The sequence below is a fragment of the Microcaecilia unicolor genome, chromosome 8 (assembly GCF_901765095.1).
Source record: "Microcaecilia unicolor chromosome 8, aMicUni1.1, whole genome shotgun sequence".
Lineage (NCBI taxonomy): Eukaryota > Metazoa > Chordata > Amphibia > Gymnophiona > Siphonopidae > Microcaecilia > Microcaecilia unicolor.
The window spans coordinates 6213698-6285786 of NC_044038.1; the positions used below are offsets into that span (position 1 = coordinate 6213698).

Consider the following 72089-nt stretch of genomic DNA (forward strand, 5'->3'; position numbering starts at 1 on the left):
GACCAGGGCCAGGCCCAGGCCCAGCTTCGAGAATGGCAGGCTGAGCAAGCAAAGCACCAGCCTTATTCTTTTACGAAATAATATAGTCCACACCAGAGCATAAAGTGAACAAAACAACTTTATTGTAGCTCCAGTTGATGAAATACAGGAATAATGAAGAAGCACAGTGGCCAACTTATGTACAACTCCTCACTCTCCAGCACTCAATGTATGTTAAAGGGGATGGGGCGACTTCCCTATGAGGAAAGGCTAAAGCGGCTGGGGCTCTTCAGCTTGGAGAAAAGGCGGCTGAGGGGAGTTATGATAGAGGTCTATAAAATAATGAGTGGAGTTGAACGGGTAGACGTGAATCTCTTGTTTACTCTTTCTAAAAATACTAGGACTAGGGGGCATGCGATGAAGCTACAATGTAGTAAATTTAAAACAAATTGGAGAAAGATTTTCTTCACTCAACTCTGGGCAAGTCACTTAACCCTCCATTGCCCCATGTAAGCCGCATTGAGCCTGCCATGAGTGGGAAAGCGCGGGGTACGAATATAAAAAAAAAAAAATTAAACTCTGGAATTCATTGCCAGAGAATGTGGTAAAGGTGGTTAGCTTAGCGGAGTTTTTAAAAGGTTTGGATGGCTTCCTAAAGGACAAGTCCATAGACTGTTATTAAATGGACTTGGGGAAAATCCACTATTTCTGGGATAAGCAGTATAAAATGTTTTGTACATTTTTGGGATCTTGCCGGGTATTTGTGACCTGGATTGGCCACTGTTGGAAACAGGATGCTGGGCTCGATGGATCTTTGGTCTTTCCCAGTATGGCAATACTTATGTACTTATATGTTGTTACAACCTTATTACGGTTCCTTGATGTTTCCAATATAAAGAACTGTTTGCAGCTTAAATTACCGTTACCAATGGTACTGATGTGGATTAGGAATTGGTTATTGGACAAAAAACAAAGTAGGGTTAAATGGTCATTTCTATCAATGGAGGAGGGTGAACAGTGGAGTGCCGCAGGGATTGGTACTGGGACCGGTGCTATTTAATATATTTATAAATGATCTGGAAATCGGAACGAGTGAGGTGATTAAATTTGCAGATGACACAAAACTATTCAAAATAGTTAAAATACATGCGGACTGTGAAAAATTGCAGGAAGACCTTAGGAAATTGGAAGATTGGCCATTCAAATGGCAGATGAAATTTATGTGGACAAATGCAAAGTGATGCACATTGGAAAGAATAATCTGAATTATAGTTACCCGATGCTAGGGTCCACCTGGGGGTTCAGCACCCAAGAAAAAGATCTAGGTGTCATTGTAGATAATACATTGAAATCTTATGCTCAGTGTGCGACAGCGGCCAAAAAAGCAAACAGGATTCTAGGAATTATTAGGAAATGGATGGTGAATAAGACCAAAAATACTATAATGCCTCTGTATCGCTCCGTGGTGCGACTGCATCTTGAGTACTGCATACAGTTCTGGTCAACATACTCAAAAAAGATATAGCGGTATTAGAAAAGGTTCAAAGAAGAGCAACCAAAATGATAAAGGGGATGGAACTCCTCTCATATGAGGAAAGGCTAAAGAGGTTAGGGCTCTTCAGCTTGGAAAAGAGACAGATGAGGGGAGATGTGATTGAGGTCTACAAAATCCTGAGTGGTGTAGAATGAGTAAAAGTGAATTGATTTTTTACTTGCTCCAAAAGTACAAAGACCAGGGGATACTCAAGGAAGTTACATGAAAATAGTTTAAAAACAAATAAGAGGAAATATTTTTTCACTTAATGAATAGTTAAACTCTGGAACTCTTTGCCGGAGTAACAGCTGTTAGTGTATCTGGGTTTAAAAAACTTTTGGACAAGTCCCTGGAGGAAAAGTCCATAGTCTGCTGAAGAACAAGGCCAGTGCTGGGCAGAACGGTCTGTGTACTGACCAGTGGCATAGCAGGGGGGGCTGCCACCCGGGTCAGGGCGGTTCGCCGTTGCACCCCCCCCCCCCCCAGGTGCAGCACAATGACACCCCCTCCTCCCGACCAGCTCCCGCACCCTACCTTTAAAAAGAATATTGGGAGGTGAGGCGCCCTGCCCTGCACGTGAAAGAAATGTGGACCATTGGGCCTTCTCTCGCTGTCTGTCCCGCCCTTGCGGAAATAGGAAGTTGCGTCAGCGGAGGGTGGGACAGATAGAGCGAGGGAAGACCCAACGGTCCACATTTCTTTTACATGCAGGGCAGGGCGCCTCGCCTCCCGATATTCTTTTTAAAGGTAGGGTGCGGGAGCTGGTCAGGGGGGGTGTCAATTCGCCAAGGGGGGGGAGCTGGCAGGGAGCACCCCCCCTGAGCTGACACCCGGGGCGGACCACCCCTCCCGCCCCCTTGCTACGCCACTGGTACTGACCATGGCTGGACAGAAAGGCCAGTGCTGGGCAGACTTGTATGGTCTGTGCCCTGATAGTGCCTTGACAGATTCGGATGGACTGGAGTGGGGCTTTGATGGCAAATTCGGAAGCTGGGGAACAAGGCCAGTGTCGAGCAGACTTCTACAGTCTGTGCCCTGAAAATGACAAGGACAAATCAAGATGAAGAATACATATGTAGTATCATATCATACCTTATGCTATGAGTTTATCTTATTAGGAAGACTGGATGGACCATACAGGTCTTTATCTGCCATCATCTATTATATTACATGTTAAGCATGATGGCTGTTGTAGTGGTGTACCTTTATGTACTGTAGGGCTCACAATAACATATAAAGGAATTAAAGTGAGATTTGTATCTTGGTCCCATTGTTTACAGTCCACTATACTGCCCATTAGGCTGTCCCTCTGCCCTGCAGGGACTTCTGTGTGGCCATATTTGTACAAATTATGCCAGACTTTTTTGTGCCTGCTCTTTTTGGCGTTCATATTTTGGATGTTTCATTTTGGAAAATGGCTGTTCATTTTGGACATTTTCAGAACAAGAATGTCCTTCTCATGTATTTTCGAACAGGAAATTCTGACGTTTCCCTGTTTGAAAATGACTGTGAGATGGACTTTTTGGACATTATGAACAGGACATCCCAATTTTGACTTGGATGGTCTTTTGAAAATGCCCGCCCATGTGGGTTAGGTGGAGCATTTAAATGCCCTGCTGGCATTTTTTAAGAAGTGTCTTAAAATATATCATCCTTAAGCCACAATCCTCTTGAAAATGACAGGATTTACTGAAACACTGGCGCTGGGGATTGAGCTGTTTGGAGCGGCTTCACTTGCTGTTTTGTAACAATAATTTGGATAAAGATTCAGATACTTTTGAGATATTTTTGATTCACATTTGAAATTGAATGAATGATTTTTTGAATAATAGACTTGGTCATGTTTTGTATTTTTTTTTTTTTGGGGGGGGGGGGGGGTTAGTTATCAATGTGGACTACTGTTAAGATGTGTCATTTTACCAGTAACGTGCTATTTTAGCACAGGTCCCATTTTATGCAGTGAGACCTAGGTACTAATCACTAGGGTTTAACTTCTAAATGGTAGCCCATGTTGATAACTTTCCCCATTAATGAGGAAAATAATTAAAACTGCTGAATTTTGCTTTGTCAAAACCTGTTGAACATTGTGATTTGATGCACTTTTACTGCTTTGTACCATTAAAGTTCAGCACTTAGGGAGTCTTTTGCTAAGCCGGGGTAGCGTTTTTAGCTTGTGCTAGAAATCAGCTGGTGGTAAACACCGAGATGCCCATTTTCTTTCAACGGGCATCTCGGCGTTACTGCCGGCTGATTTCTACTGTGAGCTAAAAATGCTACCGTGGCTTATTTCCCTATTTGAGATTCTACATGGAACACTGCTAGTGGAGGAGTAGCCTAGTGGTTACTGCAGTGGACTTTGATTGTGGGGAATTGGGTTCAATTCCCACTACAGCTCCTTGTGACTCTGGGCAAGTCACTTAACCCTCCATTGTCCCAAATACAAATAAGTACCTGTACTGTGCTGTGATATTCGTGAGCCCTTGTGCCCAGCCAGAGCACGGTCCATGAGTCTGTGTCCCACTGGGCCGCCGAGCAACCCTGAATCTTCACCTGGGAAGACCACCGTTCCCCGAGGGTTGAGCCCCCAGATGCGGGTAGCCTACAGGGCTTCAGCAACTGATAGGGATTGCAGGGCCAGAAGCAGAGAGTGGCAGGACTCAGGCAACGGTAGGGCAGGCGACAGACCAGAGAAGTCAGGAACCAGCAGAGGTCAGGTCCGGCAGCTAACAAAGAGTAGTCAAGTACCAGCAGAGATCAGGGCAGGCAGCGAGCAGAGATTAATCAGATTCCAGCAGAGGTCAGATGAGGCACGACGTTGTCAGGAGAAACACCGCAGAATCCACCAAAGTAGAAGCCAAAGCAACTACTGAGGGGAAAAACAGCCTTTAAATAGTTCTCCCATCAGAGAAACCTAAGCACAGGTGAACGGCGAGGAACCTCATTGGCTGTCTCCAAGAACTAGCATGAAACAGCCTATCAAGATGGCCGCCCTCCATGCACCATCCAAGATGGCCGATGTCATGAGCCATCCAAGATGGCCGCTGCTCAGGCACTGCTCCGACTGAGCCTCCCAAGATGGCCGCCACCAAAAGCAGAGAGGAAGGAGTGTGAAACCACTCTGGTTGACACTCGTCCATCCCTACGAGGAACTGGGAAGCGGACTGTCCGGGAGGTGCGCCAAACAGGTTAGGGACACGACAGTACCTGTATATACTATGAAAACTGCTTTGAATGTAGAACTTAAGTGCATGGCTAATGAAGAGGCCCCACTGGGAATAATTGGGCTTGTGATATTTAATGTGCATTAAATCACATTAATGCGCATTAACATGTTAACACACCTTAGAAAATGGGGCCCTTAAGATTGTAAATCTCTAGTGCAGGGCCTACCAACTGTACTTAACTTGTTTAGAGCTTGGATTATATTATGAATTAGGGTTAAGATTTAAAAACAGCCTTAAAAGATGGGCTGTTTGACTGAATTTGATTAAGACCAGTGAGGGTGCATACATTACAAACAGGAAATCTTTTCCAAATGTATAAAGGTTGTATATCAAATGCAAATAAAATAAAAGTGCAGAGTTATGAGGGGGAGTGGACTAATGGTTAGTGCAGCAGGCTTTGACCCTGGCAACCTGGGTTCAATTTTCACTGCAGCTCCTTGTGACCTTGGGCAAGTCACTTAACTCTCCATTGTCCCAGGTGCAAAAAACTGATTGTGAGCCCTCTGAGGACAGAGATAGTATCTGCATATAATGTGTACAGCGCTGCATACATCTAGTAGCGATATAGAAATGATTAGCAGTAGAAGTTCCTGCAGTCACCTTGAACCACACCAAGCGACAAGGAAGATTTCAGCAAGCAGTTCCATCTGACTTGGCTTCTATAGCTATATCCATCAACTATACAACTTAGCAACTCAAAGCTGGGGAATACAAAATGTATCTTGATATTTGGGTATGACAGTGCCAGCAATTGGTCTCATCTAATTAAGAAGCTATACATGGATGGCACATTCCAAATTGCTCCTAGTTTGTTTGCACAACTTTATGTTCTAATGGCAAAATGAAGCAGTTTTGTTTTGCCAGTTCCACATTGCTCAAGAGCAGCCATATGAGAGAATGTTTAGTACCACTAAAGATGTCTGGTCAAACATATCTCTGTCTTCAACAGATTACAAAAATGCAGTGCATAATGATGTGAAGGGGCATTTTTGATATGCCGTCTAAGTCCGAACTGAGACGTTTTGCTGAAAACATCTAACTTGCAGACATAGAACGAACCAGAAAAATATCTAAATTTCTGATTCAGTTTCTGCCTCACCCCTAAATTGTCATCCCCTAAGAAACACATGTTCGTGTCCCCCCCATTGATGGCTTGCTGCTTGACATGGGGAAGACAGAAATTTGTAAAATGAGGGGCTATTTATTCCTTCCTACACCCCAGGCTTGTTTTTAGCGTGTAAAATATAGCACCCCGGTGATTTTCATCACTCATTGGCATGCAGGGACATGTTCGAAAGAAAAGTCTACATCAGAATTCAGACGTTTTACAAAGACGTCCAAATTTCGAACAGAAAAGGTCATTTTTGAAAAAGATGGATGTCTATCTTTTGCGCTCGAAAATACTATGGATGCCCTGTGATTTGGACGTCTTTGTTTTTTGGCCATTTAAAAAAAAAAAAAACCGTCCAAAAGCAAGCCATTGGGACGTAGGAGGAGCCAGCATTTTTAGTAGACTGGTCCCCCTGACATCCCAGGACAGCAATAGGGCACCCTAGGGGGGCACTGCAGTGGACTTCATAAAATGCTCCCAGGTACACATCTGACCATTGCTCCCATTTTCTGCTGAGCCCCCCAAAACCCACTACTCCCAACTGTACAAGAGTGAAGGGGGCACCTATGAGTACAGTGGATTTCTGGTGAGTTTTGGAGGGCTCGCAGTTTCCTCCACAATTGTAACAGGTAGGGAGAGGTAGGATGCTGGGTCCACCTGTCTACAGTGCACTGCACCCACTACTAGACTACTCCAGGGACCTGCATGCTATTCTGATGGACCTGAGTATAACATCTAAGGGTGGCATAGAGGCTGGCAAGTAATGTTTTCCATCACATTTTTGGGGGGTGGGAGGGGGTTTGTGACCACTGGGGGAGTAAGGGGAGGTTATCCCTGATTCCCTCCAGTGGTCATCTGGTCATTTGGGGCACCTTTTTGTACCTTATTCGTAATAAAAACAGGTCTAGCTCAAAACGTCTAAGTTTTAGTCCTGGACATTTTTGCTTTGTTCCATTATGGCTGAAAGACATCCAAGTCTTAGGAACGCCCAAGTCCTGCCTTGAACACACGTCCCTGGCACGCCCCCTTGAGATTTGGACGTCCTTCTGACAGACTTGAGTGAAAGACGTCCAAAAAGAGGTTTCGATAATACTGATTTGATTGTTTCTGTGAGATAAACATCCAAATGCTGACATGTCAATTTTTGGACGTCTATCTCTTTCAAAAATGAGCTTGATAGTATAACTTAAAAAAAAAAATTGCTGCAAAGGAATTTGTTTAATTGAAGTGGCCACAGTCAAATGATTTGCATTGTCTTCCTTAATGTCATACTTCCTTATTTATGACACATTGCAAACTCATAACTAGACCCAACTGTTTAAGTGAACCACAATCTTGCGGTTCACATAAACAGTTGGGTCTATGTGGGCACAGGAAGAGGAAGTGACATGTTGTGCGGTTACTTCCTCTTTGCCATAGCCAGCAGGAGAGGGGAAGAGAGAGAGAGTGAGTGAGCAGAGCTCTACTGCCATGTTTGAAATTGAGAAGGGGCCAGAAAAAAAGGTGAATGTGCAATGGGGGATTGGAGGCAGAGTAAAGGAATGAATGAATCACATCAGGGGGTGGGGATTGGGGGCAGAGTAAAAGGGTGAATGTGCCAAGGGAGTGGGATCCTAGGGCTTCCTTTCTAATGAGCAAGCCAAGGAAGGGCAGTGACAATCTGGGTGTTCCAGGGGTTTTTTTTTTTGTTTTTGAAAGAGCCTGTTGTTAACTATACAAAATAATTCTACAGGTAACAGTCTGAGTAATGAGTCGAAGGGATGTTACAAGTCCTGAGTACAGTAATGTCTACAGAGTACACTGGGGAAGCTTGTTTAATATTACCTTTTGTTGGTTCGAGGTGTTTAGTATCAAAGCTGTAGAGCTTTTTCAAGATTAAAGAATGAGACTTGAAAAATGGGAGACAGACATTAAACCCCAGGGTCTCACCATTTCTAGGATATTCTGAGGAACTGGAAGCTGGAGTTTACAGGACCTTCTACGGATAGATTTCGTTTATAAGTGTCATTTATTTAGTGCTTTCCACAAAAGTATTACCCAGGCTAACCAAGAAATGTCATTGTGATGTCTGTCTCCTAGACTGGTACTGAGTGCAGGACCCTGAATGTTACAGTGGTCAGAACTGTTACTGTATTGCTGTGTTTCCTTATGATATCAAACAACAGTGCTCATTATTTTTAACATTTATGGCCAAAGTTTGAATAATGTTTAAACTATTTAACACTGTGTAACAGGGGCGTAGCCAGACTTCGGTGGGAGGGGGGTCCACAGCCTGATGTGAGGGGGCACATTTTAACCGCCGCCGCCCCCGCCCGCCCGTCATTGTCGACCCCCCCCCCCTCCCCGACGACCCCCCCCCTGCCGACACCCCACTCGACCCCCCCTTCCGCCGCCAACCCGCCTACCTTTGCTGGCGGGGGACCCCAACCCCCCGCCAGCCAAGGTCCTCCTCGCAAAAGGCTTCCTATTCCTTCTGTTTCTCACGTCACGTCACACTCACAGAACGAGGCTTCTACAACGTGCAGGACGCGAGAAACAGAAGGAATAAGAAGCCTTTTGCGAGGAGGACCTCAGCTGGCGGGGGGTTGGGGTCCCCCGCCAGCAAAGGTAGGCGGGTTGGCGGTGGGAGGGGGGTCGAGCGGGTCATCAGCAGGGGGGTCCAGGGCCCAATCTACGGGGTCCAGGCCCCACGTAGCTAAGCCACTGCTGTGTAATGCCCAAAATTAAACAGGGAGTTTACAACAAGTATTCCTTTGGCCATTGAAACTTCAGATGAAGGTCTCTTTAGGTGAAAGCTGATCTTTAGATGTCACAAGCAATACTGTGAGAACCAATTAGCTTTACAGCTCTGCATCTGTTACATTTACCCTTAGAAAACTATCAGTACACAATCTCTGTACATGTATAAGCTATTACTAGTTATAATCTCATTTCAAGAGTTCTCTATCCCACAGGTCCCTCTCACACAGTAAATTAAAGCACTGCACTATAGATAATCTTATACTGTTGTCTACTGAGAGTAAAATTGCACTAAACAGTTTAAAGTTTCCGTTAATCCTTCTAAGTTAGTCACTAATCATAGCCTAGCAGTTTCATTATAGTGGGATAGCGAGTGCGATGGGCCATGCACTTTTCTCTGTCAATAAATAGACTGTTGGCTTTAACAGCGATCTCCTTTTCTAGAGACATCCGTGTATCTTCCAGGTTCCTCAGAGACTGCTCAGCCTCTTCCAGCTTGTGCTTCAGAGCCTCTATGGATGCGATGATTTCTTCAACTTCACTAACCAACCTGCAGGTTAAAGAAGAAAACAAAAGATGTAGAGAATCACGGTCAAAATCAGAGTGCAAGGGACCAACCTGAAGGCACAGTGGAAATGTTGTGTACTGCTAGATGGAGGAGAAAGGAAAAAAGCAGCCAGAAGAATCAGTTGGTCACTGATAAAAGGATTTATTAGAGAAGCGATATTCCGCAATACAACCAGCTAGCTGCAAACATTCAGTGAATCGCCGACTAAAATCAGAGGCCAAATCGGGCCACCTGAACAGCAGGGCTTATCTTTGGCCGCTATAAACTTAACTGGCCAGCGCTGAATATTGGTTTGGCTGATTATGTTTAAACCAGCCAAAAATAAACCGGATATTCAATGCCAGTCACCGGAAACAGGCCGACATTGAATATCCAGGCTCACTATTGACTGCGGGAGTTAGCCAGGCTGCTTCCTGAGGTCTGAATATCGGCCCCAAGGTCAGCTATATATTGTCCGACTAGAGAGGTGTTTAATCATAATCTGATATGTTTTGGCAGCTGAACTGCCTGCATCAGAGGCACATTTAATCTTTGTAATAGGAATTTCAGTTCACAAAGATTGCCTATAATTGACTTTTCAAGGCCAGTGTGCAGTGCTTCATAACTGCCCAGCTGCCGAAATATCCTTTTATGAGCCACTAGGTCCATTCTTCTGGCTGCTTTTTTCTGGACCTTTGCTGCAGCTTGGCTTTGTCTTTCTGAGTTCTTCAGATCTACTATATGGAGGACCAGCTTCTGCTCCCTGGGCTACCCCAAGTTGGGTATGATGCAGAAAAGCATTCACAGCTCTGCAGCAACATGGGAGTCCCTGTTATCTCTCAAAAGTGACATCTATTGATTCAGTTCAGGATGCCTGAATAGCAGGTTCCAGAGATAACAGTGGTCTGCGGCTCCTGGCTAAAAATCGCAGCTGTGATGGCTGAACTTGACAAGAGAGGGTTAAAAACTGGGAAAACTACTAGTTGCAAATGAAGACTCATGACACTGTAGTCCCAGGATGGAGCTGGTTCTGACTGAGATGCAAACCCAAAAGGACACTGCCAGACCAAAAAAAAAAAAAAAAGGGAAATCCATAGAGGATTATAAGAAAGCAATCTCTGCCTTCACACTTACACTGCATGGAACAGATGTTTTGTAATTGTGATTTATCACCATGCTGAAAGGGCCCTGTAAATAATAATTACTGTACATTTTACAAGGGGACCTAGATCATTTATATGTTTTTCAGTGTAAACAGAAGTTTGGAAAATGATGTTATCTGGTTCCACTTCACTGTCAGGTATAGAAAATGGAATCCTGCCTTATCCCCGCCTGCACCAGGAGGCAATTATCTTACTGATAGCACTGTCAAGGGACAGACTTTAACTCTATGTACGGCTACGCTGCAGCAGTTCATAAGCGGTAATCCTCTCCCTACAGTAATAACACTTTATCCTGCGCAGTTATTAGCTTTCTATGCCATTCCTCTGAACATTTGGAAGCTATCAGGATTACGTGAAACACTTTGAATCTATTTGATCCACTGTGAACGTAGGCAATAACTGAATTCCATGAACTGGAATTAAACAGGTTGCGATCGTTCACTGGACTAATGAGGTTTACACAGATGTTGTTCTGAGTAAACATTTGAGTCAGATTAGATTAAAGGAAGAAGAAATCTGTGAAGTCTCAAAAATTCATTCCCAGCATTTTCATAAAGTTCAATCACAGGGAGAACTAGTCATATGAACATAAGGGTTGCCATACTGGGACAGACCGAAGGTCCATCAAGCCCAGTATCCTGTTTCCAACAGTGGCCAATCCAGGTCACAACTACCTGGCAAGATCCCAAAACAGTACAATATATTTTATGCAGCTTATCTTAGAAATAAGCAGTGGATTTTCCCCATCCACCTTAATAATTGCTTATGAACTTTTCTTTTAGGAAGATAGCCAAATCGTTTTAAACCCCGCTAAGCTAACTGCTTTTATCACATTCTCTAGCAACGAATTCCTGAGTTTAATTACAAGTTGAGTGAAGAAATATTTTCTCCAATTTGATTAAATTTACTACTTTGTAGCTTCATTGTATGCCCCCTAGTCCTAGTACTTTTGGAAAGAGTAAACAAGCAATTCACTTCTACCTGTTCCACTCCACTTATTATTTTATAGACCTCTATCATATCTCCCCTCAGCTGTCTTTTCTCCAAGATGAAGAGCCCTAGTTGCTTTAGCCTTTCCTCAGAGGGAAGTTGTCCCATTCCTTTTATCATTTTCATTGCTCTTCTCTGCACCTTTTCTAATTCCACTATATCTTTTTTGAGATGCGGTGACCAGAATCAAACACAATATTTGAGGTACGGTCACACAATGGAGCGATACAAAGACATTATAACATCCTCATTTTTGTTTTTCATTCCTTTCCTAATAATACCTAACATTGTATTTGCTTTCTTAGCCGCCGCCGCACACTGAGCAGAGGGTTTCAACGTATCATCAACGACGACACCTAGATCCCTTTCCTCGTCGGTGACTCCTAATGTGGAGCCTTACATCACGTAACTATAGTTCAGGTTCCTCTTTCTCACATGCATCACTTTGCACTTGCTCATATTAAACGTCATCTGGCATTTGGATGCCCAGTCTTGTAAGGTCCCCTTGTAATTTTTCATAATCATCTTGCGGTTTAACAACTTTGAATAGTCTGAAAAAAAAAGCACCAGTTTTCTCCAGTTTCAATACAGTCAATAGAACTGAAAACTCTCTGAAGCAATCACGATCCTATTTCGTGGAAAGTAATGCACGATACCCTTCTGAACATAGCTGAACTCAAGAAAAGCAGAGGAGCTGTTTCAAGACTTTTAAAGGGAACTGCTTGAGAACAAAACTTAGCATTGGGTGCCGAGTGTGTAAGAGCATTTGAAAAAAAAAATTCCCAACATTTATACAGGTAAAGTTTGGATGTATAAGTCAGTCTGGAGGCAGTTATATAACTGCATGCCTTCATATAGGACTCAAGGCTGCACCTCCTGTGCTCCCAGGCTCTTTTACCTGTTTAAGCGATGTACAAATATAAGTAAGAAAGAAACTATATAAAAACATAGGAAAGAATCAATCAAATAGGTGGGAAAATGCGGGATACAAATGCAACAAATAAATAAGAACCAACCAAACTGGAGACGGTCAAGGGTATGGAAGAAGTGGGGTGAGGAGGGGTCAGTTAAAGTAAAACAAATGTTACTGACTGCAGACAGTTTCCCTGAGAAGGTGGAAGGAAATAGTTAAAGCATTAATTTAAAGTCACAGAGAAAAGATGAGTTTTCAGACCTATTTAAAAATTGAAAAGACGCTTTGGATCTAAGGGTAAGAGGCAAATTATTCCATAGAAATGGGGCTAAAAAAATAAAGAGCGCTCTTCCTTGTAGACTCATGGTAAGCCTGGGATAGTTTGGAAGAACAAGCCTGTGGTTGTTTATTTAACGAAGGAGCTGAGCTGTAGAGTAAGGAATTGTTTGTCTAGCAAGGTAGTCAGGAAAACTAGCGAAAAGAGCTTTATGAATCAGGGTCACGATCTTATATTGAATCCTTTGTTCTACAGGAAGGCAATGTAATTTCCAAAATAAAGCAGAAATGTGATCTCTTCGCTTTGTGCCACAAATCATGTGCGTGGCTGTATTCTGAAGTGTTTGGAGTTTTTGAGTTTAGATTTACGGATATTTGCATACACTGCGTTGCAGTAATCGAGTCAGGAGCCAATAAACGCATGATAAAGGGAGTGCAAGGACGAAGAATCAAGATAGCTGCGGACTGACCTGATCTTACGAGGTGAATAAAAACTAGATTTCAAAACTGATGATAACTTGTGAAGAAAAACTTAACATAGATTCCAAAATAACACTCAGATACTTGAATTGTTCAACTGGTTGCACAGGTAGGAGAATAAAATTGAGATCATGGAAGGGTGTTAAGATGACCGGTTTTCCAACAAGCTGTTGTTTTTTTGAGGATTGAAAAACAAATGATGCTCTTTCAGCCAGCTCACAACTTTATCTAAGCAAGATTGAAGAGGTGAAATATCAGGGTTATTAATGGAAGTATAATGGATCTAAAAATGTAATCTGCATAGAAATAAGCACTTCATGGAGTGGAGGAGTGGCCTAGTGGTTAGGGTGGTGGACTTTGGTCCTGAGGAACTGAGTTCGATTCTCACTTCAGGCACAGGCAGCTCCTTGTGACTCTGGGCAAGTCACTTAACCCTCCGTTGCCCCATGTAAGCCACATTGAGCCTGCCATGAGTGGGAAAGCACAGGGTACAAATGTAACAAAAAATAAAATTTATTTATATACCACTTAGACCTAAGCAGTTTACAGTTTCATTTTACAGGTACTTATACCAGAAGATTGGATTGTATCCCTTATTTGTCCTGTTTGTCTGTCCTAATTAGATTGTAAGCTCTGTCGAGCAGGGACTGTCTCTTCATGTTCAAGTGTACAGTGCTGCGTACGTCTAGTAGCGCTATAGAAATGATAAGTAGTAGTAGTCTTTGGGATTCCAGAATCTTGCTACTCTTTGGGATTCCACATAGAATCTTGCTACTGTGGGATTCCGGAATCTTCGTACTCTGGGATTCCACACAGAATCTTGCTACTCTTTGTCCTTATCCCTTACTTGTCCTGTTTGTCCTAATTAGATTGTAAGCTCTGTCGAGCAGGGACTGTCTCTTCATGTTCAAGTGTACAGTGCTGCGTACGTCTAGTAGCGCTATAGAAATGATAAGTAGTAGTAGTCTTTGGGATTCCAGAATCTTGCTACTCTTTGGGATTCCACATAGAATCTTGCTACTGTGGGATTCCGGAATCTTCGTACTCTGGGATTCCACACAGAATCTTGCTACTCTTTGTCCTTATCCCTTACTTGTCCTGTTTGTCCTAATTAGATTGTAAGCTCTGTCAAGCAGGGACTGTCTCTTCATGTTCAAGTGTACAGCGCTGAATACATCTAGTAGCACTATAGAAATGATAAGTTGTAGTAATAGTAAGAGGGCTCAAGAAGAGAATAGGGGAAAGTATAAACCCCTGTGGGACTCTGCTTGATCAGGTTTAAGTCTCTATGTATCTGATAATGCAACCCAGAAGGTATGGTTATAGAGAAATGAAGTAAACCATTTTAGGACTATACCAGTCACTCCTATAGAAGTCAACCATTGGAGAAGAAGTGTGTGGTTAATAACAATGAAAGCTGCTGACAGGTCTAAAGATAGTGCTAGGGCGATTAAAGCCTTGATCAAGATTACTGTAAATTTTGCTTAAATGGGCAGTCAGCACAGTCTCAGTGCTAAGCCCTTGTCTGAAACCCAACTGCCAAGGGTGCAAGGCGAAGACTGATTCAGCATGAAACTGCAGTTGTGAAAACACAATTTCAATGAATTTTGACAAAAATGGCAGATTTGAAATAGGTTGATAATTAGAGAGTACTGATGGATCTGACTGAGATTTGTTGAGGACTGGATGAACTAAAGCTGTCTTAAGAGAAGTGGGAAACACTCCTTTGGCTATACTCTTCGAAGGCATCTGATAAATGAGCGGCACCAAACCAAGAGAAGGGATTTTCAGCCAGGATGATGAAATTGGATCCAAAGGACACAGCAGACAGTAGTTTGGAAGGAGGTTCGAGAGATGGTGGATTGAAGGAGTACCAGAAGGATCTGAGAAGGGCTGGAACAGAAACAGGTTCAAAAGACTGCACCATAGGGGCAAAGGAGGCTTGCAGAGTGCCGACTTTCATCAGAAAGTATTGAGCTAGAAAATCAGCAGAGGGAACCTTCAGAGATACAAGCTTTTGTTGCGACTGCGTAAGATTATTAAAAACTGAAAAAAAGTTTTCTACTTGAGTTAGACAAGTTCTTTATCAGTTTGGAGTAATACGTTTTCTTGGCCTTCTTTAATTAGTCCGTGTTGAACCTTTGCTGAAATCTGCAAATTTGAGGATGATCGGGGCTCTTGAATTTCCGCCAGAGATGTTCCGTGCACCTGACTTGGCGTTTCAGGAGGCCTTGGTGATACCAAGGTTTGTTTGACGCTTTGGATTTAGAAACAGGAGCAAACAGACACATACCACGAGAGGTCACAGCAGCTATATGTGGTTGTTTCAGCAAAGGATCAGCAAGAAATTGAACATTAACGCCTTCACATTGCGTTTAGCTTGACATCAACATACATCCAAAAGACTCCTGAAGAAGGCCCTTGTAGGCCGAAACATGACTCGTGTCGAGTCCTGGATGCTTAATAAAGGTGTTTATTCGGACATCGTCTGCTGCCCTTTCTTTTGTCACCCTTGCTGTGACTGTTTCGTCCGTGTCCCTACTTATCTGGACCATCTTGCCCTGGACCTAGCCTCTCCATCACACTCCGGCCCAGGTCCTGACACAATGTAATTTTGAAATCACCATATATCCTTAGGCTGTTTCTTTGCCAATGCTGAGGTATTGCAAGTACTTTGCAAGCTGCCTCCTATATGAACTTGCCAAAAAAAAAAATCCCTTCAGTATCGTGGGAATCACTCTTTTGTTAAATAGATGCAAACCCTACAGACTGTCATGCTGTGGGATTTATTTGGGCTTTAGGAGTATATAAGCGAAAATAAATAAATTACATTAAATTAAAGCTACTCTGGGCAAATTAGCACTAAGCTAGCTTTTCTAAGAGTTTAGTGTTTCTAAAAGAATCATGTGCTGGGACCTTCATCCCTGAATGTTTTCATGAGCTCTAATCCCTTTTCTGAAAAGCAAAAGACATCCAGCCATTCTTCGAAGAAGGTATCATGCTTGACTTAAGAATACACAGTTTGTTTGACATTCTCTTGCTCACTGAGTTTAAGCATGACTCGTTCATCACATGCAGGCACCACATGGAGTGCCATTTCGTACTGGAACTAACAGAATTTGACAGGTTTATCTGGATCTACTGATTCACTACAGAAACTCAGGGAGCATCGATGCAGTACAGGGACACTTTTATTTAATAGGATTCCAATGTGAACCTATTTTGTAAAGACACAAGTGTCTAAGGGCCCCTTTTACAAAGGTATGCTAGTGTTTTTAGCGCGTGCGTTAAATAAGCGTGCACTAAACGCTAGAGACGCCCATATATTCCTAGGGGCACCTCTAGCGTTTAGCGCATGCTAAAAACGCTAGCGTGTCTTTGTAAAAGACCCCCTTTGTCCCTTCATATAATAGGCCTAGACCCAAAGTGCAGGTATAATTGTGTTCGTGTTCTTTCTAAAACATGTTATTAAAGCTCTTTTCCATCGACAAAATCGACTTGACATAGAAAATCCTTGAAAAGATGACCTCCTATAAGTTTGCAGCATTACGCATTGTGGACATGACAGTTGCTCTTTGCAGGTAAATTGATTAACCACTGAATTACTGCATGTAAGAGGTGCTATGATGTTGAGCTGAACATCTCATTTACTGAGCCCTAGTAATTGCATCAACTATAATCATAAGTCATTAAAAACAGCACAGTCGGCTGGATTCCTGACAGGGTGCATGCTGGACTGCAGTGTTATTTGCTCCATGTAGATGTCGAGCAATTAGTGAGATTCATTATCCCAAGAGACTGCACACTTTTGGCTTGTGTTTATGATACTAGCTGTTCCACTTTAGGCTAGAAAACAACCACACAAAGTGGAAAGAACACGGAGGTCCCACGGAGTAGACAAAGTCTAAAAACGAGGAGTGGGGACTGGATCAGGCTATCCAAAAACAGACTCAAGAACTCCAAATTGAAATTATAGGTGTTTATTAAGGTAAGTCACCTTAATAGAGTCTGTTTGTGAAGACCCTGATCCAGTTCCCGCTCCTCGTTTTTAGGCTTTTTCCACTTTAGGGTAGAAAATACTAAAAGTAAAAAAATACACTCGGGTACCAATAATTTACAAAATACCTGGTACTATAAAATTAACTGGCAATATCAATAATATACAATAACTCACAACTTTATTAAGACAAAATTAAAACAACGAGGACCCTAACACCCATATCCCCATAATAATAATATCACAGCAGACCCAAATCTGAAGAGCACAGAGAAAAAACTTTCAAAAGATTACTGTATTTATTATGAAAGTTTTTTCTCTGTGCTCTTCAGATTTGGGTCTGCAGTGATATTATTGTATAGGCAGAAACCAGATCAACATAATTCTAGAGAACCATACCAAACCAGTCTGATTTTCCAGATAACCACATAAATATGCATGAGAAAGATTTGCATATACAGGGTCTCTAATGCATGCATATCTCATGAAAATTCATTATAGATGTCCTGAAACCCAGATGGATTAGGTCTGCTTCCAGGACAAGGTTGGGACCCACTGGAAATGACAACTGAAATTTCCCCTTAGGGGCCCCACTCTGACCACCATTAAAAGATTCAATCAGAGCTGTCCTATTCTGTACCACATCACCAGTATTTTATCAGAGCATTGTACCTCCAGCACGGACATGATTCATTGTTCAATCCCACTGGCTCTGGGTTTGCATGCATAAACACCCCTCATTTAAGTGTCTAAACAGGGCAGAGACATGGACAGCACTGTTTTCTGCTGGTGCAAGTTTTTTGTGTCTATCTGTATCAAGGCAAGGGGCTGATAAATCAGACCTAATGTGGCATACATTAAGGAGCAGGTTGTGAAAACGTCCATGTCAGGATACTTGGCAAACTTGAAAAATTAAAGAAAAGTTTTTGTTTACATACGGAGCTTTCAAAGCACTTAGTTACATGGAGGCACATTTTCGATATGACGTTGAAGTCGGACTTTGGACATTTTGTGCTAAATGTTTCAAATCCAATAGAAAATAAGGCCATTTGTGAAAAAGGAAAAACTTAAGAACAATACCTCACCTCATTACACCCTGTTTATCACCAACCTGCGAGGCATGTGCCTAGTGATAAAAGCCACACTGTTAAGGACTGTTGCGTCTTGCGAGGGAGGGGCACTACTCTTAAGATTCCTGGTAACCCTTCACTTTACTTCCTATTCCCTCCTTGCACTCTTGACAGCTCTGATAACAACAGATCCTAAGTAGAAAGACAAGAGCAAGGTGCCTATGCACGCACGCACACACACACACACGCACACACACACACACACACACACGCACGCACACACACACACACACACACACACACACACACACACACACACACACACACACACACACACACACACACACACACACACACACACACACACACACACACACACACACACCACCCTTTAAAAACAGGTTCCCGACATTCCTAGGAAATACAGAAAGACAGAGAATGACAGCAGATAATGACCCTATGGCCTATCAAGTCTGCCCATATATACAATCCACTATCGCTCTCTCTCCATTCCAGATCCTATGTACTTGTCCCGTGCTTTCACAAATTTTGCAGCATCTCCACCACTTCCACCAGGAGGTCATTCCATGTATTCACCCCCCCCCCCTCCCCTTTTCTGTGAAGAACTTTTCTCCGGTTACTCCTGAGTTTATTCCCCTATCATCTTCATCAATTGACACCTCATTCCAGAGCTTCCTTTCCAATGAATGAGGCCTTACAAATGCATTCACTCTGCAGCTCTTCAGTACCTCTCCACTCTTATCTCTCCCTACATTCCTCCCAGGAACCCCATTTATTAGGTAAATCTCTCTTATTTGTACCCTTCTCTTCCACTGTCAACTCCAGACTCCGTTCCTTTTATCTTGCTGCACCATATGCCTGGAATAGACTTCCTGAGTCGGTACGTTAAGCTCGATCTCTGGCCGTCTTCAAATCTAGGCTAAAAGCCCACCTTTTTGATGCTGCTTTTAACTCTTAACCTTTACTCACTTGTTCAGTACACATATTTTTATTGTCCTCACATTAGTAATTCCCTTATCTGCTATTTGTCCTGTTTGTCTGTCCTAATTAGATTGTAAACTCTGTCGAGCAGGGACTGTCTCTTCATGGTCAAGTGTACAGTGCTGTGTACGCCTAGTAGCGCTATAGAAATGATAAGTAGTAGTAGAGTTCAGTTCACAGGTCCAGGTGACACATATGGACCAATGAAAAAACTGTGTACTTCCGTCCAGCAGAATTCACATTCATGACAATGAGAGGCCTTGTGATTCCAGCAAGAATCTTTTATCAGTCACAAGCCTGATAGTAGCAAACTCCCCTCCATGGTCCACAGATGCTCCCGGAGACTCTGCTTCTGTAAGGCACGCTCCTACGCACCTTCCCAGGAGATAAGGTGGAGGTTACACTGACGTAAACAACATGTTCTTGGATGAAGTCATCAGAACAGCTATGCCATGCAGTAGTTTTGCTTGAAGAAAGCTGGTTTCTGATGTATTCAGGCCTGAGACTGCAGAATCCATATTAGATCAGGAAAAGATGGTTCGGGCCTCAGGCCTAGCAAAGATGAGGCAGTAGGCACCAGGAATGAGTACACATAATGGATATGGTCTTGTTGCAGTTTGAAGCCGCTGGGGGGGTGGGGGTCTTCTTTTGGGACATCTCATCCAGAAAGAACAGCCACAGAAAAATCAAATGATTTGATGTTGACAAAATTTCCTGGTCTACAGGCTGCATGCACTGAGTGAACACAAATAATGAAATATACCTTGAAACCTGGAGAAAAGCCTGTCTAATACCTGTGAAAAGACCACAGGACAGCAACAGGACTTAACACAGTGAAAAACAGTGGAATATGAAAAATTCTGGCGCTGAGGTGACCGTGACTGAAAATGGGTCTGATCAGCCTTTTAGAATGAGGAAGTTCCCCTTGACAGTGGCAGATGGAAACAGGCGTGTGTGCACGGTGAGCCTACCCGGAGAATTCCAGAAAAGTTGCTGGGGTAGTGATTCTTGTGGCAGGTTCCATTGATGACATCATCCATATGTCCTGCTTGTCCTTGGGAACAACCCCCCGCCCCCTTGAAATAAAGCAGCAGTGAGTTGCTCATCAAAAAATCCAGCACCAGCCCATCAGATTGGTCAGTTCTGATGGACCCACAGTGCACAACTGCATAGCAGTAAAAATCAGAAAGCCCAATGCGGGCTTACTGCTCGCTATACAGGAGATACCGCTGGGCTACCGCAGCAGCCTGGTGGTACTTCCCACCCCTAGCATGCCGTCATTTCCAGCGCTACAAAAATTCATTTTTGAAGCACTGGAGTGTACCCAGTGGTAATCGGCAGGTTACTGCCAGGTTAATGCAGGAGTCCTTACCACCACCTCAATGGGTGACGGTAAAGGCTCCCCCCCCTGAAATGGCTGCGCTTGCCACCCGACCATTTCCAGTAGGAAATCGAGACTTCCCTTTTACCAGCTGTAGTAAAAGGGAGCTTCAGCGCACGTGTAAAACATGCGCCGCCAGCCCCCTTTTGCTGCAACTTGATAAAAGGGTCCCTAATTTGCCTAGCGACACTCAGAGGGGCATTTTCGAACGGGAACGCCCATCTCTGAAGACGTCACCGCGAAGGGACGGGGCATCCCGTATTATCGAAACAAGATGGGCGTCCATCTTTTGTTTTGATAATACGGTTTGGGACGCCCAAATCTCAACATTTAGGTCGACCTAAATGTTGAGATGGTCGACCTTAGAGATCGGTTTTCGCCGATAATGGAAACCGAGGACGCCCATCTCAAAAACGACCAAATGCAAGCCCTTTGGTCGTGGGAGGAGCCAGCATTCGTAGTGCACTGGTTCCCCTCACATGCCAGGACATCAACCGGGCTCCCTAGGGGGCACTGCAGCGGACTTCACAAATTGCTCCCAGGTGCATAGCTCCCTTACCTTGGGTGCTGAGCCCCACAACTCCCCCCCCCAACCCACTCCCCATAACTGTACACCACTACCATAGACCTAAGGGGTGAAGGGGGGCACCTACATGTGGGTACAGTGGGTTTTGGAGGACTTCCATTTACTACCACAAGTGTAACAGGTGGGGGGGGGGGGGGGGGGGATGGGCCTGGGTCCGCCTGCCTGAAGTGCACTGCACCCACTAAAAACTGCTCCAGGGACCTGCATACTGCTGTGATGGAGCTGGGTATGACATTTGAAGCTGACATAGAGGCTGGACAAAAATGTTTTTTAATTTTTATTTTGGTGGGAGGGGGTTGGTGACCACTGGGGGAGTAAGGGGAGGTCATTCCCCATTCCCTCCAGTGGTCATCTGGTCAGTTCGGGCACCTTTTCGAGGCTTGGTTGTGAAAATAATTGGGCCAAGTAAAGTCGGCCCAAATGCTCGTCAGGGACGCCCTTTTGTTTTCCATTATTGATCGAGGACGCCCATCTCTTAACCATGCCCCCGTCTTCAGTACAGTGCCAACATGCCCCCGTGAACTTTGGTCGTCCCCACGACGGAAAGCAGTTGAGGACGCCCAAAATCAGCTTTTGATTATGCCAATTTGGGTGACCCTGAGAGAAGGACGCCCATCTCCCGATTTGTGTCAGAAGATGGGTGTCCTTTTTCGATTATGCCACTGTCAGTGTTTAAAAAAAAACACTGATCCCCACCTGATGAATATCATCCGGGTGGACTTTAGTCAAGCTAAACCCAAACCACACCTGTTTGAAATCCCTGCTACTGAGGATCTCCACATGCAAACAGCAGCTTTTTGAATCGGTATTTACACAGGTATGCAATATTCACATATTAATTTACATGTGGATATGTTTCTAAAGTAACGGCCAAAGTGTGACTGGAGCCTTGAGGTGGCTGTTTTACTGCCTAAATATCCACACTTTCTGACAATGAAGCTTAATGTGATATATCTGTCACACTTGCGTTGAGTTATTTTTAAGAAGTGACACTGATAATGTGCCTCCAATCTATATCTCTTTCAGCTAAAACAGCCTAAAGGACGGCAGGAGCAGGGGATAAGGTTTTAGCTTTCTATACCTGAACTGAGCTGGGTCTTTGCAGAGCTCTATATGTGGCCTGTATGTTCTCTGATACAGCCTGGTCTGAGCCACTTTCAGTGCTGTTTCTTTATCTTTAATAGCCTGTCTCAGAGATTCAATGTTATTCTCCTGGTCGCCAATCTCTTCTAGGAGCTGTTCACAAGAGATAGGGAAGTAAAATATTATTCACAGTAATTATTTAGGACTTTCTTAACCAGCTTTCCAAAGTTGCCCAACACAGTTTACAACATTTATTTATACAATTTATACCTCACTTAAAACTAAGCGACTTACAAGAAAAACAGTCTAACTTATATAAAGCTCAATTTTACATATCAATATATATAAAAGGCGAGTGTCGTACTCACTCGCAAATGCACAGTAGAGACCTTCTCTGCCCCGCCCCCGCGTCAATACGTGATGACGGGGGGGCGGAACAGAGAGGGTCTGTACTGCGCATTTCTGAGGGAGGGACACCGCCGTCTAACGCTCCCCCCACCCGAGTCGCCGCCGCCGCCACCCACCTTCTACCCGGTCGGGCCCTCGCTCCACTACTGAAACAGCGAGGGTCCAGGAACGCAGCACTGAGCTCTGCTGAGCTGCCGACATCGCCCTTCCTTCTTCTTCTCTGCCTCTGTCCCGCCCTCGACGACGTTACGTCACAAGAGGGTGGGACAGGCAGAGAAGAAGAATGAAGGCCGACGTCGGCAGCTCAGCAGAGCTCAGTGCTGCGTTCCCGGACCCTCGCTGTTTCAATAGCGGAGCGAGGGCCCGGCTGGGTGGAAGGGGGGCAGCGGCGAACTCCCCGGCGGGGGCGGGCCTTTCAACCCCCCCCCCTTCCTATAATAGCCCGTTTTTACGGGCTCAAAGGATAGTAACGATGATATGGGAACTGAGGTGTCCAGGTCAAGAATGTTCAGTTCTGGTGGTATTTTACAAAAGGCAAGACTGCATGTGTATTTGCAACACATCACACATTTTACATGTACACAAAAAGATGGTATAACAACAATATTTCCTATGTACCAGTAAGTTCCAGCACTTACACATCGAAGCAGAACTTTTGTCACTTCCATGTGTAGCTGCACAACTTACAAATGCAGCTGGTTCTATTTTACAAACCTACACATTCAAGCGCTGTCAATTAGTTCGTGGGGGTCACAATTTTTTTTTCTTTTTTGGAGACGGAAACAAACAACAGTGGAGGGTGGCCAATGCAACACAAGTTTTTAAATAGAGTTCCAAAGGTGATTCGGGAAATTATAGACCAGTGAGCCTCACGTCGGTGCCGGGCAAAATCAGAGACTATTATAAAGAGCAAAATTACAGAGCATATTCATAAGTATGAATTAATGAGACAAAGGCAACATGGATTTAGTCCAGGGAAATCTTGCCTCACCATCCTACATTTCTTTGAAGGGGTGAACAAACATGTGGATAAAGGTGAGACAATTGATATTGTGTATCTGGATTTCCAAAAGGTATTTGACACATTACCTCATGAAAGACTCCTGGGGAAATTAGAAAGTCTTGGGATAGGAGGTAATGTCCTATTGTGGATTAAAAACTGGTTAAAATAGTGGTTCTCAAACTTGGTCCTGGAGGCACCCCAGCCAGTCAGGTTTTCAGGATATCCACAATGAATATTTATGAAAGCGATCTGCATGCACTGGCAAAACTGCATGCAAATCTCTCTCATGAATATTCATTGTGGAAATCCTGAAAACCTGACTGGCTGGGGAGCCTCCAGGACCAGATTTGGGAACCACTGGGTTAAAAGATAGAAAACAGAGAGTAGGGTTAACGGTCAGTATTCTCAGTGGAGGAGGGTAGTTAGTGGGGTTCCCCAGGGGTCCATGCTGGGACTGCTGCTTTTTAACATATTTATAAATGATATAGAGATGGGAACAACTAGTGTGGTAATTAAATTTGCTGATGACACAAAGTTATTCAAAATTGTTAAATACCTTCCTTCTTCTCCTCCCTAGTAGTTTAGTATCTCCCCTTCCCTACCCCCTTCATCAGCTGTCTAGCATATTCCCTCCTCCTCTCCCCAAGGTATCCAGCATCTCTCTGCTTCCCTTCCTCTGCCAAGGTGTCCAGTATCTTCCCCTCCCCTCAAGGTGTCCAGCATCTTTATCCTCCCCTTCCTCCCAAAGTGTCCAGCATATTCCCATCCCCTCAAGGTGTCCAGCATCTTTCTTCTTTTCTTCCTCTCAAAGTGTGCAGCATCTTTCTCCTTACCTTTTCCCTAAGCTGTTCAGAATCTCCTGTTCTTCCCTTCTCCCTGCCAACACTGTTGCCACTAACACCCTACCTCCATAGGTGCCAAGCCTGCACAGAAGAGGAAGGAAATACACCACAACAAAGGGTCTTTGAGCATCCCTGTGGGCACAAGGATGCTTAAATGTCCCCCCACTGACAGTGGCTCTAAAGGACTACTCTGCTCTGTCTTTGCCAGGGGTGCTGGTGCTATGCTGCTATGCCCTGAAGCCTGCTCCCCTAGGTGGATGCCTAATTCATCTTGATGCAGAGCTATTCCCAGTTGACCATTCTGTTGAAAATTTCCCTCCCAATTCACAAAGACTGGGTTCCTATCCACTTTGAAAATCAACCTATAAACTTCTTCCCATACACACCAAATGGAAGAAAACCTTTAGTCAACAAAACCCTTACCGCACATCAAAGCAACTACAAAGAACTCTTTCCCTGCCATGAAATATGCAGAAAGTTGCTATAGACACAAGGAAAGACATCAGAAAAGAAGAGGAGGAATAAATTAGGTTAAACATAGCTTAGTCCTGACAAACAGTGATATTTATACTCTCCAATTTAAAAGGTGTGAAAATAAAATCCTTTTAGAAATACCACTGCAGTTATCTAGCTCCTAAGAATAGCAGCCTCATTACCATCACATTTGTCTTGTTGGGCAGACCTCAGGGCCATGCGGGTCTTTATCTGCCGTCATATATTATGTTACCAGTTGCTAATAGTTGTCATGGGGCAGTGGTTGTCAACCCAGTACTCGAGGCACAGTCATCCAGCCCGGTTCTCAGGAAATCCATAACGAATACACATGTCATAGATTAGCATACCAAGGAGGCATCTGCATATTCACAGGGGATATCCTGAAAACCAGACTCCCTGGGCGTGTCCTAAGGACTGGGTTGAGAATCTCAGTCATTGAGAAATAAAGTCAATTTTTCACCCAAGGATCTGTATTTCTCAGCCTGTGGATTCACACAAAGATCTGCTTCCTTTCTCAATTACCTACTTTAATTTGGTTGTTGAACTTTTACTCTTTTTACCATATCCCTCTCGCTACAGAGAGAAAAAGGCTTTCCTGTAATTATTCAGCATCCCTGAATTCATGGTTTGGATGACCCATCATATGTAAACATTCAAGGTATCACCATGCTCTACAGACACATTATCCTAGTATGCAGCACAGCACAAACTATAAATCAAAACAGGCATACAATATTCAGTAAAGCCAAATAAGGGCATTGCTCTTCTCACGGAATTTATAAGTGGTTGCACTATGGGGTAAATAGAAGGAGAAATGGAAAATGCAACTCTGACAGTGTCAAGTGGGAGTTCCTTGGTAATTAATAGGTGGAATATTTGCCTGTGAAAGTGACAAGCCCCAGGAGGAGGAACCGTAGGTGAGAAAAAACAGGTTAGGGAAAAAGGAAGAGTTTATGCAGCAGTGAAGACGGGTGAGGAACTAGCAGAGATGGGTTTGCTACTTTTTAAAAGTACTTAAGTAAGAAGTTAAAGTACTGGCTTCAAAAGTAGTGAAATAAAAGTAGAAAGTCTTTTCCCCCAAAAATACTTAAGTAAAAGTAATAAAGTACAGCTCTTAAAACTACTTTTTTTTTACTACAAAGTAAAAAATATTCTAGCAAGTTGGACCAATCCTGTATTGTGAATATGTAGATATCAACTTGTGATCTGTCTAGATCTCTTAGGGTACAATGAAACAGAAACATAATAAGGAGACATTTAAACTATACATACAAATTTATGATTAGTCCAAATAATAGAGATGTAATAACACACCAAATCGTTTCTGCAACTATAAGCAATACTTCACAGCTGAACAAAGCATGTCCAAAAATATTTCAGACAGCAACACAACATCCCTCCACTGACAGATACTCTGACGCATCACAAAAACTTGCAAATATGCCACTCAGAAACTATACAACAAACGGAATCTATAGATAGCAGACCTAAACATTTTCATCTATTTGTGACTGAAACTGAAATGGAGCCGAAACACCTCCCAATGGTGCCATGAACCTCAGCAACATGCATCCAGCATTTCCCTCACCCCCTCCCAAGGTCTGGTATCACCTCCTTGTTTCCCTCCCCACCCCACCCCCCCGTCTGAAATCTCACTCTTGCTTCCTCTGATGACCCCCCATTGTCATGACCATCTTACTCTTGTTCTGCCCCCCCCCCCCCCCACACACACACAGTATGCCATTTTATTGGAGTAAGAAAATAGGGAGGCACCTTGTTCGTCTTTAATATTAGATAAACTGTTCTACACTGCATACCCTGTCTGCTGCCACTTTTCGATGGCCTCTATATCCAGAAGAAACTTGTGTCTTCCTGAAAAGCATTATCCTGCACCCTCTCAATATCATTAACAGGAATCTGACCCTTGATCCAGAAAGCTGAGGCTTCTAAAGCCACACTAGAGACAAAGCCAAAACCTAAAAAGTTAGGACAGCCAGCGCCTTCCTTACCCCACAGCCAGCACAGTCAGGACACACAGCGCTGAACAGCGGGCCTGCACCGGGCCGTAACTGAGAACCCTGGGCCTGCTGGGGACCCCACAGTGCTGCCTGAAGGAGAAGGACGTCGTCAAGCGACATCAATCAATTATTCACACCTTCTTTCCTTGTGGTAAGATCTGCGGGCGGCTGGGGCTGAACTGTGGGGACGGACTGGCTCACCTCAGCAGTCAGCAGTCGTGTTAGGGCAGGCAACACAGCACTACGATGACAATTCCAGCGCACTTTATCATGTCTGCTGAGGCACCGCGTGCAAATGGGAAGGCAGTACATGCGCATAGGCATGTTTTTTGAAACATCCATTTGGGGGAGCGACCGCTCCCCCTGACGGCAGGATGACTTACCACTCCTAGCAGGTGATGTGGACGTCAGATGCTGACTTGCATCTGATTGGGCCCGAACATCTGGTCCCAACTCAGCAGTTTTCGGGACTGGAATTTCATGCCCAATCAGGTGCAAGTGCCTGAAAGGGAGAAGCAGAAGTAAGGAAAAGTATTAAAAAAAAAAAACATACTTTCTTAACTTGTACTTCGTTACTAAGTACAAAAGTATAGCTTATTTGTAACTCGTTACAAGTAAAACGTTTTGGAAAAAAAAATGTAACTCGTTACAAGTAAAAGTACTGATAATTGTACTTAAGTACTGTAACGAACTACCACCCATCTCTGGAAACTAGTGTCCCAAACCAGTTTCCAACCAAAATTTAAACCCTGAGGCTTCAAAGCAAAGTATTTCCTACTAGTTCAAAGGACCCAGCTCTCCTCAATTGTAGTAAAAGAAAGCGGATTTAACCAGCGTTTCTGGCTGGTTAAATCACCTGTTTGGGCCTAACCGGCAATTTTCAGTAGCATTTAACCGGTTAGTGCTGCTGAAAATAACCAATTAGTGCTGAAATGAAAACTGGCTATTTGGGGGGGGGGGGGGGGGGGGGGGGGGAGCGTTCCGGGGGCGATGTCATCACTTGGCCAGATTAACTGCATAAATAGGACCACATAAAAGTCAGTCCTGTCTTAGTGCTAAATATCGTACTTAACCGTTTAGCTGTTAGCCGGCTCTGGAAACCCAGAAATTCAATGCCAGTGCCCGGCATGGCCCAGCACTGAATTTCTGGGTTTAACGCCCCGCAGGCGGTCAGCAAAACGCTGATTGCCTGCCAGCTGAATATTGAACCCTTGAGCTTTTGTGAATTGATGCTACTGACTTGAGGCCACTTACTTTCCTCAGATGGCTTTCCAGTTTTCTTTTCGCATCCTCCACCTCCTCACAGCGTTTAGCAAAGGCCTTATCGACAGCAGCGCACTGCAAACGCAAATCATCTGACGTGTCTTGAAGAATGTTATCTATCAAGGGTACGGAGATTAGTGGAGGCCAGTCGCTCTCGTTCTGCCCTTGAATGTTGTCATGGGTGAACTGGGCCCAGGTTTCTGGAGTAGAAGCACTGCAAGAACCAAGGTTAAGTGGTTTTACAACGCCAGAAAAGAGCCAAACAGAAATGTTAGCACAGAATTACCAATCTGAAGGTAGCTCTAACTAGACCTGGTAATATCAAAGCATTTCAGAACCTTCCCAGAAACCAACCAAAATGTAAATATTTATCATTGTAGGTGAAGAATATTACATGAGATACTCAACAAGCTAGAAGTTAACACTATCAATCTGACACTTCATCTTGACAATGACCCAATATCAACCTCCTGTGGTATTCTTAATTCTACTAACCTAATTTCAAGAATTCTAATAGATCTGAGCGTACTCTCCATTCACAAATTCAGAAACTTATGTAGCATGTACTTTACTGTTATTAGCACTAATGGATGTAACAAGCAGTAATAGGGATTTCAGTTTAGAAAGATGCATTTGGCTGGACTCATTGCTAACCAGATACTAGAAAATTCCCTATGTCCAGATTATTATTGCTGTAACCACTGCTGCTGGTGAATTTCTTCAGAAAGGTGGTAATTAATCCTTATAAGTCAGTCAAATAGATTTCCATAAAAGTAATGAAGAAACTCACCTTAAAATGTAAATTCTGTTTGTCATTCATTGCATCATGGGCTCTATTTACTCAAGCTGTGATCGTGTTTAATACGGCTGTTAATTGTGGTATCATATTAATTGTTAACGTGCGTTTTAACTGCCGCATTAAACAGTGAACCCAGAAAATACTACATAGAAATAGGAAATAAGCAAGGATGTGCCTTACAGTTAGGGAGAGAGGTCATTACCACACATTAATAGTCAACACCATAAAATCAGCACAATCATACCGAAACCTCCACTACCCAAGCATCAAAGGACTCATATACAAATCCACTTATGCATCTAGCTTTTCCTACTTAAGTGCCCAACTATTGAACACACTACCAAAATTAGTAAAAACTACGCTCGACCACCCAAATTTCCGGAAAGTAGTAAAGACAGACCTGTTCAGAAAAGCATACCTCACCGACCCAACATAAAAAAACCTGGATACCTGCAACACAACGTAACCAAAGACCGTAATGGACATGTCCTAACTCTTCCTCTCCAAGTTCCTCCAATTGTATTTACCATACATGTAACCCATTCTATCACAATTTCACCTTGTATTGTTCATACCTGTATTTGTTCAAACCGGAACTGGTTAACACCGTTACGGTACTATGTAAGCCACATTGAGCCTGGCAAAAAGGTGGGAAAATGTGGGATACAAATGTAACAAATAAATAAACCACAGCAGAAACTTGTGCTACTACAATATTGGAAGGTGTCACAAACTATCAGACCCCTCCAGTCGTATCTACCTACGACATCAACTGAGATTATAGCAACAAAATATATAACATTCAAGTTTAAAGAGTGGACAGAATTAGTAGGCAAACTTCTCTTATGGATACACGTTTTAGCTTTTTTTTCTTTTTAGTACCCTCACTCTGGAGCTCGTTACCTAGGGACTTGCACATAGAGCCCCCTCATACCCCAAATTCTGGACAGCACTGGAAACATATTTTAATGTTGCCTGTCCCCTACAGCACGCTGAGGCCCTGACTGCGGGTTTCTTTTTAAAACATGATTGGCATTCCAGTTTTCCCTTCTTGTATGTTTTATTATTATTATACTACTTAAAACGAGTACGTGGCCTCACTCCTTACATTGAGAAGGCAAATCTTATCCCAGTTGCACATGCCTTGGTAACATCAAAACTGGATTACTGTAATGCATTTTACATTGGTCTGACTACAAAGGGCCTGCACCAGCTCCAATTGATTCAGAATGCTGAAGCAAGACTCATAGAAGGTTGCAAGTGACGTGACCACATAACACCATTTTTGCAAAAACTTCATTAGCTGCCAGTATAATACAGGGCTAAATTTAAAACTCTATGTCTGATCTTCAAGACCCTTAAAGGAAATGGCCCCGAGTACCTGAAGAACAGGATGATCCTCTACACAACACCAAGAACACTAAGGTCCTCTCAAGGACTATCACTTACCACACCCTCTCCAAAAGACATTACATGATGTGATACCCGCAAGCAAGCCTTCTCCGGAGTAGCCCCCCCACACTCTGAAATGCACTGCCTGAAAGGCTACACTTAACACAAGACTACCTCTACTTCAGGAAGCAGGTGAAAGCTTGGCTCTTCAACAAGCCTTTTTACGGAAGAAGTAACTAAACTTGTTAGTCTCACTCACACACAAGGATTGACTCGGGCTGCACATACTGCAGCGGGACATGTTTATCCACTCCTACCCTAGCTGAGATAACATTTAATCACCTCTCTGACCTCATGTTAAACTTTCTTTAATTTTTAACTCCTCTTACCGATCTATATGGTTCATCTTTGCTTATACCCTACCCTGTCTATTAAAATGTTTTATTATGTATTGTATTGACATTGTAAGTAGTAGACTGTACTATACTTTGTATTGCTATTTGAATATTTTTACTGCTGTAATGGTCTATTGCTTATTTTTGATTTATTCTTACTGTACACCGCCTTGAATGAATTCCTTCAAAAAGGCGGTAAATAAATCCTAATAAATACAATTATTATTATGCTGGGTTCAGGGCTGAAACTGAGAACGGGGACCAAAAGTGGCCTCCTTCAGCTTGAGACAGGCTTGAGGTCTCCTTAGGCAATGGAGGACAAGCTCAATGGTGGTTGGGGAGGGGTGGGGGAAGGGTAAAGATGACTAGGGAAAGCAATGGCAAACCACTAGACTAACAGTCTGCCAAGAAACTGTCATGCCAGAGCAGCCCCCGTAAGTCCACCACTTGGTACTTCCATATCGGGCTAGATTCTATACATGGTGCCTGAAAGTTCCATGCGGAAAAAAAACATAGGCGTATTTTCTAAAGCACGCCTATATTTTATAGAACAGGCTTAAATTTCTGCACAGTATATAGAATACGGCAGGCGCCTCTACGCGTGACCAAATTTAGTCGCGGACACTTAAGCCACGTTTTACTTGGCGTAAATCCTGATGCCTAAATTAGATGCACAGCAGGTGCATTCTATAACAACGCGCGTAGATTTTAGAAATGCCCTGCCCATGGCCACGCCCCCATTACCAACTATGTGACTTAGAATTTAAGCGCACCACGTTACAGAATACACTTAGCGAGTTGTGCGAATAAATCTTAATCCGTGCCAATTAGTGCTGATAATTACTTGTTAACATCCAATTGACAGCGCTGATTAGCTAGTTAACCAATTAATTTAGGCGCATTGTTATAGGATGTGCTTTGATTTCTGCGCAGAAAGTAAGGCACCATATAAATATATATAGAATCACGGGGATGGCAACCACCTTTTTACCTGTTTCAGTAGTTTCTCTAAATCCCTCTGTTTAGCTCAATCATTGTTTTCTGCCACAAATGTTTCTGAGTATTCAAAAAGAAACAGGAATCTGTGATACTAGTTTGCCATCTACTGAGTCTCCAGAGAAACTGCACTTTTCTCCACATTAAGTGGCTGAAAACTCAGACACAGTAGCCCAGAAATCAAATGAAAACCAGCATGCAAATTGTACTGAAAATCAGGGCCAGTTTTAGACATGGTTGGGTCCAGGACGAAATTTGGAGGGGCCTCTGATCCCCCCTCCTGTATTGCTACTACACGGTCCGGGCATCTCTTCCCCTTCTCCCACCATAGTCCGTCTCCCTCTAGTCCCCTTATCTTGCGGGCTTCTTTAAAATTTTTATTTCCCTTCTCAGAGGGACCCCAGCATGGCAGCCATCCTCACAAGCTGCCTCCAGCTGACCCGTAGCTCTCCCATCTCTGCCCCTGCAGCAATCTGCCCATGCAGAAACAGGAAATTGCAGCAGAGGGGGGCGGAACGTGGCAGAAAGGGAAAGCTTCGGGACAACCAGAGGCAGCTTGTGAGAATGGCTGCCGCGCCGGGGCCCCTCTGAGAAGGGAAATACATTCTTAAAGAAGATCGGGAAGGAAGGAGGAGACGGATTGTGGTGGGGAGAAGGGGAAGAGATGCCTGGACCCACACACTACCGAGAAAGTGGGACGGATCCAGATTTCTACATAGAAACTACATGCCAGCAGAATATCACATTTTAGTCACATAAGCAAAACACAGACCCTCAGCATATATGGAACATTGTAATAAAGATATGAAGAGAGTGAGACAGGATAAATGAGAGGGTCAGACAAAGGAGGTGAGAGGAGGGAGATGGAAAGCTGATAGGTAGGTAGAAAGTGGAAAAAGGGGGATTGAGGACTAGTTTATACTTTATTTAGACTTACAAGACTGCTCTAGTGCCATGGCAGAGCGGTTTACAAAACTACAATCTTGAGAAATCAAGAAAGGAACGCCAGTTTCGATAGTAAAGATAATCATTCATACAAAGATCAGGGCAAAGGGACAGGCAAAGAGACACATTAAAATTGAATCTTGTCAGTCTGGGTTCTCGAAAGCCTGCTTGAAGAAAAAGGCTTTCAGCTTTGCTTTAAAGGATTTCTGAGATAATTCATTACGTAGAGAAAGTGGGAGAAAATTCCAAGTAAAAGGGGAAAGGAAGAAAAAAGCCCTATGTCTGGTAGATTTCTAATGAACAGATTTTAGGATGAGAACGAGAATGGTAAAACATCTAAGTTAACTGTCGGAGGCATTCCCAACATTTTTGGGACGGCTGCTACTGCACATTAACTGCATATCAGATAACAAGCGGCATACACCTTGAAGTGGCCGATAATAATAGAGATAGGAAGGCAAAAAAATTAAATTGCAAACCCCAAGAAGTCAGACTCTGCATGCACAGCAACACTGAAGAAAAAGAAACTGAAATGCATTTCCATTTGTACTGAGCAAAACAAAGGCATCAGAGATGCACATTTCTCAAAGTTGGAGAAGGGAGTGGGAAACAGACGATGGCATTTCACAATGACCCATGGAAAACAAAAGAATAAAAACGAGTCTCTATTGGTGTGGATTAAAGACGACATGACACCGTGTTTCACGTGCCTGCCTCAGGAGTCTCTTGATGCAAGAATGGTATAAACGTTTGGTGCTGAAGATGCTGACTGCTTGGATTATCCAGGAAGGCCTTGCTGAGTTTAAAGGAGTTCTGGATAGATTCCTGAAGGAAAGTCCATTGATCGTTATTAAATTTGGGGTTTTTGCCAGGTTCTTGGGGCCTGGATTGGCCGCTGTCGGAGACGGAGTGCTGGACTTGATGGAGCTTTGGTCTTTTCCCAGCGTGGCGGTGCTTATTCTCCGTCGAAACACATTGCATCACCAGTACCAAACATTTATACCATACTTACATCAAGAGACCCTAAGGCAGGCACATTTAGATGAAACAAAGGTGCTGTGTCCAGTCTTTAATACACACCAGAAAAGACTGTCGTTTCTATTCTTTTGTGTTCCATGGTTCATCTGTGAAGTGCCATCATCTGTTTCCCACTCTCTTTTCCTGTGAGATTCTGGTGTTCTCCACTTTTGTGGGCTCTGCTGTCTCAAAGCTAACATTTTTTCTACCATTGTTATCTGGAAGTTTTATTTTTTCCAATCATGTTGGTCCCAGTTTCTTTTCTGCTTTCCTCTCTCTCTCTATTCTCCTAACTCTCATTCCAGGGTCTGCTGTCCATTTACCATTTTTCCTCTCTCCTCCTGTATTCTTCCATTCCACTCCGCACCTGTTCCCGACATTGACCTTTTCAACTTTTTCCTCCATTTCGTTCTATTCTACCTAGCTATTCACTCAAAATTCACCCCCCTTCTCACTGCTAGTCTTCAAAATTTCTCTTTCACTTTTCACCTATCAGCTTTCTACCTCCTCTTCTAGCCCATGTCCTTACTCTCACCTTCTGTCTAGCCCTCCTATTTCCACGGTTTCACTCTTTTCCCAGTCTGTTATTACTTTTTGTCACCTTCTTCCTATTACCACATTTCTACCTTCTGAACCCCAGCCCTCATCTACTTTCCTCTGTCTCTTACTCCTCACTACTCACTACTCACAACTCTCTTCCTGCTGGTAATCCCCTATAGGCACTTCTACTGTCTCTTATCCTCACCAAGTCTCTGACCAGCCCCTTTTACCTCCTCCCCAACCTTATCTCCAGCTTCTTCTCATTCATCTCCTTGCCAAATTCACCCCACCATGGCTTCTTCCTCATGGTTCTACCTCGACTAGGCTAGCATCTTCCCTCGCTTTCTTTTTTTTCCCCTCCTAGTCTAGCATCTCACATTTCCCTCTTCCACCTTCTCCAGCATTTCCCCCATCTCTATTCCCCTCCAGCCCATATCCCCATCTCCTCTGCCTTCCCCTCTACCTCCATGATCCAGCATCTCCCCTCTCTTCTCCTCTCAGTCTAGACTCTCCCAGATCACTCTCTTCCCCCATAGTCTAGTGCCCCCCTTCCTGTAATCCAGAATCTTCCTGTTCATTCTCCCTATGGTCCAGCATCTCCTCTCTCTTCTTCTTATGCCTCCCTCCCCTCTGGAATACAGAATCTCCCCACTCCCTTTTTTTCAGCATAAGCCGGCACCCCCTTCCCACCAGAGGTTCAATATCTTCCCACTCCCCTTTTTAAATATAATCCAGCATATCCCCTCCCACTCACAGTCCAGTATCTCTCTGTTCCCGTTTTCATCCATAGTCCAGTATCTTCCACCCTCTCTTCTCCTTCACCTCTTCCCCAGCCCTCTAGCATCTCCCACTTTATTTCCCCCATAATCCAACAACCCTGACTCTCCAATTACTGCCCTGCTTATAACTTCTAAAAAGAAAGATTTTCTTGCTTTTAAAAGGGAACCTTACAAGTCTGCAAATCTTGAGGAGTTGTGATGGAACTGGATGTCAGTGCTCTGATTGTTGTATCTGCCGCATTTGTCATCAATTTCATAGGCTTCATGTTTATCGGACCAGTCCATCTCCAGTGTCTGCTTGATGTCTCTGTTTGCTCTGAAAAAAAACCCAAAGAACAAGTGAATAACCTGCACAACTTTTTTTTTCTCTTCCTATATATCTCCATTACACAAGGAGGGTACGTTTGCAACAGACTTCCAAATTTGTGCATAAAATTAGACCAATTTTCAAAGAGAAAGTACTTTCCCTTTGAAAATGATCCTACTGAAAAAATACATCCCCATAGTTGCACCTGCTGTATAGTAAACACACAACTTTGAGGAAATTTATGTGCATACTTATGAAATCCAAAATATCCTGATTTAGCCCTAGATATTCACCAGGCCATGTCCAGGCAGCGGCATTAAATATCCAGGGCTAAATAAATTTAAGGAAGCCAATGGGGCTTATGCAGGTCCCTGCTGAATATCAGTCGGGGCTCACACAAGGTGCTCTCTGTTTCTCTGAATCCCCCTTCGTCCAACCCTGCACCCTGCACATATTTAAAGACCGACTGAGACCCAGATGCAGAAAACTTAGCAAGCTAGCAATGTGCTTTTTATACTGGTTCTAGCCGGTTTAGCGAACATGGAGGGTTTTCCTGTCACGGTAGCAGCTAACAAAAATTGCATGCAAAGTTATTTTAATGAGCTAATTAATATTCGAGTGCTGCATAGCTGTTTTCCTAGCAATGCACAGAAAGGATCGCCTACCTTTATGATGAAATTTTTATAGGTGGTCAGGAGCTGCCGGTACTGCTGTTCCTTCCCATTACTGCTGAAATAGCAGCATCTGGATAGCTGAGGAGAGCTGCAGCATCTCTAGAGGTCATCCCCCCCCCCCCCCCCCCCCCGCTCACCAAGCACGCAGGCAGGCAGTCCTTCACTCTCTCCGCCTCACTCTCCCTTGCTTCCCTCTCTGCTTGTACTGCTGCTGAGGGTTTGGTAGTGATAAAAACAAAAAAAAAAAAGCTACACACTTTTGCGTGTATGCGTGTATGAAAGACGTCTGTAGAATGTGCACAGCAGCCACGCTTAGCGACTAGCTGTTCTGCGAATGCTCAAATGACCGAGTGGCTTCCCCCTGCCGAGCTGCTCCCTGTTTTTGCAAGCATCCCTCACTATTTCCAACTTGGTAATTTTTACCGAGTTGGAAATAGCAATCAGTGCTTTACTGGGACTTTGATGCATCTGTCCCTGAGGCCCCCTTGCCCACCCTCTGCCCCTGTAGGCCCGGGTCTACTAGTAAATATCTGGTGGTCCAGCGGGGTGGGAGTAATGTAAAATGGCTGCCACAATCTCTAGAAGCAGGCCTCGTGGAACTTGCTGATAACTGAATCTAAAGGCCAGATTAGATGTGCCAACATCTCAAGCAATCCACTTAGATACGGGGCCTCAGTTCATTATTAATTTCCTCTAAAAAACATAATTTCTTATATGAACTGTAATGACTGCAATTCCAGCGACTACTGCACTTTTCACATTTTCTAAATCACTTCCACTTTTTCACTTAATTTTAGAATGAATTACATTGGTCTAGACGACTTTATTATTATTACTCTTCTAGTTCAGGTACAGGACTGTGTAACAGAGCCAAGTAAAAATGAAAGGTACTTAAAGTAGCACCATTAGCAATTATGATTCATAATTTAGTTGCCAGCTTAAATCATTGAGCTCCCATTTCCATTCTGAATTGTATTACATGCCTGAAAATGATTTTACTGTTTTAAGTTATTGAAACCTCTTCCTTCTGACTTCCTTTCATCACTAAGTTGGATGTTGCTGTGCTCATCCTTTTCAGAGCTCCCTGCTGGCATCACATTGGCACACCTAGTACTGAAATACAGAATCAGTACTTTTAATTAATTTATGGAATAAAATATATGAGAACAAGGAGAATGGTTTTAAATGCTTATAAAAATCTTTTCCTTCCTTTCCCATCCAGGAAGAGGTCTGGAGAGACGATCCTTCAATGCTCCTTATGGCCAACAGAGGCTGTCATAATAGCGGTAGCCGCCTTTCCTTCAGCTCCAGGATCTGTCATGTCTGCGGCGCACTTGATCCCAGGGATGTGTGTATTGTGCTGTGCAGTACTAAGATGTGAAGCATAGGGCCAAAGGAATGTAAAAAAAAATGCATGAATGTAAGAAATAAAATGCACTAATAAAACAGTAGAGAAATTGAAGACTAAGATCAAAGACAATGCCGCTATCCTTCGCACAGTCAGGTTTATATTTTGAACGATCTACTTAGACCTATTACTTTTGTCTTCCTTCTAACATTCTCTAGAATAATACAGAAAGTAGGAAAGTTCACAGATGGGGAGAACTGATGGGCTATTGCTTTCAAGAGGAAGCACAGCAATCCCCTAATTCTAATAAAAGTCGCCAAAAGCTGTGCGCAGAAATGTGAGCGTGCACCCAATTTGCGCAATTTAATTGAATAACGAGCTATTAGTGTCAATATTTGGATTTTTAACAAGTGTTTATTGGCACTAGTTAGATTTAATTGGAATTTAGGTGCGAGTAAAAAAAAAAAAAAAAGGGGGGTGCGGAAATGGGAGGGTCATGGGTGGAATGGGGGCGTCCCTAGCATTTACGTGATTACAGACTACAGGGGTTATGCGCCCAATTTAGGCGCGTACATTTGCACCAAGTTTCAGTTGGTGCAAATGGCCGCGTCTAAAGTCAGGTGCGAGTCCCAGGTGTTAAGTGCTATAAACAGTAGCTAACTTTAAGCGCGGCTTATAGAACAGCACTTACCCCCCAAATTCTCCACCAACATGATTATCACTAGAGCCAGTATAGTCTTCATTTTACAAAATGTGAACTCTTCTGACATAGCTCAGCCACTCACTTGAACATACTTTTCCAAGCCTTCTTCATCAGATATAACTGCAAATTAGGGAATGAAAAAGAGAAAACTAGATGATGTGCCAAATCGAAAAGAATCTCTGATATCCAAGGTCTGGAAGGAGAAGGGACGTAACAAGGGAAGGCTCACTGACGCTATCAAGTAGCATTTTGTCAAGTTTTGTACCATGATCTCCATCTTCTAAATTTCCTTAAGCTGGCTGGCATGCTCCTTGGGGACTTATTTAGGAAATATTTAACTGAAGTTTATTTATTTATATTAATTAATTTATTACATTTGTATCCCGCGTTTTCCCACTCAAAGCAGGTTCAATGCGGCTTACATAGTAACAGGGGTTACAGAGTATTGATAAAGAAGGAAATATAGTCTAAGTATAGCAAAATAATAAAGGAGATCAGTAGTTAGAGATGGGTATAAGGGTGGAGGGAGTAGAAGAGTTATAAGTAAAGGGTAGGTGAGCACGGAAAGAGGAGGAGTGGAGGCGGGAGGGGGGATGAGTATGGGGAGGGGTAGTGGAGGTGGGAGGGAGAAGGACACTGGATAATTATAGGGAAATTTGTAGGGCGATGTAGTTTGGATCAATGTCGTTGTCTCATGGATATATATAGGGTAGATGGGTTCATAAGATTAGTTTGGGTCATTTGGGTAGGCTTGCTTGAACAGATGGGTTTTCAGTGATTTCCGAAAGGGCAGATGGTCACTGAGTGATCGGATTGGTCTGGGGAGGGCATTCCAGAGTTGGCTGCCTAAGAAGGAGAAGTTGGATCCAAAATAGGTTTTGTACTTGAGTCCTTTGCAATTGGGGTAATGTAGGTTGAGGTAAGTTCTTCATTTACCCCTGAAACTATACCTCCTTGGAATAAAATGTACTTAATGCCGACTATGCCTAAAGAACCAAGGAATGGTGGACCAGAGGCTGTTCAAGTTAAAGAAGGCGGTTTAGAATTGAACAACTTGTCAGCTTTACTAGAGGCATCGATATCGGATGTAGCAGAGAAAATTACTTTGATTATATCTTTTGTATTTGAACAAGATCTTAATAATGTGATGGAATTTTACTTTTGGATTGCGAAGACTGTTTCATGGTCACAAAAAGTTTGGATGTATCCTGATGTCACCAAATCTCAAGACATGAGGAAAGCGTTTTCTTGCCAAGAGACTAAAGATATAGGAGCATCCTTTCTATTATCTTACCCATGCAAGTGTTTAATTAAATATGGTGGGACTCGTTGTGTTTTTTTTGTCCAGAACAACTGCGGTCCCTTTTAGATGGGAAGTGAGCTCCAGGCCAAAACATCCAGATCCAAGTTGGACAATGAAGAAGATACAGGGTTTATTAGTCCTTGTTAAACCATTACCTTTCTTTTTTTAACTTAATGGACTCTCTCTAAGTTTTCCATCCACTCCCCCAACTATTGTGTTCTAAGGAGGCTTATTTTCTTTTTTCCTTTCATTATACTTTGATGACTCTCTTTATACGATTGTCTTTAAATTGTAGCTGATTACCTTATTGTGCATTTCCTAGAGAGTCGTTAAATGTTATGAGTATGCCCTTTTTCAGAACAAGTGGATACTTGTTTAGTGTAATTTGTTGAAAGTTATAAATAAAAGTTTTAAGAAATGTTGCACCATGACAAAAGGGTTATGTAATGAATCTGCATATTCACATGTTTTAATGTAGTTGCGGCTACGTGAGACACTCAAATCCTAAATTTGGGTGTTATAGTTTGGAGGTTATTGCAGAAGCATTTCCACATGTAAATGGCTGTTTACAGGTGGAGATCCACAGCTTACAGGGATTTCCAGAGGGCACGGTGGAGGCCTGCTTTGGGTATGCCTTAGGTGGGCCAGGAATCTACATAAAGGTGAATGGAGAAGAAGAAAAATTTCCCTGTCAGGTTTTACCACAAAGGGCCTTCAAGGTTAGGGCGTCAACTCTGATGTTTATTGAATAGACCCGACACAGTCCATGTTTCAAGGAAACCACTTGTGTCAGGGATCTTACAAATGTGAACAAGTACAGTTATAGCAACCTTTCAAAGGAAAATGCCAATTCTTAGGTCACTAAAAACACCAACAAAAGACGTAAATACGCAAAAAACGAGAGAGAAGGTACACACTTCTGCTTAGGAATTGCAAAGAAACGCCATGCGGACGGTTTTACACCTCTTGGAAGAACAAACAGAGTTAAAAAAGCTATACACAACGGATTAAAGGAGTCAACCTCCTTAATCCCTCTTTGTTTATTTACACCACCAAAATGAAGGCAAATCAAAATTTTGACCTCGCTACTTCATTGGCTGTACTTGAACGTCTAGATTCATGGAAACGGCATCACTAACAAGCAGATGCTGCAAAATCAGAACCTCCACATGAAAGGGGTCCACGCCGCTCATTTGTTTCCACATATATATTTTGTGAAATAGCTGCTCTTGCTGTTATAGCATTCTGCATGTCCTTACTGATATTTTGCAAAAAGCTTCCCATTTGGCAGTGCCTTTTGTAAAATACTGTCAGAATTGAGCATGTTCTGACCTGGACGTCTCAATTCCAATCTCAACATTCTATGCAAAATGAACTTTTTTTTTTTTTTTTACCTACAATGCTATAAAAGGTTTGAGAAACTGTATTCCTAGTTTTATAATGGAAAAAGTATGGCATTATATTATATAGCATTAGATTCCCTTCAAACCTAAACAACCCAGTATCAGAACAGATGCCCATCAGGAAAATTGTGAAAGAGGAAAATAAGAAGGGATTAATGAAGGAAAGATATGGCATCAGAAACTTTATGTTCTTGTCTAAACTCCTGCTCATTTTCAGGGGCTAATATACAATTTGTTATATAACAGTATCATTATTAACAGCAGAAATCAGCAATTTTAGCAGTTTCACAATCGACCTCCACATGTCAGTTTGTGAGTCCAATATATTCTGTACATTCAATGAATAAAATAATTTTCAGCCTCTGTCTGTGCAAATCTTGCAAAGATCCTGCAACACAATGCAAAACTCAAGTCTGATTCCTTCAAGATATCAGACAGTTCAGACAGTAGGATGAACCCTGTGCTCCTGATAGATGCTCCTAGATCCAACCTAGTCCTTGGGCTTTCAGGATATCCATAATCGATATGTATGAGATAGGTGTAAATACAACGGAGGTAGGGAATGTGGATTCACTGTGGAAATCCTGAAAACCCGACTAGCTGTGTGTGTCTTAAAGTCCGTGTTCAGAACCACTGATCTAAAGCAGGAGTTCTCCACCCAGTCAGGTTTTCAGGATACCCACAATGAATATGCATGAGATAGATTTGCATAAAGCGGAGGCAGTAGTTGCAAATTTAGTTAGTAGGATATCCTCAGGGAATATGCATGAGCTAGATTTGCATGCACTGTCCCAAGGACTAGGTTGAGAACCCTTGACCTAGAGTCAAATTCATTTTTACAGTGTCACTGGTTGTGCAAAAAGAGATTTGTCCTGTAAGCTGAACTGTAAAATGGGGAATGGCTTCACAAAGCAGGAAGATCTCAGTTTACAAACTGTCCATCACAGCACAGACATTGTGCTTAAGACCCTGAAAAGCAGAGAACAGATTGAGAACACTATTCCTACACAAGGCAATGGATAAAAGTTGCATCTAATGAATTCATCAAGGGTTCCAAGAGAAGACAAAAAGAAAGCCTCTTACCTGACCTGGCCTACTGTTTGCTCCAGAGTTCTTTTTAAAAGCTCCTGAACATTTCTGATCAGTTCCAATTCCTAGAGGAAAAGTGAATAGATATTACAGAGGGCTGCCAACTGGCTCCATATTTTATCAGCCGTATCAACTTGTAGTAATGCAATTGAGTAAAACCAGGACTGATGTTAAAAGGAAAAATCTGCAGCCCCATCGTTGTTCTGATGTTAGTGTACTGGTGCTTCTCCCTTGCTGTTCTTTTGTCTCACAAGTGAAATGTACGTCGGCTTTCTTTGCAGAATTTCAGAAGCTGAAAGTAATCTTTACTCTTGTACAACCCTGTACTCTGAGGGTAATTCTATAAGAGAGCACCTAAAATCAGGCTTCTGGAAGGTGCATGGCAGGAGCCTATTCTAAAGGAACACAGGTGCCTATTTTCCTTTCTAGAGTACCAGTGTAACTTGGTATATACAGTACGAGCACTTACATCAACCACAGGGCACCTAAGTGCAGCACGGGCCTGCGTTACTTACTGTATCCCAATAAGTTCCATAAGAACAGAAGTGTTAGTACTTGGCAAGAGCCTAGAACAGTAAAACAGATTTTATGCTGCTTATCCTAGAAGTATTGAAAAATGTAAATAGGCACTGTTAGTCCAAACATGACTCAATTGAGGGGGGGGGGGGGGGGGGGAGGAGAGAAAAAGCCTCACAATACCACTCAGGGTTAAAGGTAAAATTATGTATCATACCTGATAATTTTCTTTCCATTAATCATAGCTGATCAATCCATAGACTGGTGGGTTGTGTCCATCTACCAGCAGGTGGAGATAGAGAGCAAACTTTGCCTCCCTATATGTGGTCATGTGCTGCCGGAAACTCCTCAGTATGTCGATATCAAAGCTCCATCCGCAGGACTCAGCACTTAGAGAATTATACCCACAAAGGGACACTCTGCCCAGCTCACCACCGCCGAAACGGGGGAGGGGAATTAACCCAGCTCATCCCCACACAAGTGGGGGGGGGGAATCCGTCCAGCTCATCCCCGCGGAGCGGGGGAGGGACACCACCCCGCCGATGCGGGGGGATCTGGCTTATCCTGAAACCGCAACCGCGGGAGGAGCTGACTGACCCTAACACCGCCGAGGCGGGAGGGGTACAAAGCTGCCCTACAGCCGCACGAAGCGGGAGGGAGTGCCGGCAGAATTTAAGTCTCAATCCAGCCCCGTAAAACGGAGGGGAGAGGAATGCAGCAGCTCACTGTAACACAAACTCGTCTCAACTCTTGAAGAATCCAAGTGAAAAAACTTGAACACGAAGTCCTCCTGAAGTAACTGAAGACTAAACTTGAACCTAAATTCAACCAGAATATAAACAGTACAGATATCTGGGAGGGGCTATGGATTGATCAGCTATGATTAATGGAAAGAAAATTATCAGGTATGATACATAATTTTACCTTCCATATCATCATGCTGATCAATCCATAGACTGGTGGGATGTACCGAAGCAGTACTCACCCAGGGCGGGACATTGAAATCCCTGAACTCAACACTGAAGCTCCAAACCGGGCCTCCGCCCGAGCAGCCACAGTCAAGCGGTAATGTCTGGAGAAGGTATGGGCCGACGCCCAAGTTGCCGCCTTGCAAATCTCTTCCAAGGAGACGGACCCGGCCTCTGCCATCGAGGCCGCCTGAGCTCTAGTGGCCTTCAACTGAATAGGCGGCACCTTCCCCGCGGCCACATAAGCCGCTGCAATGGCTTCCTTGACCCATCTTGCCACTGTAGGCTTAGCAGCCTGCAGACCCTTACGACGACCTGCAAACAGGACAAACAGATAATCCGACTTCCGGAAATCATTGGTCACTTCCAAGTATCTGAAGATGACCCGTCTCACATCCAGATATTTGAGAGCAGAATACTCTTCTGGGTAGTCCTCCCTTCGAAAGGAAGGGAGACAGAGCTGCTGACTCACATGGAAGCGAGAAACAATCTTGGGTAGGAAGGAAGACACTGTGCGAATAGTCACTCCTGCCTCAGTGAACTGCAGAAAAAAACTCTCGACAAGAGAGTGCCTGGAGCTCGGAAACTCTTCTGGCTGAAGTGATAGCCACCAAAAGGACTGCTTTCAACGTCAGGTCTTTCAGAGATACCCTCGACAAGGGTTCAAAAGGCGGCTTTGTAAGGCTCTTAGCACCAGGTTGAGATTCCACGCAGGCACCACTGAGTGCAGAGGAGGGCGCAGGTGATTAACTCCCTTGAGGAAACGCACCACATCTGGCTGCGAAGCCAGGGAAGCACCCTTCAGGTGGCCCCTGAAGCAAGCCAGGGCCGCTACCTGGACTTCCAGGGAACTGAGCGACAGGCCTTTCTCCAGACCTTCTTGCAGGAACGCCAGCACTGAAGAAATTGGAGCAGTAAATGGAGAAAGTGAACCTGCTTCACACCACGCTGCAAAGGTACGCCAAACCCTGGCGTAAGCAGTAGAAGTAGAGCGCTTCCTCGCTCTCAGCAGAGTGGCGATGACGTTGTCTGAGAAGCCCTTCTTCCTCAGACTCTGCCGCTCAATAGCCAGGCCGTAAGACCAAAGGGGGAGGGATCCTCCATCACCACGGGACCCTGATGTAACAGGCCCTGCTCCACTGGCAGTCGCAGAGGTTCGTCCACTGAGAGCCTGATCAAGTCCATATACCAGGGACGTCTGGGCCAATCCGGACCCACCAGGATTATCCGGCCCGGATGCTTTGCCACCCGGTCTAGCACCCTGCCCAACATGGGCCAGGGCGGGAACACATAGAGAAGCTCTTGTGTCGGCCACTGTTGGAGAAGAGCATCTACTCCCAGGGATCGAGGGTCCCGTCCTCTGCTGAAAAAGCGCGGCACTTGGCAATTGGCCGATGACGCCATCAGATCTAGGCTCGGCTGGCCCCAGCGCTTCGTGATGTCCAAGAACGCCTGAACAGATAGCTGCCACTCTCCGGGCTCCAAGGTATGGTGACTGAGAAAGTCCGCCTTGACATTCATGACTCCGGCAATGTGGGCCGCTGACAGCTGTTCCAGGTTCGCTTCCGCCCACTGGCATAGATTCATGGCCTCCTTGGCTAGAGGGGCGCTCTTGGTACCTCCCTGGCAGTTGACATAGGCCACAGCCGTGGCATTGTCCGACAGGACCCGTACAGGCTTCAACGCCAGTACCGGGATGAACTCCAAAAGCGCCAACCGAATGGCTCTGAGTTCCAGGAGGTTGATAGACCACTTTACCTCTGCAGGAGACCAGAGCCCCTGCGCTGTCCTTCCCAAGCAGCGGGCTCCCCAGCCCGACAAAGAGGCGTCCGTCGTGACGACAATCCACTCCGGGGTCACCAGAGGCATTCCTGCCGACAACTTGTCTGTCTGCGTCCACCAGCTCAGCGCCTTGCGCACTGCTGGGTCCAAGGGAAGGCGCACAGCATAATCCTCCGACATCGGAGTCCAGCGCTGCAGCAGAGAGTGTTGTAGTGGTCTCATATGAGCCCTGGCCCAGGGCACTACTTCCATCGTGGCCGTCATAGAGCCCAACAGCTGCACATAGTCCCAAGCCCGAAGAGGAGAGGCTACTAGGAACTGGTCCATCTGAGCCTGAAGCTTGACAATCCGATTGTCTGGCAGGAACACTCTGCCCACTTGGGTGTCGAATCGAACTCCCAGATACTCCAGGGACTGAGTTGGGCGCAGCTGGCTTTCCTCCCAGTTGATGATCCACCCCAGGGAGCTCAAAAGAGCAACCACCCGGTTCACAGCTTTGCCGCACTCTGCATAAGAGGGGGCTCGGATCAACCAGTCGTCCAGATGAGGATGGACTTGTACTCCTTCCTTCCTCAGGAAGGCCGCGATGACCACCATTACTTTGGAGAAGGTCCGCGGAGCAGTAGCCAACCCGAACGGGAGGGCTCTGAACTGGAAGTGTCGGCCCAGTACTGCAAAACGCAGAAAGCGTTGATGAGGAGGCCAGATGGAAATATGCAAGTACGCTTCCTTGATGTCCAAGGATGCCAGGAACTCTCCTGCCTTCACTGCCGCTATAACAGAGCGGAGGGTCTCCATGCGAAAGTGCCTGATTGACCCCTTGAGGTCGAGGATAGGCCGTACAGAACCTCCTTTCTTTGGTACCACAAAGTAAATGGAGTAACGTCCCTTGCCAAGCTGATTTTCTGGCACCGGAACGACCGCACCCAGGCGGATCAGATTGTCCAAGGTCTGCTGCACTGCCACAGCTTTGACCGGAGACTTGCAGGGAGAGAGTACAAACCCGTCTCTTAAGGGTCGGCAGAACTCTAGCTTGTAGCCGTCTCTGATGACTTCCCGCACTCAAGCGTCTGAAGTTATTGTGATCCACTCGCCCAGAAACGAGGACAGCCATCCTCCAATCTGCACTGGGGCGTGGACCAAGGCCCCGTCATTGGGTACGAGACCCTAGGGGAGGACCGGAGGGAGCACCTCCGGGACGGCGGTCTCTGCGAAAGGAATGCTGCTTGGGGGAGAAGTTCCTCTTGCAGGAAGAGGGGGCAGAGGAGCCCGACCTGCCCGGGCGGTACCGACGGGCTTCCTGAAACCGTCCTCTGGAGGTACCGGGGCGAGCACTAGCCCGAGCCCTGACCTCTGGTAACCTCTTGCCCTTAGACGTGCCGAGATCGGTCACGATTTTATCCAGCTCGACCCCAAAGAGCAGCTTGCCTTTAAAAGGCAATCTAGCCAGGCGGGATTTAGAGGCGTGGTCCGCAGACCTATGCTTCAGCCAAAGCCACCGCCGCGCAGAGATTGTCTGAGCCATGCCTTTAGCTGAGGCCCTCAAGACATCATACAGCAAGTCTGCCAAATAGGCTAAGCCCGATTCCAGGGCCGGCCAATCAGCCCTCAAGGAATGATCCGAGGGGGAAGCCCGCTGCACCATAGTCAGGCACGCCCTGGCCACATAGGAGCCGCAAACTGAGGCCTGCAAACTTAAAGCAGCCGCCTCAAAGGACGACCTTAAGGCCGCCTCCAATCTTCTGTCTTGGGCGTCCTATAGGGCCGTGCCACCTTCCACCGGCAACGCCGTTTTCTTAGTCACCGCAGTGATTAAAGAAACCACGGTAGGCCACAGATAGGCCTCACGTTCACTTTCAGGCAAAGGATAGAGGCGGGACATAGCCCTAACCACTTTAAGGCTCGCTTCCGGGACATCCCACTGAGCCGAAATTAAGGTGTGCATGGCATCATGCACGTGGAAGGTTCTATGCGGGCGCTTCGTCCCCAGCATAATGGCAGAGCCAACAGGGGCTGAGGGAGAGACGTCCTCCGGAGAGGAAATCTTCAAAATGCCCATGGCCTGCATTAACAGGTTGGGCAAATCCTCTGAGCTAAAGAGCCGCGCTGCAGAGGGGTCATCCGCTCCATCTGAGCGGGGATCCGTCTCCTCCAAGGAATCCGCAAAGGACCGTTGGGAGAACTCCGATACGCTGCCCTCATCTACATCGGAGGAGACAAAGTCCTCCAAGGCCTGGGAATCAACCCGAGGGCGTTTACCTCCGGGGGCCTCAACCTCTTTACCAGACGAGGGAGCAGGGGCAGCGTTTTGCATAAGGAAGGCCTGATGCAGCAGCAAAACAAACTCGGGGGAGAAACCCCGCATACTGTGCACTTCCGCAGCCTGGGCTACAGCCCTAGACGCACCCTCAACCGGCGCTCGCAAGAGCGGGGGAGAGACATGCTGCGCATCCAAGATGGCGTCCGGCGCGACACTCCGCGAAGGAGCCGCGCGGGAAGAACGGCGCTTAACTTTAGCCGCTTGTGCCGTCGCCCAAATTAAAGGCGTTCATGGCATCAATGTCTCCCACCTCAAGGGCGGCCTAAGAAGAAGCCGTCCGAGCCGCGTGGCCGGCCAATATGGCGGAGGCGAGCCGCGGGGGATGGGCGTTTATGGCGGGAAAAACCGCCACACCGGAGGAAGGACCGGGACACTCATCGGTCACGAAACTGTCACCCAACAAGGGCGAATCAGACTTTAAGACCCCCGCATCCCCTCTAGAAGCGCACACGCGATCCGGGGAGCGACTCTTTGCGCCCTCGCCCTCCGACGCCATAGGCCACGTGGAGACCAATCGGGGAACCCGCTGCCCGCTATAAAAGGTAAAATTACCTGCTGTCCGCTCCGAGCTGTAACGACCTGGTGTCCCAGTGAGTAGCTGCAATAAACGTTTAAATAAACGTCGAAATAAACGCCTTTAAGGACGTTCAAAATTTTTTTTTTTTTTAAACTGAGCCAGCGGGAGGGGGGCGAAAAGGAGGGACCTGGCGCCAGCAGGTTTGCACTTGCTCAAGAAGAGCCCTCAACCTCAGGCACTCAACAAAACCTAAAAATTAGGCTTGGAGGCCTAGCCAGAGCTGCTGCTGTGTGTGACCACCACCTGCTGAGATAGAGAACATACTGAGGAGTTTCCGGCAGCACATGACCACATATAGGGAGGCAAAGTTTGCTCTCTATCTCCACCTGCTGGTAGATGGACACAACCCACCAGTCTATGGATTGATCAGCATGATGATATGGAAGTCAATCATTAACAGCAAGATGACTACCCTTTTTGTGTTGATTGTAATCACAGGCAAAAAAAAAACCCTCCTCCAGATGAAATTCTTTTTTTTTTTTAACTTTTTCGTTAAATATTTTTACTTATGTTACATGCTTATCAATAAATAAATGGTGAACCAAATTTGACACTTAGCTTTCGTATTGGTGGCTTCTCAGACCTCAACAGGTACCCATTTCGCTAGGGCTTTGTCAAGAGGACCTGAGCCTTTTAAATAAACCTGTCGAGAAAAAGCAAGCAATCTGTGTTCATATCGGACGGTGGACTTATAATTCACTCATGCACGGCTTTAACTTACGTGTTTAACATTCACCATCCCTGGATCCCGCCATAGATGGTACTCCTGTGTCGGCGGTTAGATTTATACTGTGTAAACTGGAAAATGCTGTTACCGGATCTGACTCAGTTTTGGCGGCAAATGCCGGTTTGCTCATATGTAACATCCCCAGTGCATACTGGTGTTAAGGCCATGAGGTTCCAAAGACTGGAGATGATATATTTTATTTATTTATTTATTGTATTTGTATCCCACATTTTCCCACCTATTTGCAGGCTCAATGTGGCTTACAGAGTCTTGTTATGGCTTTGCCATTCCAGGATATCAGATAACATCCTGTTGGAATCTCCCCCTCGTTTCGAGGGGATTACCCGATCAATTGCCATGCATTTTAAATCTTCAAAACTGTGCTGGAACTGGACACAATGCTGTACTAAAGGAGAACCAGGGGCCCTCTGGGTAATACGGGAGCGATGCTCTGTCATATGTGCCCGCAGAGGCCTGCTGGTTTTGCCCACATACATCTTCTGACAAGGACAGCTAATGATATAAATTACATTATTCGATAGACAGGTTGTGTGGTATTTGAGAAAATACGTCTTCTTGTCGACCTTGTTCCTAAAACTATTAGCCTGAATGGATGCTAGGCTATGATCGTATCGGTCCCCACTTCAGGCAATACAGCTGGGCTCAACAGTTCTTTCAAATTTCGAGATCGGGAGAACGCTATCTGAAGATGTTGATCCTGGAACACGGGGTGTGCCCTCATAATCTCCCAATGTTTTATTATGCGTGCCGTGGTGTCACCCCCAGACGTGTACCGCATGATAAAGGTGGTAGTAGGGTCGAATACGGAAGATCGTGGTTTACTCTGTAGTAAAAGGTTTCTGTTGTTGAACCTAGTGCGTTTATATGCGCGTTTAAGTACCTGAGAGGGATAATTCCTTTCTAGGAGATTGTGATGAAATGTAGCCGCCTGTGTTTTAAACTCTTGTTCTGAGGCGCATATGCGGCGAAACCGCAAAAATTGAGAAAACGGTAGACTCTCATACAGTGTCTTTGGATGGCAACTCCTACAGTCTAAGATCGTATTTCTGTCAGTAGGTTTTACAAAAACTCTTGTAGTAAAGTCATGCTCGTCAATTCGGATGTCCACATCCAAAAAAATAGATTTGCGTATGTGAACAGGTAGCCGTAAATTGGATCCTGGGATGACAGGCGTTCAACCATGCTAAAAAATCATTTATCGGTGTACCGTCATCTACCCACAGCATGAAAATATCATCAATATATCTTCACCATAAAAAAATGTTGGCGCTGTATGGGGATCGAGTTAACCATCTATCCTCAAATGCTGCCATGAACAGATTTGCTATAGACGGAGCAAATGAGGCACCCATGGCCACTCCAGATGTTTGCAGATAAATGAAATCCTGGAACATAAAAAAATTCTCACAAAGGGCTAATCTGGTTAGGGAATACACGAAAGAGGTGGGAACATCATGTGGTCTGGATTTTATGTTGTTTACCACTGCCAGAGCTTCATCTTGTGGAATCATGGCGTAAAGTGATTTGATGTCTAAAGTGACCATCAGAATACAGGTCTGTATGGGTATTTTAATGTTTGCTAATATTTGTAAAAAAATGAGTCGTATCTTTAATATATGAAGAACATTCAATGACCCGTGGTCTTAAGAAAGAGTCCACAAAAACTGACAATGGTTCCAAAAGGGAGCCGCTGGAAGACATAATCGGTCGCCCAGGGGGGTGCTGTATGTCCTTATGGATTTTTGGTAGTATATACAGTACAGGAGTAATGGGATGAGGGTTGTTCAAAAAACTATGTCAAAATAACCTTGATTCAGTCCAGCTTGTGTCAAATCCATGATCACCCCTTGTAGTCTGCTGGTCGGGTCTTGTTCCAACTTAATATAGGCTGTCCTGTCCCCTAACTGAGCTTCTCTTATATGTAGTACTCTTTGTCTAGCACGACTATAGCGACGCCCTTGTCGGCACGTTTAATCACGATGTTGTGATTATTCCGGAGAGTTTTCAAGGATCTCCGTTCTGCTGTAGACGTTTGGGTAATATCGATGCTTCGTTCCATAGTTTGGACTAACGGTGTCTATTTAAATTTTTCAAATATCTATTTAGCAGCAAATAGACCCAGGTTGTGATAGTTATTTTGTTTAAGGTATCCTAGAAGTAAGCAGTGGATTTTCCCATGTCCATCTTAATAATGGCCTATGGACTTTTCTTTTAGGAAATTATCCAAACCTTTTTTAAACCCTGCTAACTGCTTTTACCACATTTTGTGGCAATAAATTCCAGAGTTTAATTACACGTTCAGTGAAGAAATATTTTCTCTGATAATTTACTACTTTGTAGCCCCCTAGTCCTAGTATTATTGGAAAGAATAAACAAGCGATTCACATCTACCCGTTCCACTCTACTCATTATTTTATATAACTCTGTCATATCTCCCCTCAGCCATCTCTTCTCCAAGCTAAAGAGGCCTAGCCGCTTTAGCCTTTCCTCATAGGGAAGTCATCCTATCCCCTTAATCATTTATACAGATAGGAATAATACCAAGTTAAGCTGTTCCAGGCTGAAGATAATGGGACAGTTCTGGACTTCTGCAGCACTGACTCCAATGGACAGGATCAGGCACTGTAAATCCCAGACTAAGGGGCCCTTTTGCAAAGGTGCGGGAGGGCTAACGCGAGGGTAGCGCATGACAAATCAGCACTACCGCCAGGCAAAACTTCCAAGTTTGTCACACGCCGAATCCCGCGGTAGAAAATATTTTTCTATTTTCTACCACAGGGGACGTTCCCAGAAGCACGTCCACATTGGTGCCTGCTGCACGGTTACCACGTGAGCTCTTACCGCTAAGTCAATGCCTAGCGGTATGGGTTCAGGCCGTAAATAGGCATGAGCGCAAGCCCAAAAGCCACGCTCACATTACCGCAGGCCACTTTTTAGCGCGGCTTTGTAAAAGGACCCCTAAGTCTCTGTTGCCAGGGCTGCGGGTTTCCCGCCCAATTGGGCTCCTTCCCGCGACCCGCTGCAGCTTTTTCACGCCGTGTGCGGGTTGCGGGATTTTGCCCGGCCACGGGTTGGCTGGTTTTCCCGCGGCCGCAGCCAATAGAAGCCCCACGGAGGCGGGCTTAATGATGTCATTTGTATGCAAACGACCTCATTAATATTTATTATTTATGTCATTCGTACGCAAATTGACATCATAAATATTTATTCATGATGTCGTTCGTATGCAAATGACTTTGTGCGGTTTTTGGGCGTGGAAACTTTTTTCCATCTGGCAACACTTTCGTGAATGAAGGAAACCCAATGAATCAAGTAAAGTATTGTTGTTGTTACGGGGCGGCCGACCTTGAGCAGCTCCACTTCCACCACGTCCCGCACCAGGTCGGGCCCGAGCCGGCGCTCGCGGCACTGCAGGTTGTCGGCGCTGAGCGAATAGGGCACCTCGGTGGCGTCGAGCGCGCGCTCCAGCCGCCTCTTCTGCATGAGCAGCAGGTCCGTCTCGGCCGTGACGTCGTCGATCTCGCGCTGCAGCTCCGACTGCCAGAAGTGGAAGTCCTGCAGGCGCTCGCCCAGCTTGCGCGTGGACTCGGCCTGGCTGCGCTGCGCGAGCGCCTCCGTCTCGTGGGCCAGGCGCGTGGACTGGTGGCGCACGCGCTCCGAGCAGTCGCGGTCGGCGAAGGCCTCGTAGAAGCGCGCGTAGTTGTTCTGGTGCCACTCCTCGTTCAGGTACTTGGCCGTGCGGAAGCCCGCCGTGGCCAGGCCGGACGAGCTGTGCTGGCCCGTGTTGTAGGCCACCTCGTGCTCCTTGGGCGGCATGGCGCCCATGGGGATGGTCTGCGGCGTCGGCTGCTGGGTGATCAGCACTTCCGCGGCGCCCATCGGGATGGTCTGTGGCGTCGGCTGCTGCTGGGCGATCAGCACTTCGGCGGCGGCCATGGCTCTCTTGGCGTCTCCGTTGCTAGGAGACGCGGTTGCTAGGGACGCGGGGAGACGCGATGGGAGATGACGTCACGCGTTTCCTTTACCTATCCTCATCGTTGCTAGGAGAGACGGGAAGACGGGCCGAACGCGGGCTTTTCCTGGGCCAATCGCCGTTGATGTCCTCGTTTGTTAGGAGGAGGCGCAGGAAGACTCGTGGCGATGGAAGATGACGTCACGGAGTGGCCGGAGGCGGGGGAGCGCTTTAGTATCTTCAGCATTGCTATGAGATAAAAGCCGGTCGCGGGGTTTTCTTGGGCAATTCGCCGTCAAAGTTTGTTAGGAGGAGCAAAGGAGATGCGGTTGCTAAGGGATGCAGGAAGACTCGTGGCAATGAAAGATGACGTCACTTGGAGTGGTCAAAGCAAGGGGTTAGATAAAACAGGAGACGAAGTGACGTCAAGACGTCGAAGTCAAGTAGGTTTATCTCTCTTTCCTTATCCCCGCGCAGCTGTCATCACTGTACACCCTATACAATGCAAGCACATCTACCCACTACTACTACTACGTTGTCCTTCTTTGTTGGTAGCATTTTTATTTAATCTCACTTATACAGAGGTACACAGAGCAAGTATAATAACGGAATAACTTTTCTTAAGTAGATTACGATTTATAGAAATGATTAGTAGTTGTAGTAATCAGTGTGTTATTTGGAGGCCTGATTATAGGGCCACCCCAGCACTGTTATATTCGTACAGAGATTTTTTTTTCTCCTGATAAGGGGCCACTACAATAGATATCATGTTATGAGAAGCAGCTCAGCTGCACCTGCACTACATTACTTTCTGTCACACCTTAAACATGAATTTGCTGTATCCAACCTGTGTCCCACTTATGTAAACTGCACTGAACTCCGAACTGCTGATTTTAGTGGTATATAAGATCTGAATTGAATTAGGTTGAAACCTGGGAACATTAAAAAAAAAATCCTGTGCCTACATCAAAAGAAAAAGATGGCATGGGGGAATTTGCACCTTTTGATTTGTGGATTGCAGTGGTATATTATAACAATGCACATGATATTTTTTATTACTACTATTTCAATCACAGATACTCAATAATTAGGGCAGAGCTACCTTCATGCCGAAATCCTGAGCCAGTCTAAATGTGCAAACATTGTCCAGTTGAGCACACTGTTAGCTGCCAAGTTCATATAAAGTTAATTATGTTCAGTGGAAAATAAATCTGTTGGCTCAGGCTGCCTGCTATGTGAACATTCCATCATTGTTTAATTATTGCTATCACGTATTACATTATGGGTATTTGCTTTAAACTTTGATTGTTTTAATTTGTTTATCCAGACCTTACATACACATGGTTTTCCTTTTTAACCCCAAAAGTGAATCCTAAGGGTAGTTGAACAGTTTACTTGTTTCAGACTTTACTTGCTTTGGAGTGCTTTGAGTCCTGCTGATCTGTACATCTGTTGTCTGGAATTTTGGAAGATGGAAATAAGAAAATAAAAATTAAATTTTGGATGTACTCTGTAGAAGTTGTTTACTTTTGCAGTGTGATGGATGCCTGTTCTGGTGTGTGCATGTGATAATCTTTGAATAACTGCCTATACTTATGGCTATGATTTCTAAATATATGGCATCATTACAGGACAAACTTTAGCATATATACCCAACTGGGCATTTAAATCTCAACTTTGTTAAATGTTTCAGACATATCCATCTATTTGCTCCCATGATATAAACGAATTCTATTATTCTGTCTCACTGTATTTTCAAATGGACGCCACATTGAACCTGAATTTGCTTGGGATAATGTGTTATATAAATGGGTTTTAAAAAAAAAAAAACCTTTTATCCTCCACTTTTTAAGACACTGGCTATCTGCTTCATAGCGATGGCACAAGGAAGGCGTTTGGTCTAGTGAAGACTAATTCAAAATAACCTGTTTCTTAACTGGGCTGTAGTATGTTAATATATGGCCTAGCTTTAAGGCTACCACTGGAATAGTGATGGCCAAAGCTATGCAGCCTAAAAACAACTGAAAAAGTACTGACTAGGCCAAACAACAAGTAAATGATTTAATATTTGAGAATCTGCAAAAAGCAGGTCTGAATAATGACTTCTGACACAAATTGGTACAATTTTTAAATCAAATATAGCATCTGTAATGAAAGATCAGATGAATAAAATGGAGCTTATTAGTTTTGGTATACAATGATACAGAGGTAATACAGAGTTCATGAGAAAGGTATGAAAAGTATTGCAGCCGGAAGATGAGAAACTGTTATCTCAACGCTTCCCAAAACATGTTGATAATTAGCAGTAGCTGAGAACGGAAGGAGGTGGGCACATCCGACAGCAGACAGCATGGGAAAGTATGATCTCAGAAAGTGAGAAAGATTAGGAGCAAGGTTTCTCACCATTCACTTCTATGGAGAGGATAGAGTATAAAAGATGGCAGATTTTGGCTTAGTTTGAGAGTCCTCTCCAAAGCTTCTGTCAGACGGCGAAGCCCTGTGCGGCTGAAACCAGAATCTGATGTCTGTATTTGTATCAACTTGAAGACTTGTGTTTGGGTAAGAAATAAAATGTACCTATCTATTTGAACCTATCTCTGCCTCTATTTTATTGATTCTATCTTCTCTTTACCTTACATTTATTTAGCCTACAAGGCAGATCACATACAAGTGACACTCAGTCTTTGGAGAAACTTAGACAGGTTTTTAATAGGGCTTATATGGGAACATAAATGGCCCAGAGTATACCTAGATCCAGAAAGATAGAAAGCAGTAGTTATGGGAATTAGTTTTCAATTACAGCTCCTAATGCCACCCCCTTATGATTGGGTGACAATGGAGGTTAGAGAAACTATACAGAACCTGATATATGAAATAAGTACCTTTAGTCCCCCGTGTGACGGAGTCAGAAAGAGGTCTATAAGGGGGGGGATTTAAAACAAGTATTACCATATTGAAAATGTGATCATACCATTAGTCTGTGTTTGTATTCTACTCATAGGTTAAACGATTAACTGGATTTCTTGAAAGGATTATATAAACTTTGGATTCATGACTAGGGACACAAACATACACTTATTTATTCAATATAGGGAGGAGTGGCCTAGTGGTTAGGGTGGTGGACTCTGGTCCTGGGGAACTGAGTTCAATTCCCACTTCAGGTACAGGCAGCTCCTTGTGACTCTGGGCAAGTCACTTAACCCTCCATTGCCCCAGGTACAAATAAGTACCTGTATATGTAAGCCACATTGAGCCTGCCATGAGTGGGAAAGCACAGGGTACAAATGTAACAAAAACAAATATCACAATTCCTCCTTTTAGGGTGGATAGTGTTCACAATGAACTCCTTTTATTGTCGGCCAGATAGAGATAAGAGTTTTTAGTTTTGGCACAAAATATAAGAACTGGACTGTATTAAGGGCTTATAGCTCATTTAGTTATGTTTGAACAGAAGAGATCTGCATGACACAAAATATTGAGTTTTAGTTTGATTTATAAAACCACTTGCCCCTTGAAATATGTTCAAAACAGAATAATCCATTTGTTGTATCTAAAACGTAAAGTTCTACAAAACAGATGAAGATGTGATTCCATGTGCCCCAATAAAAGGAGTTTGATTTTACTTCCATTTAATTTCAATATATTCCATCTTTATAACACCAGGCTTCCCAAAGCAGATTACAACAACAGTTAAGATGATCCCCTCAGGAAACAGGATATCTTCACTGAAATTTGGCCATCTGTATTGTATAGAACAGTGTAGAAAAAGGAGCACAAAAGACAAAAGCCCACTTTTATCGTACTACAGAAAAAGGGGGCCTGCACTGGCGTCAGTGCGTGTTTTTGATGCGCACTGAGGCCCCCTTTTACTGCAGTGGGTAAAAGGTAGGTCTTGCTTTTCTGCAGGAAATGGCTGTGTGGCAGGTAAAGCATTTGCTGTGCAGACATTTGAGGGGGGGGGGGGGGGGGGAGAGGAGCCCTTACCGCCATCCATTGAAGAATAAAGAACATGTTGAGGGAAGTGTAAATTGGAGCCTTAAAGCAGTCAAAACCATTATTGTATTGACAAACTATAAACTACAAGTGTGGAATGGATTATTTATCAATTGGCATACTGTCAGCTGGGTCAGAACTCCTCTGGCCTGCTGAACACTACTCCAGCCCCGACTTGTGCCCTGAACTACAAATTGAATTATGGATCCAGTCTCCCTCATGCTCGATAGGGTCTCAAGGTAAGGCCTAGATCAACTTTACCCTCAGGGCCAGGGTTACAGGAAACTGCCAAAGACATCAGTACACTTGACCAGGCTTTCTTCTCTGTTCTGCTTCTTTTATTATCTACCAATACATCACTTAAGACATAAGCATCGCCATGCTGGGACAGACCAAGGGTCCATCTGTTGGATTATTTGTAGTAAATAATTAGCAGATTTTAGTACACACAGCTTCAGCTTTAGAAATGTTACTTTCTTTCTTCATCTCTCTCTCATTCACCCCTGAATAATTCACTGCTGAGTCACTTTAAAGTTGAAGTAACAAAACATCTGTTTACTCACAGTTTGCAGTTAGATTATAATCAGACAGGCTTATATATACATATTACTATACATTTGTATTATCAGCTCCTTCCATGTGCTTAGATGGTAATGGATGCTCACACCACCATAGATCCTCTCAGGTTAGGAGAGATCATGAGCTCCATGTGCTCCATGTGCTGTGTCTGCTGTGTCTAACCCCCACAGGAAGTTGCATAGCTGTGTGACCTCTCTAAGTAATTCACATCAGAGGTCACAGAGTAATCACAGAGAAATAATAGGTGACAGGCAATGCATGTAAAATACAATTACATTCCAACAAACCCCTTCTCATGCATAACTGTCATGCAATTATTTATTCATACAAAGTCCAAGCTTTATACGCAGATTCACAAAATGTTCTCTGGGTAACGGTTTGGTCATGATGTCAGCTGTCATCTCACTGGTGTGACAATAGTGTAGACTGATGACCCCTTCTTTTGCCAACTCTCGCATGTTGTGGTATTTCGTTGCGATGTGCTTGGTGCGTGACTGAACCTTGTCATTCTGTGACAGTCGGATGCAGCTCTGATTATCTTCCATTATCTGGATTGGTCTCTTTTCAGCTATTCCAAAATCCAGCAAAAGTTTTTCAATCCACATCAGTTCTCTGCACGCTTCCGATACGGCCACATATTCAGCTTCTGTAGAAGACAGACTCACAATACTTTGTTTATGACTGGCCCATGAAATTTGTACATTTCCATACATAAACACATATCCACTTGTGGATTTATAATCAGAATGATCCCCTGCCCAATCTGAATCACAGTAACATATTAGTTTTGGATTACTATTGGCTGAAATCTTTAATTTACAATCAATGGTACCCTTTAAATACCTTACCATCCTTTTAACTGCAGTCCAATCTGATTTGGTAGGTGAGCTGACCCTTCTGCTCAAAATTCCTACTGCATTTGCTATATCAGCCCTGTATGTGGTAGCTAGATATAAAAGCTTACCTATGGCTGATCTATATTGGATGTTATCTGGTAAAGGTTCTCTTACTGTTTCATCCTTCAGAAAATCAGTGATCATGGGAGTGCTTACAACTTGGGCATCTTGCATACCTAAACTTTCAATAAGCTCATTTATTTTCTGCTTCTGGCTTAGAAGATAAGAACCATCATTTTGTTTCTCAATTTCTATACCAAGATAGTATGACACATTACCAAGTTCTTTTATCTCAACATTGAGGTTTAAACACTTTACAATGTCCTTGTACTCTTGCTCACTTTTGCTTGCAATGAGCAGATCATCAACAAAAGCTAAAATGTATGCATATTGTCCATTTGTGCACCTAGTGTACAAGCATTTATCTGCTTCACCTTGCTTAAATTCTAAATTTGTCAATATTTCATGCAATTTATCATTCCAACATTTTGCACTTTGCTTTAATCCATAAAGACCTTTGTTTAATTTACACACTAGCTGTCTTTGTTTTGTATTTATGAAACCTGTTGGTTGTTCCATGTACAAGTCTTCAGTTATTTCTCCATGAAGAAACGCTGTTTTCACATCAATGTGGTTGACTTGCATGCCTTTTGAGACTGCAATGCTCAGAAGTGTTCTGATTGTCGTGTGTTTCACTACAGGTGCAAACACTTCATCAAAATCTTCTCCATATTTTTGAAGATATCCCTTTGCCACTAATCTGGCTTTATACCTTTCCACTTTTCCTTGTGCATTCCTTTTTAACTTGAATACCCATTTGCATCCTATAGCTTTCTTGCCAGGAGGTAATTTTGTAAGAATCCAAGTATTATTTTTATCCAATGCATCAATTTCTTCCTGTGCAGCTTTATGCCATTCAGCAGCTTCTTCTGCTGGCATTTTCTCAATCTCATCCCATGTTAAGGGCTCTTGAGCTTCTGCTGACTTTGTTAGGTAAGACAGTCTTGGGGGTGGAACACCTTTGTTTTCCCTGGATGAGCGTCTGACAACAGGTTGGTCCGACCTTTCCGCATTCTCTAAATCTGAGAGTCCTTCTCCAATTGATTCCCCTTCTCCAACTGTACTGTCTTCTTCAATGATCCTTTCTGTGTCTGCTTCCTCTGCCTGTTCCTCGTTAGATACAGGTGAGTTGCTTTCAGACATCTGCCTTGGTATGGCATTTATATACACTGGCATGTCTATTATGGTTCTAGTTTCATATTCTGGATGATAAGGCTCATCTGGGATAATCCAGCCTTTATCAACCCTTTTGTTTTCATCAAAATATGTAACATGTCTTATGCCAACAATGCCAGTTTTCAGATTCAAAATTCTATATCCTTTGTGTCCTGGAGCATAGCCAACTAAAATGCCCCTTTCTGTTGTGGAATCCAGCTTATGCCTTCTTTGCTTTGGTACATGAGCATATGCTGTACTTCCAAATGTTCTTATGTGTGACAGGTTTGGCTTCCTACCATGCCATGTCTCATGTGGTGTGCGCTCAGCGCCTTTAGTTGGCATTCTGTTTTGTAGGTACACTGCTGTGAGAATGGCTTCCCCCCATAGTCTTTTAGGGAGATTGCTATCTGACAGCATACATCTGGTCATTTCCACAAGTGACCTAAATTTTCTCTCTGCAACAGAATTTTGCTCTGGTGTATAAGCTACTGTTGTGATATGTTGAATGCCTTCTTGTTCTAGAAATGTGCGCATGCTTTGTGAAGTGAACTCACCACCATTGTCGGTCTGAAGAACCTTTGGTTTTCTTTCAAATTTATTGCTCACCATGGCTACGTATTTCTTCAGCATGTCTGTGACTTGACTTTTTTTTTTTCAGCAAATAGGCCACACAATATCTAGAGAAATCATCCAAGAATATTAGCACAAATCTGTTATTTCCCAATGATGGGATATTAAACGGTCCACATAAGTCACTGTGTATTAAGTCCAGCACTTTATTACTCCTATTTCCTGTGTATGCAGGAAATGAGGGTCTCACACCTTTTTGAGTAACACAGTCTATGCATTTCTCAATTTTGCCAGCATCTGCACTTATCTGAATGCCGGTGGCCAGTTGCTTACTGTAAAGATCCTGGATCACCTTAGAATCACGATGTCCCAGGCGGCGGTGCCAGATTTCCAGACTACATTTACCATCATTCTTCCTTACTTGCGCCATATGTGAGGCTTCACCTGAAATGCTCAGCTTATAAACATCATTATGCATAAAAGCTTCAGCATACACTTCATCATTTTTAGAGATTGTGCACTTACTGTTTTCAAAATGAATCACAAATCCCTTCTTATCTAATGTAGATACACTAAGCATATTGCAAACTGCTTGGGGAATATACAAGACATCACTTACAGGAATTTCTTTAACTTCATTAGACACTTTGCATTTTAAGAATCCAATACCTTTTGCTTGGATCTTAGCAGTCCCTGCGTTTGCAGTTTTAAGAATACCTTCCTCTGGACACATTTCCTGAAAGAAATCCTTACAATTGGTTAAATGGCATGTGCTCCCCGAATCCAAAATCCAAGTACTTTCATTTGAATTATTATTTACCATAGTCAAAGATTTTTCTGCCATTAGAAAGCCCTTGTGTTTATCTTTGTCCTTCATACATTTCCTGGTTTGAAAATTCTTTAGTTCCATTGGCTTAGGTGAGCTAGAGGGAGTGTTTTGTGTTTCCTTACACCATTTAGATACATGTCCCTCCTTTCCACATGAGTAGCAAATCAGCTTGCCCTTGGGTGGAGTTTTCCCATAGCTCCGCCTTCCTCTGTTCTTTGCCAAGAAATTTGTTTCATTTCTCTCTGACTTGCTTTGAGAACACATCTCCTCAGAATCATTTATTATGCATTCCTGCCTTAGTTTTGATGTTGTCTGTTCAAAAGATTGCCCTTCAATGGCCTCATTTACAGACCTAAAAACATCAAACTTCTTTGATAGTGAGGTAAAAAGAAATGCTCTTTTCAATGCATCACACATGGGAATTCCTGAAAGTTCTAGCTTTTGAAATGAAGACATAAGATGCATAATGTGATCATTACATTTACTTTTATCCCTTAATTTGGTTTCATTCAACTCTGCCAGCCAAATTGGTTGCTGCTTTGCATATGTAGTTGCATACATAGTTCTCAGTTTATATAAAATGTCCTTTGGTGTATCTTTTCCCTCCACTAATATGGCTTGTTTCTCTGAGAGAGCTTCCAAAAGCATGCACTTCACATAATAGTTTGCATTGTCCCATTCAGCCATATTTTCAGCTGTTCTGTCTTGGTCTAAGCATATATGTAATCCTTTTTGCTCGAAGGAAACATATGAATCTTAATTCCCACTGCTGATAATTAAACTCAGTTAATCTAGGCACCTTGAGAGAATAGAACAATGGTGAATTTCTTCCCTCAGCCATTTTCTTAGCCTTCTGTCTGCTGTGTGGGGGGAGAGAGAGACAGACTGAATCTTTCCTTTAAAACTTAAGAGAAAAATGTGGCCTTTTTTTCTGCCTGGTAATATTTCTCTTCTTTTTCAATTCCTGACCCTGGGCCCATAACCCTTTTGTTGGATTATTTGTAGTAAATAATTAGCAGATTTTAGTACACACAGCTTCAGCTTTAGAAATGTTACTTTCTTTCTTCATCTCTCTCTCATTCACCCCTGAATAATTCACTGCTGAGTCACTTTAAAGTTGAAGTAACAAAACATCTGTTTACTCACAGTTTGCAGTTAGATTATAATCAGACAGGCTTATATATACATATTACTATACATTTGTATTATCAGCTCCTTCCATGTGCTTAGATGGTAATGGATGCTCACACCACCATAGATCCTCTCAGGTTAGGAGAGATCATGAGCTCCATGTGCTCCATGTGCTGTGTCTGCTGTGTCTAACCCCCACAGGAAGTTGCATAGCTGTGTGACCTCTCTAAGTAATTCACATCAGAGGTCACAGAGTAATCACAGAGAAATAATAGGTGACAGGCAATGCATGTAAAATACAATTACATTCCAACTCACTTAAGACATAAGCATCGCCATGCTGGGACAGACCAAGGGTCCATCGAGCCCAGCACCCTGTCTCCGACTGCGGCCAAAAGAACAAGCATTTCGTCCCGCCCATCCCAGAAATAGTGGATTATTCTTGCGTCCATTCAGTAACATTCTATGTCCTTTTCCTCCAGGAAGCCGTCTAACCTTTTTTAAAACTCCACTAAGCCAACCGCCCCAACCACCTTATCCGGCAATGAATTCCAGAGTCTAACCATGCGTTGAGTGAAGAAAAACTTCCTCCGGTTTGTTTTAAATTTACTACACTGCAGCTTCATCGCATGCCCCCTTGTCCTAGTATTATTGGAAAGCGTAAACAGACGCTCCACATCAACCCATTCTATTCCACTCATTATCTTATAGACCTCTATCATATCTCCCATCAGCCACCTTTTCTCCAAGATGAAGAGCCCCAGCCTCTTCAGCCTTTCCTCATAGGGAAGTCGTCCCATCCCCTGAATCATCTTTGTCGCCCTTCTCTGCACCTTTTCCAGTTCCACTATATCTCTTTTGAGGTGCGGCAACCAGAATTGAACACAATACTTGAGGTGCGGTTGCACCATGGAGCAATACAATGGCATAATAATATCCTCATTTTTGTTTTCCATCCCTTTCCTAATACCCAACATTCTATTTGCTTTCCTAGCCGCAGCGGCACATTGAGCAGAAGATTTCAACGTATCATCAATGATGACACCTAGATCCCTTTCTCGGTCCATGACTCCTAACATGGAACCTTGCATGACATAGTTATAGTTTGGGTTCCTCTTTCCCACATGCATCACTTCCATAAGTCTCTGGACAGGGTAAGGCATTATAATAAATTGCACCATATGGTAAAATTCAATTTACAGCAGAGGGCGCTGTTGTCATTTCAATACAAATAATTTACATTTTTATATGAATATCACAAATTCAGATTTAACTACTACTACTTATTTCTATAGCGCTACTAGACATGCGCAGTGCTGTTCACTAAATATGTAAGAGACAGTCCTCGACAGAGCTTACAATCTAATCAAGACAGACAAACAGGGCAAATAAGGGATACGGGAATTACTTACAGACATAGGTACTGAATAGGAGTTAAAAGCAGCCTCAAAAAGGTGGGCTTTTAGCCTAGATTTGAATACGGTCAGAGACAGAGCTTGATGTACTGACTCCAAAAGTGTATTCCAGGCATATGATGCAACAAAATAAAAAGAACTGAGTCTGGAGTTGGCAGTGGAGGAGAAGGGTACAGGTAAGAGAGATTTACCCAATGAAGGGAGTTCCTGGGAAGGAATGTAGGGAGAGATGAGAGTGGAGAGGTACTGAGGAGCTGCAGAGTGAATGCACTTATAGGTCAATAAGAGGAGTTTGAACTGTATGCGGAAACGGATAGGGGGCCAATGAAGTGGCTTGAGGAGAGGGCTAATATGAGCATAACGACACTGGCGGAATATAAGTCGTGCAGCAGAGTTCTGAACAAATTGAACGGGAGAGAGATGGCTTAGTGGGAGACCTGTGAGAAGCAAGTTTGCAGTAGTATAAGCAAGAGGTGATAAGCAGGAAGTGACATCAAATGGGGTGGGACGCAGCAGCGAGCAAGCTTTGGGCTCAGCAGCTGAGAGGATATAAAAATTGCTGCAGTTGCCTGATGCTGTCTACTGAAATGTGGATGCAGCTTAAGGTACAGAGCAGGGATGTGTTTCGAGACAGGAGGTCAGACGTGCCAGAGATGCGGGAGGCCCTCTGTGACCGCTCCTATTGCCCCTGCCTAAGACTGGCTCTGCATGTAACATTCATACCTGGAAGAGAATTGGAAAAAGAGGTCTTTGCACAAGTATTACCTGACAATTCTTCCTGTTGAATATTGGAAGAGCAGTTCTTTTCCTCTTTCTTACTACTACTACTACTACTACTTAACATTTCTAGAGCGCTACTAGGGTTACGCAGCGCTGTACAAATTAACAAAGAAGGACGGTCCCTGCTCAAAGGAGCTTACAATCTAAGGACGAAATGTCAAGTTGGGGCAGTCTAGATTTCCTGAGTAGAGGTGTAGTGGTTAGGTGCCGAAGGCGACATTGAAGAGGTGGGCTTTGAGCAATGATTTGAAGATGGGCAGGGAGGGGGCCTGGCGTATGGGCTCAGGGAGTTTGTTCCAAGCATGGGGTGAGGCGAGGCAGAAAGGGTGGAGCCTGGAGTTGGCGGTGGTGGAGAAGGGTACTGAAAGGAGGGATTTGTCTTGAGAGCGGAGGTTACAGGTAGGAACATAAGGGGAGATGAGGGTAGAGAGGTAAGGAGGGGCTGCAGATCGAGTGCATTTGTAGGTTAGTAGGAGAAGCTTGAACTGTATGCGGTACCTGATCGGAAGCCAGTGAAGTGACTTGAGGAGAGGGGTGATATGAGTATATCGGTCGAGGCGGAAGATAAGACGTGCAGCCGAGTTCTGAATGGACTGAAGGGGGGATAGATGGCTAAGTGGGAGGCCAGCGAGGAGTAGGTTGCAGTAGTCAAGGTGAGGGGTAATGAGAGAGTGGATGAGAGTTCGGGTGGTGTGCGAATTTTGCTAATGTTATAGAGGAAGAAGCGACAGGTCTTGGCTATCTGCTGGATATGCGCAGAGAAGGAGAAGGAGTAGTCAAAGATGGCACCAAGGTTGCGGGCAGATGAGACGGGGATGATGAGGGTGTTATCAACTGAGATAGAGAGTGGAGGAAGAGGAGAAGTGGGTTTGGATGGGAAGACAATAAATTCAGTCTTGGCCATGTTCAGTTTCAGGTGGCGGTTGGACATCCAGGCAGCAATGTCGGATAAGCAGGCCGATACTTTGGCCTGGGTTTCCGCAGTGATGTCTGGTGTGGAGAGATAAAGCTGGGTGTCGTCAGCATAAAGATTTATTTATTTTTATTTTTATTTATTTTATTGCATTTGTATCCCACATTTTCCCACCTATTTGCAGGCTCAGTGTGGCTTACAATACATTGTATTAATGGAAGTACAATTTGTTATAAATCGATTGTGGTTACATTGTTATGCATGGAATTTAAAACAGAGTCTACTTATCGTTAAGAGAATAGTACAATAGAGCAAAACAATGGAACAAAGGAAGAACAACGGATACTGATAGGACTATAGAACAATAGCGCGAAAAACTTTCGGGTATAGCATTTTACCTGTAGATTAAGGTTTAAGTATGTTAAAATGAGAGTACAGATGAGAATGTGTTGATGTATTACTGACTGTGTGCGTAGACTTCATGTGTTTTGATCCTTTCGATAGATATTTTCGAAGAGATGAGTCTTCAATAGTTGTGGAAGTCGGTTAGCTCGTTGGTCGTCTTCAGGTTACGTGGAAGATTGTTCCAAAATTGCGTGCTCATATAAGAAAAGGTTGATGCGTGCATCACTTTGTATTTTATGCCTTTGCAATTAGGGAAGTGGAGGTTCAGGAAAGTTCGGGATGATCTTTTAGCGTTTCTGGGTGGGAGGTCTATTAAGTCAGACATGTAGGCTGGGGCTTCACCATGAATGATTTTGTGGACTAGTGTGCATACTTTAAAAGTGATGCGTTCCTTGAGTGGGAGCCAGTGTAGCTTCTCTCGTAAGGGTTTTGCGCTTTCGTGTTTTGGTTTCCCGAAAATGAGTCTAGCAGCTGTGTTCTGGGCTGTTTGAAGTTTCATGGAAACCATGAGATGAGATCAGGGAGCCCAGGGAAGAGGTGTAGATTCAAAAAAGAAGGGGTCCAAGGACAGATCCCTGAGGAACTCCAACAGAGAGCGGGATAGGGGTGGAGGACGAACCATGAGAGTGTACTCTGAAGGTACGTTGGGAGAGATAAGAGGAGAACCGGGAGAGGACAGAGCCCTGGAACCCAAAAGAGGACAGTGTGTCAAGAAGTAAGTTGTGATTGACAGTGTCAAAAGCGGCGGATAGGTCGAGGAGGATGAGGATGGAGTAGTGACCTTTGGATTTGGCGAGGAACAGGTCATTGCAGACATTAGATAGTGCCGTTTCTGTCGAGTGTAGGGGGCGAAAGCCGAATTGAAGCGGATCGAGGATGGCATGAGAGGAGAGAAAATCAAGGCAACGGCTGTGAACGGGCGCGTTCAAGTATCTTGGAGAGGAAGGGTAGGAGGGAAATGGGGCGGTAGTTGGAGGCCATTTTTTTTATCGCGCCTTTGTAGACGGGGCCCCTGAAAGAGCTGTCACAGAATGACAGGTGGACACAGCCTCTCCCAGACATGCTGCCACCATCCTCACCTCTCCAGTGCCACATTTCTCTTTGCTGGAACCACTGCTGAATGGTGCCACTTTACTGGCTCCTGGGCTGCTCTGTATCTCAGTGGCTGCCCAGAGTTTACGAACAATGGCCTATCAGTCCTGTTAAGAAACACTGTTCTCTGCTTGCTTGATCTAACTTTACTTCCAAAAAGAAATTGCCTCTGGAAGTTGAAATGTACTTAAAATTTTGTTAGTACATAAATGTTTCTAATGATTTGAGTCCTGATGAGAGGCGCCAGATGGGCAGCAGGTGCTCCTGTAACAGAGCAGGTACAGTGTATGCTTACTAGTATGTCTCAGGTCTTTGCAGGGCAGTGGACCTCCTCTTGGGGTTAGAGGGTTATTCAGTCCGTCCTACTTATCCAGTCCTTGCCATTTCTGCTGATGCTGTTAACGGGAATGCCGGGTTTCTTGCAGTCACTATTCAGGACAAACAAGGACTCAGTAATGCAGATTGATGAACTGCTTTCCCAGAGTTGTATGTTAGAAGGCTTACACAGCACCTGCGGCACTATACCTGGCTATTAGTTTCTGACGTCCGTGGGTAATGAAAACTGAAGTTACGGTGGAATGATTAATGAATACAAGCTTGTGGATTGCATGGCAGCCTCAGGTTGACAGTTGTAATGAGAATGAAGAAGCAAGCACTCCACTGTCTGTGAAAGGGCAGATACATCTTTGTTAGACAGTAATATGGAGTATTAGAAATCAATTGATACACTCTTTATCTTTCTCATCCTACTCACTTTTCTGGGTCTTTTCTGGCTTCTTGTCCATCTTTGTTTTGCTGTTTGAGATAAGGTGCAAGGCAGGTGAGCTGGTGACATCATTTATATCTGCACCCTTGGATATAACTAGAATCTTGAGGCCTTTTACAGCTTCGCTGTTTTGACTTGCAAGTGATATTTGCTCATTTCAAAGAGCATCAAGAGGCCCATCTACAAAGGCGTGCCGAAAAATTGGCCTGCGGTATTGTAGACAATGTGTTTTGAGCGCGAACAAAAAAATTATTCAGCGCACCTGTAAAAAATGCCTTTTAAAAATATTTGCCAAAAATGGACGTGTGGCAAAATGAAAATTACCGTGCAGCCATTTTGGGTCTGAGACCTTTACCGCCAGCCGTTGATCTAGCGGTAAAGGCTCACGCGGTAACTGGGCGGTGATGACCTTCGCACGTCAAATGCCACTTGGCGTGTGTCCAATACGCGCGTCCAAAAGTATTAATTTTTTTAATTTTTTAAAGTCTTTATTAAGCATTGAAAAGGGGTGGGGGGGGGGGGGGAAGGGAAATGGGACTTGATATACTGCCTTTCTGAGGTTTTTGCAACTACATTCAAAGCGGTTTACATATATTCAGGTACTTATTTTGTACCTGGGGCAATGGAGGGTTAAATGACTTGCCCAGAGTCACAAGGAGCTGCAGTGGGAATTGAACTCAGTTCCCCAGGATCAAAGTCCACTGCACTAACCACTAGGACACTCCTCCACAATACAATACAACAGCAGGTAAAACATAGGAGTAAATGCAAAATGCCAATCAAAATAAGCCCAACCAGTGTACCCTAGAGCATATATTCTGCCTCTCTATAAGAACGTACAAAAGCAATCTCAATGCAGCTATGGTTACAAACTATATAACCTTACATTTCTGAAGTTTTTTGGTGAAATACCCTCACACCCCCCCCCCCCCCCCCCACACACACACACATGTCACTTTCCCTCCCCCCCCTCCCACACCTATCTTAATAAGAGCAATGTTTCAGGAAGGGCTCCCATATTGCCTCCCACTTCGCCACAGTACGACAACGCACAGCCCGGATTCTCTCCATTTCACAAATGAACCATAATTTGTTTAACCATCTCCCCAAAGGAGGGACGGTTGGAGATTTCCAATGTGCAGCCACCACAACTACCAAAAATATTATTTTTCGGACGGGTGTAATGGACACGTACCAAAAATGAAATTACCCATAACAGCCATGCGGTAACTCCATTTTGGCGCATGTAAACGCTTACGCTAGAGAATAACACGGGACTGGGGAACTGCAGTAACCGCGGGGATGGGGACAGGGACAGAGCTTGCGAGGATGGGGTGGGGACAGGGGACAAACTTAGGCGCCGAAACACGGGTCCATGTTGAGTCCCATGTAGAATCCTGACATATTGATGACATCACTAAAGCTGACGTTATATCTATCTTCAAGAGTGACCTTGGGTCCTTTTTGAAAGGCTACTTGTCCATTCCTACTTGTTCATGCTCTCTAAATTTCAGAGCACCATGAAGGATACATGGATGCCCCCATTTTGTAAGGATATAACTGCTGCAGTGGCAAGTGTGATGTTACACCCCTTATCAAACCCCAGAAGCAGACAACTGGCAAAAGGTCAGAGTTACTGTTATGAAGACGAAAACCGTATCTGAATTCAAGAAAGCATTGGATGAGCACACAAGATTTCTAAGGGAATGGAAGACAGTAAATGGTAGGGATAGGCCATGTGTTTTTGGGGGGGTGTTTTTTTTTTTTTTTGCTGTTTGATGAATACTTATTGGCAGTTTAGTTTAGTTTAAAAGTTGTTTATTGCCCATTTTATAGGTTTGTTTATTCTATTTTGATTTGTTTTATGATATTGTATGTTATGTTTTATTGCATATTATGATGTATTGTGAACCGCTTTGGACCCCATGTGGGAATCTAGTGGTATAAAAGACCCAGATTAGATAAATAGGAGAGCCCCTTCTGGATGAGTTAACTTGCACTTTTCAGTTTTAGGGGCCCTTTTACTAAGCTGCGTGTCTACGCGCGCCCAACGCGCATCAAAATGGAGTTACTACCCGACTACCATGTGGCTCTTGCGGTAATTTCATTTTTGGCGTGCGTCCGATACGCGCAACTGAAAAATATTATCGGATGCACGCCAAGTGGCTTTGATGTGCATAGGTCATTACTCCGTGAGACTTTACCGCTAGGTCAATGGCTGGCAGTAAGGTCTCAGACCCAAAATGGACGCATGGCAATTTTCATTTTGCCGCATGTCCATTTTCGGCAAAAGTTTTAAAAAGCCATTTTTTACAGGTGCGCTGAAAAATGATTCTGTGCGCGCCCAAAACACGCGTCTACACTACCGCAGGCCATTTTCCAGCGCGCTTTTGGAAAAGGGTCCCCAAGAGATCAATTGAAATGAGTCATTTACAACCATGAAGAACTGTTATCACTGGCATTTGATAGTCTTCAAAAAAAGTCCTGATTTTCTTCACTAACTCATGGCAGAACTTTAAATGTAATATCCTATAATAATCCAGCACATTTGCTTTGAAGCGAACAGTCAGACCAGCAGAGCAAGGCCACATTTTCTAAGCGTAATAAACCATACTGCCAAGATTCTCCATCCCTTTCACAAACTTCTTGCCAGATGCTGACATTAAATCGAACTTGCTAACAGCTTTCATGTTGAAAAAAGAAAATGTTTCTTTGGGATCAGAGTGCCAGCTGCTTGTATGGGGAAATCTCTTGAAAGACGGTGACTAAGAAAGACTCTGTCCGTCACAACTTTCTTGTTCCAAAAGAGGAAAAAGAAACCTGATACGATGTTTTATTACTCCGTTTTCAGACTGACAATTTATGGCAGCTTTATAGTTGTTTGATAAAAATGTTGTACTCTAGGAACGGCATTCAGTAGGTTGTTTTTTTTTTTTTTATTAGTCCCTGTAGTTACTATATCTGGACAGGACCTTGTCAAGCTCTGGTAGCTCTAAGGCCAAGTAATTCTAAACCAAAAAAGGAAAGAGTCAGTTTATTAGCTGGGATGCTTTTATGGAGTTTAAAAAACACTGAGATCTGTTTACGTTAGTTTTGTTTTGCTACTACAGTAGAACTTTTCAAACCATGAGCAAAATAAAATAAACAAATTCCCTTATCAAACATGGGGGTCCTTTAGCTAAGGTGCGCTGAAAAATGGCTTGTGGTAGTGTAGGCGCGGCAGGGGCGTAGCCAGGCACCCAATTTTGGGTGGGCCTGGGCCCAACATGGGTGGGCAGGAGAACTCCGCTGTGTCCCACAAGTGATTTGGTTTCTCCCTCTCTTGCCTGCATGCCATATGGTCTCTCAAACATCCCTCCTCCCCCGCATACCTTTTAAGTAGCAGATTTTCACCGGCAGCGAGCAGCAACTAATACACACTGCTCATGTTGGTCCCACAGCCTTCCCTCTGACGCAACTTCCTGTTTCTGCATAGGTGGGAATATATCAGAGGGAAGGCTGTAGGACCAGTGCGAACAGCATGTATCAGTCGCTGCTTGCTGCAGGTGAAGATCTGCTATTTACAAGGTATACAGGAGGGACAGTTGTTGGGAGTTTTTGGCTGGTAGGGCTTGGGGATCCCTGCCAACCACTTCATAGGTGTATTGCTACTGAGTGGGCCTGGGCCCCCGGGCCCCCCTTGGCTATGCCACTGAGGCGCGGATTTTGGACTCAAGCTGATCCATTTTTCAGCATGCCTGTAAAAAAAGCCCCTTTTAAAATTTTTGCTGAAAATGGACGTGCGGCTAAATCAAAATTTCCACGCAGCCATTTTGGATCTGCGACCTTACCGCCAGCCATTGACCTAGCGGTAAACTCTCACGCGGTAACCGGGCGGTGATGACCTATGCGTGCCAAATGCTACTCGGCGTGCGTCCGATATGCGTGTCTGAAAATAAAAAATTATTTTTTTGGCCGCGCATATCGGATGTCCACCAAAAATGAAATTACCGCAATAGCCACGCGGCAGCTGGGCGGTAACTCCATCTTGGCGCACGTATTGCCTTACGCGGCTTACTAAAAGGGTCCCATGATCACTAAATGCTAATGACTTTTGTTCCACATGTTCATCAGGCCATGCAGCTACGAAATACAATTTTAATTTTGAAACGCTAGTAAAATTATTCCATGAATCGCAAGGAGACATATGTTGCTGGTTAAAATTGCTCTGCTATTATCAAAAACAAAACAGGAGTGGATTACGCAAATTGTAAGGAATATGCCGAAAGGAAGAGGGACCCCAGCTACCCACCGGAGAAAAGAGAGCCGGAGGGTAGGAGGGAAGACCCTAGGGATGCTCAGGTTATGCCCAAAAGGGACATAAAGATGGGAAACTACAACTCCCAGAAGGCCACAGGAGAGCTCCGGGGGAGGAGAAGTAGGGTGCAGAACCAAGGAGCTCCAGAAGAGGGCCACCAGGGAAAAGGAAAAGCTGATTCTCCCACCTGGTGGAGGAGGTGGTGGAACCGGTGGCAGGAGAAGGAAAAGCAGCCTAGCAGAGTTAATGAAGAAAAGTGTAATCAGCTGGAAAAGGGGTGGGGGGGAGGAGAAAATGGACTGGGCTACTGAAGGAGAGGGGGAGAATGAACCAGAGGCGATGGAGCAAGAGGAGGCTGAGCTGGTCTTAGACGAACCCATGGAGCTCTTGGCTATGGCTCAGCCAGCACTGGAGGTATAGGGGAGAGGCCTGGGTCAAAGCGGGAGGAGGTCAGGAGAATAGAGACTGACCCAGAGGGTGGGACCCAAGGCTTTGAGCCCGCGCAAAGCCTAGCTCCATTGAACTGTGCTGAGAGAAGTCTGGCTGTA

At 44.2% G+C, this 72089-nt stretch overlaps 1 protein-coding gene across 1 annotated transcript; it reads right to left on the bottom strand.

Annotated features, from left to right (window-relative positions):
- Positions 1-8487: 8487 nt before the first annotated feature.
- On the bottom strand, positions 8488-52694 carry LOC115475844 (tektin-4-like). Its single transcript, XM_030211882.1, is given in 8 exon segments — positions 8488-9137; positions 22074-22228; positions 28096-28227; positions 28229-28272; positions 28275-28318; positions 35140-35283; positions 41789-41859; positions 52051-52694. Coding segments are annotated over 8 exon segments (1398 nt in total). The 5' UTR covers positions 52642-52694; the 3' UTR covers positions 8488-8920.
- Positions 52695-72089: the final 19395 nt, after the last annotated feature.